This window comes from Mirounga angustirostris, unplaced genomic scaffold (genome assembly GCF_029215605.1).
Source record: "Mirounga angustirostris isolate CCGP_5_RB_7025 unplaced genomic scaffold, mMirAng1.0.hap1 SCAF_2, whole genome shotgun sequence".
NCBI classification, from domain to species: Eukaryota; Metazoa; Chordata; class Mammalia; order Carnivora; family Phocidae; genus Mirounga; species Mirounga angustirostris.
The window spans coordinates 20,483,954-20,554,470 of NW_026991710.1; the positions used below are offsets into that span (position 1 = coordinate 20,483,954).

At 45.3% G+C, this 70,517-nt stretch overlaps 2 protein-coding genes across 2 annotated transcripts; one reads left to right on the top strand and one right to left on the bottom strand.

Moving 5' to 3' along the window:
* Positions 1-261: 261 nt before the first annotated feature.
* ANAPC4 (anaphase promoting complex subunit 4) lies at positions 262-37,142 on the top strand. The gene is made up of 29 exons (XM_045881374.3): positions 262-419; positions 522-660; positions 3,486-3,591; positions 5,518-5,650; positions 8,498-8,572; positions 8,707-8,733; positions 8,826-8,870; positions 9,530-9,614; positions 10,289-10,393; positions 12,262-12,345; positions 13,463-13,549; positions 13,962-14,026; positions 14,926-14,968; positions 15,083-15,159; positions 16,822-16,922; positions 17,003-17,054; positions 23,266-23,321; positions 25,836-25,882; positions 26,741-26,797; positions 27,137-27,193; positions 29,010-29,103; positions 32,517-32,614; positions 33,200-33,261; positions 33,340-33,378; positions 33,478-33,579; positions 34,410-34,484; positions 35,351-35,524; positions 36,166-36,289; positions 36,791-37,142. The coding sequence occupies exons 2-29, from the start codon at positions 532-534 to the stop codon at positions 37,016-37,018; spliced, it is 2,427 nt and encodes an 808-aa protein (XP_045737330.1). The 5' UTR covers positions 262-419; positions 522-531; the 3' UTR covers positions 37,019-37,142.
* Positions 37,143-54,959: 17,817 nt separating this feature from the next.
* Positions 54,960-55,931, bottom strand: LOC123848986 (large ribosomal subunit protein eL43-like). Its single transcript, XM_045881819.1, has 4 exons — positions 55,876-55,931; positions 55,581-55,653; positions 55,272-55,414; positions 54,960-55,134 (listed from the first exon to the last, which is right to left on the bottom strand). The coding sequence occupies exons 1-4, from the start codon at positions 55,929-55,931 to the stop codon at positions 54,960-54,962; spliced, it is 447 nt and encodes a 148-aa protein (XP_045737775.1).
* Positions 55,932-70,517: the final 14,586 nt, after the last annotated feature.

Below are 70,517 nucleotides of genomic sequence, written 5' to 3' on the forward strand. Positions count from 1 at the left end.
TCCAGGTGCTTCTACTGAGCAACTGGGACTGTTAACTACCCGTTTAGAGGCTGTCAAGGGAGGCTCCAGCCGATCAGAACCTAGTGTTTGCGTCCCTTTTCCTCGAAGTCTCTGAGGCCTCGCCCCCAAACCTATGCCCGCCCAGTGACCCCCTAGCAGCGAACTTCCCGGAAAACGTACGAGGCCGGCGGGCGCGCGTCCTTACCTGCGGGCGGGAGTGCGGCCTCGGGAACGCCCGGCGCGCCCCCGCCCGGCGCGCCCCCGCCCGGCGCGCCCCCTGGTCCTCTCGCGAGGAAGTCCGGGCGCCGGAAGTGCCTGCAGCGCGCGGCGGCGGGCCGGCGGGGCGGCGCGGGCGCGCGACCCGTGGAGGGAGGGAGAGGCGGCCGGGACCGCGTAGGCCGCGGAGCGGGGTCTCCCAGGTACCGCCGGGGTCGGAGCGCTCGGGGGAGGGCCGGGGGAGGGCCGGGGGCGGGGCGGCCGCGGGAGGCCCCTGCCGGCCTCTGACCGGGGTGTCATTGCAGGGCCGCCCCCATGTTGCGTTTTCCGACCTGTTTTCCGTCCTTCCGGGTGGTGGGAGAGAAGCAGCTGCCGCAGGAGGTCATTTTCCTGGTCTGGTCACCCAAGCGGGATCTCATCGCTTTGGCCAACACGGCAGGCGAGGTGAGTGAGCGCGACCCGACAGCGAGCGCGTTGCAGCCTGGCCCAGCCTCAGTTTCCCCTTTTGTGGACTCGCTGGGCCGCATGTGGACCCCGCCCCCTTCCTTTCCAAGCAGCTGTAAACCTTAGGTGGAAGTAGAAGGGAGCATATCGGGGGAGGATCATTTATGTGCCCATTTCCCGTATTTCATGGCGAAAACAACAGTTTTCACACAGCATAGTCGCACAGCCCTGCTTTCCCCGGGTCTCTTTTAGTCATTTGTTAAACGGGCTTTTTAAGAGCGCATAATGTGTCAGTCATCAACTAGAAATAGTAGATGCACAGACCCAGCCCTGAATTTGCTTACGGTTTCGTCACAGGAGCTGCGAATGTGCATGCATGTAGCTGCTGCAGAGGATACGTTAAAAAATGCAGAATCCCTCGTCCAGGTTTCCTACCGTGGACCGGATCGCCACGTCCTGTTAAAAATACCTTTACATTTAGGAAGGGAGTGATGCGTCCCTGGGGTCCTGACGGGGTGTACATGAGTGTTGTCACTTAGCGTTTCTAGTGCGTATCGCACTAGGCTTCGTCAGGTATACCCGCAGCTTCTACCTTTCTCCTGAGAGGCCTGGTTACCTGGCAGCCATTGTGTGAGGAAACCTTCAGCTCTCCACCTGTCCTCCTTTGGCCTTTGGGCAGGTTTCCTGAGAGTTACCTGGCCGGGTGAGAGTTGTGTTGTGTGCAGACCGGTGTGGCCACCAGGTGGTAAGGAATACTTAGCAGCCTGCAAAGCTGCCTCACTCTGTTGACTACCAATAGCTTCTCATCAGGCCTTGATGGCTCCTTTCTCAAGGCCCTCTGTGGTGTCCTCTGGTCCCTCTCCTTTGCCACTGCGCCTTGGAACTCTTCATGCCCTAGAGAGGAGAGCCAGGGCAGCAGGCCAGAAGGGAGAGGATGGGGCATCGGTGCGACTAGATGTGTAGATGTGATAGTGGGCACTTGTTTCCATTTCCTCAGTGAAGAAGAGAGAGTGCTGTCCAGGAGTGGGGATGGAGGAGAAAATACTGGAAGTTTGCGGGGAAAGGCGGGGTATGAAAAGCTGACAAGGCAGGCAGACTAGGGAAACTTAGTAAGATTGCTGGTCAGTGTTAAGAGCCACGGAGGTTAGTGGTCTTGCAGTTTGAGGGAATCTAGTGAGCACGGTTGTGTCTCTGCTGTTCTGTTCGACTGGGTGGGTGTAGGCACGGTTGGGTTTCACAGGGTTGTTGTTTTGCAAATGTGACATAGCAAGAAAGATGCAAGGGAGTTAAAGTTACATGTCAGAGGGGCGGTGGTAATGATGATCCTTGGATTAAGTATGGAAGTGGGGGCATGTGTGAGTGAGGGACAATGAGTAGGTGGGATCAGTGGGTTGTAGGACTTGGTGAGGTTGGAGAATTGAAGTTGGGTATTAGTAGGGATGAACTAGAAGGATAGAGACAGTGATGGAAGGTGGGAAGTTTGAGACATTATGGCAGCACTTGTAACTGTAGGGACAAGGTCAAGGGCATGACCCCAGGAGTGACTGAGGTGACCTGTGTGGAAGACGTGACCATTGGAAGAAAGGTACTTGAGCACTGAAAAGCCAGGACATCGTAGCTCTTGAAATCACCAAAAATGGGGATGAATAGTGTTGGAAAGCATGAGTGAGTCAGACAGGAGTCCAGATCTTCCAGGAATGAGGGGGATGGCCTAGGGGTCTTTAGGGAACTGCAGTTAAGAGGGGTAGTGGGTAGTATGGTGTGATTGCATATGATTCAGAGTTAGAGGATTTTAGAGAAGAAAAGTCATCCAGAAATGGCATCTGGAATCAAGGAGGAAACCACCTTCATCTCCTGGCCCAGTAGAGTGGGGAACATGGGATGCAGCACGGCTATTACCTGAGAATCCTGCTGGAAAGCGATGTCCTTGGGTGACAAACACATTTCAGGGAAGAGAAGGAAGATACGGGCTTCTTTTTTTTTCCCCCCAGTAATTTTTTATTGTTATGTTAATCACCATACATTACATCATTAGTTTTAGATGGATATGGGCATCTTGATGATACCTGGTTGTGAATTTCAGAGGGCACAGAGGAAAGGTTTTGGAAATAAGGGATGGCAGAGACAGGCTTGGAGAAGAGCACTGTGTTTAGGGAATGAAGGATTCCCTGTGGGGCCAATGTACCAGGAGTGAAGAGTGCTGTGAGCTAAAGTGGGAGAGGTGAAGCTGTGAGTGTGGGGACCTGAGAAGGTGTGGGAGGGTCTGCAGGGATGCATGCAGTTCCTTATTTTCAGTGGTTGTGTAGAGGATGGAGTAGGGACAGCCTTATTTCTGAGTCAGAAGGAGCTCTGGGGCACATCTTGACCCTAGGAATTTTCCTGTGTGGAAGTGGAAATTTAGAATGGCTAAGTGACTTGCCCAAGACCTATGGCCAGTAAGCAACACAGCTGAAATTCCATCCCAAGGTGTCTGATTCCAAGTTTGGTGTTATTTGACTATTAAAGCTACTTTTCTGCTTTTTATGTTCCTTATTTCTTTTTCTGTCATGATCTTCTTGGACAACCTTATTTCTTTCTAAAAGATAAGTCTCTTATTGACATAGAAGATAGGAAAATGTATAGAGTACAGGGTTAAATTAGGTTTTGTTTCACCCATCACTTTGAATATACCTTCAGTTCATTCAGACCTTGTTGTCTTCTAATTTCTTCTGATAGCTAAATATTATGCTTGAGATTATATTTAAAGAGTTATAGTGAGGATCTAGGTTTATTTCAGTTTCGGAAATGGATTTTTAATTTTTTGCCATGTATCTGTTTTGTCTTAGGTTTTACTTCACCGACTTGCAAGTTTTCATCGAGTTTGGAGTTTTCCACCAAATGAAAATACAGGAAAGGAAGTGACCTGTCTGGCTTGGAGACCAGATGGCAAACGTAATGATAGGATTCTTTGAAAATACATTATTATTATTATTATTATTAACAAAAAAAGTATCTTGTAAAGAAAGCTTATTTCCTGAAAGAATTTATTGTTCTTATTATATTCTTATTGTATACTAAATATCAGCTTCGGAGCTTTGCTTTTTGGAAGCTTTGAAGTGTTTTCGTAGAGTTGAGATTAATTTTACTGTGTTGTTTCTTGGCTGAGATCTCTCTAAAATGAAATTTGACTTCTTGGCAAAGGTAACGCTAGAATAAAATAAAAAGCAAAGAAAAATCTTAGCCCTTCAGGCATATAAACTAGAATAAAATCTGTGGAATGTACAAAATACTTAGGCTTTGCTCTTGGCGCTGTCTTGTCCTGCACTGATGGCCCACGTTCCATCTACCATTCACTAGTCTGTCAAGTACCACTGTGGTCTTTTCTCCCCAAAATGTATGTTAACATTAAATGTGTAGCTCATAAATATTCTCTTGGCACGAATGCTTGTCTCACCTGAAGGACTGTCAGCTCTGACCCCATTCCTTCCTCTTTCTCCGCGTGCCCTTTATTTTGTAGCTTCTTACGCTTCCACCTGTTGTTTTTGCAATGACAGTCGTGATTTGAGCTGCTGTACACAGAGTCAATACAGTAAAATGCTATAAATGATACAGCTTAAAGTTCATCTGTTATCATTGGTGCTTTAAGGAAAAAAAACTGAATCATTTTTGTAAAATGATATGTATTCCTTATTGCTTAATTTTTTCCTGGTAAATATAAATGAGTCTGTAAAAACACCCGGAAAGCCTGTTCAGCTCTCGTTTTATCTTTTAATAAAAAAACAAAAAAAGGGTATGTGTAAAATTAGAGGACTTTTATAAGTAACATCATGAGATCTTGCACTATTCATCCAAAAACACCAGAATCTCAAAAATAAATCATGAAAGTCTGTGTGTGTTGAAATGTATATAAGTAGATGAATTTTTTATCATTAAAAAAATATGCCCTGTGTTTTTGGACAGTGAAATAAGGTTTTTTAGGTAAGGATTATTTCAAGATTGCTTTAAATTGTTTGAAGAAGAGGAGATGTGGGTTGCCTCACATCTTGCAAAATTGTGTGTCTTGGTATACCGTGAAATGCATAGCCCTCTACTTAGAAATTCTTTTTTTTTTTTTTTTAAGATTTTATTTATATGAGAGAGAGAGAGAATGAGAGAGAGCACATGAGAGGGGGGAGGGTCAGAGGGAGAAGCAGACTCCCCACCGAGCAGGGAGTCCGATGCGGGACTCGATCCAGGGACTCCAGGATCATGACCTGAGCCGAAGGCAGTTGCTCAACCAACTGAGCCACCCAGGCACCCAGAAATTCTTTATTTGATGTGTTAGGAAGATGTTAGTGACCTGTGTGGAGAGACTATACTAGATAATTCAGCCACAGTGAAAGAAACAAGACTCATCAGCATTTGATGGTCTCGTTTCCCATTAAGGGTTAGGAACAAAAGGGAATACTGAACTTTCTAAGAACTAAGCAGATGGAATCACTTCTCACCGTTTAGGCACGTTCACAAGACCAGCATATCTTGGTGATAGGATATTATTGTTTGTCTGTTGAGACCTGTTCTGTATCTTCTGCTTGGAAGCAGGGCTCCAGTCCAGAGGCTTTGATGTGTAAGATGTGTAAGACATTAAGTGCAGTACACGAGAAAGTAGTCGGTCACTCATGAGAGTTTGAGCCTTTGAAAATAAGCTTAGATGACAGCATAACTACATGTAAAGATAGCTTTCCATTTTAAAAAATATTATTTAAAGGAAGGATTTTTGGGTTAAATAATTTCTATGATGATGATACATTTAAAATAGTAAAACTGGGCAAGAAGTGAAATAGCCATTTCGTTTTCTTGACTGTTACAGTAAGTCGTCCTCATCGTCTCTTGTTTCAGTTTTGGCCTTTGCTCTTGCGGACACCAAGAAAATCGTTTTGTGCGATGTAGAGAAACCTGAAAGCTTGCACTCCTTCTCTGTGGAGGCCCCAGTGTCTTGTATGCATTGGATGGAAGTGACTGCAGAAAGCAGGTAGAGGAAGGATTGGAAGGACGACTCCAGCAGCCGCCGTGGGACAGCTGTGCGCCTGCCGGGATTAAAACAGACACTTGGGAGGATCTGAGTGTTGAGCATGGGCACGCTGCATTTAACTTTGGGTTTTCAGTTTATATGCCTGAAGGGCTAAGATTTTTCTTTGCTTTTTATTTTTAGTAGTTAATATCAGTGCTTTATACTTTCTTTTTTTTTTTTTTTTTAAAGATTTTATTTATTTATTTGAGAGAGAGAGAGAGAGAACATGAGAGGGGGGAGGGTCAGAGGGAGAAGCAGACCCCCCGCTGAGCAGGGAGCCCGATGTGGGACTCGATCCCGGGACTCCAGGATCATGACCTGAGCCGAAGGCAGTCGCTTAACCAACTGAGCCACCCAGGCGCCCCAGTGCTTTATACTTTCTTATTTCTTTCTTTCTTTTTTTAACTTAAATTTTAGGTAGTTAACAGTGCAATATTGGTTTCTGGAGTAGAATTCAGTGATTCATCACTTACATACAACACCCAGTGCTCATCACAAGTGGCCTCCTTCATGTCTATCACCCATTAACCCATCCCCCACCCACCTCCCTCCATCAGCCCTCAGTTTGTTCTCTGTCATTGAGTCTTTCATGGCTTGTTTCCCTCTCTCCTTTTTTTCTTCCCCCCCTTCCCGTGTGTTCATGTTTTCTTCCTTAATTCCACGTATGAGTGAAATTCTGTGGGTAGTGATTTGTACTTTCAAGTAATAGAAATTAAAATTACCGATTAGCAAATTGAGGTTCTTTGTTCCTTTTTGCCACCCATTTCTTTCGGAGCTTGGGCGTTTTTTTTTTTTTTGCATCTTTGTAAATATCCTCAGAGTACAAAAAGTGCTAAGTTGAGCATTCTGGGGTGTTTTGTTTTGTTTTGTTTGTTCAAAGATTTTATTTGAGAAAGAGAGGGAGCATGAGCAGAGGGAGGGGCTGAGGGAGATGGAGAAGCAGACTCCCCGCTGAGCAGGGAGCCCAATGTGGGGCTCCATCCCAGGACCCTGGGATCATGACCTGAGCTGAAGGCAGATGCTTAACTGACTGAGCCACCCAGGTGCTCCTCAGTGCTTTGTTTTGATATTGAATGAGTTCTTTCTGTGTCTGTGGTCTTGATAGTTTCCTGGTCTCATGAAAATAACTTTGCCTTAGTCTACATTCAAGTCATTTACCAGGTTTGCAGTCAAGATGGCCTAAAGAATAAATGGGTGGGACGCCTAGGTGGCTCAGTTGGTTAAGCGACTGCCTTCGGCTCAGGTCATGATCCTGGAGTCCCGGGATCGAGTCCCGCATCGGGCTCCCTGCTCAGCAGGGAGTCTGCTTCTCCCTCTGACCCTCTGTCATGCTGTCTCTCATTCTCTCTCTCGCAAATAAATAAAATCTTAAAAAAAAAAAAAAAAAAGAATAAATGGGTTTACCTAATACTGAAAATAAAAGTTTTTTTTTTTTTTAGGAAATGTGATAATTTTCTTACCCACAGTCTTTCCTTTCTTTTTTTCCTTTTTTTAAAAAATATTTTATTTATTTATTTGACAGAGAGAGACACACAGCGAGACAGGGAACACAAGCAAGGGGAGTGGGAGAGGGAGAAGCAGGCTTCCCACTGAGTGGGGAGCCCGATCGATGCAGGGCTTGATCCCAGGATCCTGGGATCATGACCTGAGCTGAAGGCAGACGCTTAACGACTGAGCCACCCGGGCGCCCCAGTTTTTCCTTTCTAATAAACTTTTAACTTAATTTCAAATTAACTAAAGGGGAGTCTATAAAAAATTGAATAATAAGGATCTCACCTGGTGTTTGAAATTCACTATAGATAAAACATTTATCTATAATTAATGCATCATCAAATAATCCAGGGTTGCGAATGGTCATGTGAATTTTTCAATGCTTAGAGGAGCAGAGTATACCATGTCATTTCTATCCCATTCAAGGTCCCTGCTAAGTGTATCCTAACATACTTTCTACTAATAGTTTAGAAATATAATGTGGAGATTCCAGGATCTCTCAGGACACCAAGTTTGTGTTAAAGTGGGAAAAAAACGTGTGCCAAGTCACCTTTTCACTCATTTATTACCACCCTTATTTGGAGGTAAAATTGAGAAAAGGGAATAAGCAAGACTATTTCAAAATGCGTAGTGTCGTCTTAGATACTTGCTGGATTGTCAAATCCCCAAATGTATATAAGCCGTAGAACCCACAGTTAAATGAGATAATTACTGCAGTGTTCTTTAAAACCCACATTCACCCTTGATACTCATATGTGTTTAGATGGTTCTTAGATGAGAGTTAAAAAAATCATAAATTCTTGGGATGCCTGTGTGGCTCAGTCAGTTAAGCATCTGCCTTCAGCTCAGGTCATGATGCTGGGGTCCAGGGATCAAGCCCCATGTCGGGCTTCTTGCTCAGCGAGGAGTCTGTTTTTCCCTTTTCCTCTGCCCCTCCTCCTGCTCATGCTCGCTCTCTTTCTTTTGCTTGCTCTCTCTTAAATAAAATCTTTAAAAAAAAAAAAAACCTAAATTCTTAGTATGTAATACTGAATACATAGAGAAAATTATTTATTCCTCTAAGTGTAAAGTGGCTGGGTTTCCCCCCCCCCCAGAAACAAGGCCCCTTGTAAATGAAGAATTTCCTATTTTTTTGTTTGTTGTCTGTGATTATTACAATGACTGTTTTATAATAGTAAAGTATGTGTGGCATCTGTTTACTTGGTAATGTATATAATATGTAAAACTGGGCAGTTTTTAAAAAAAGTACTTTTTAATGGAAAAACAAGTAAAATCTTTGGTGTTTTAGTAATGCTTCTTCTTGGCTTTTCTTTTCAGTGTTCTAACATCCTTTTATAATGCTGAGGATGAATCAAATCTTCTCTTACCTAAACTACCTACCCTGCCAAAAAAGTAAGTATCAGAGTTTAATTTCACTGGAATCCATCTTGCAGATTTCTCTTTCCTTTGACACTGTGATCATTTTCTCATGCGTTTTTGAAAACATATTTCTATTGCTTTTTACACTAGTCTCTGTTTTTCTCTAGTTACAGCAACACCTCAAAAATCTTTAGGTAAGATATGCCTTTTTTGTTTTCAGGTAAAATAATCTTTTATTAGTTGAAAGATGTAGTTGAAAGGTAACCCAATTATTTTTATATTTTAGTGAAGAAAATTCTGATGAAATTATTAAGCTTTTGGGAGACGTCAGGTAAAGTTTGCAAATATCTTAAATAACAAGTCTAATTTCTTAAAGTTGGTGTTTGATATTTGAGACAAGAGTTCAGAGTTTCAAGGGCAGTTCCTTTATGTGTCATGTTATTTCCCTGCTGACAAACACCACTGAACAATATACAGACATTAGTGTCTATTATTTACTTGTTTTTATTGTATGGTCTTTGATTGTGTCAAGTTCAATAATACTATAATGTATCTTTGTTTATTTTAAAAGTAAAGGAGGATAGATGTTACTAGCGTTTCTGAAATTAAAATTAAATATTTCAAGTTTTTAAAGCCCTTTTAATACATTTAGCATCAGAGCCATGAAACAACTAATGGCACTTTCTATTAGGTGGAAAAAGGATTGTGTTGTTATTGAGAGTATATAAATACAGTAGTTGTTAAAATACTATAGCCTTATTTTACTATAAACCGATGTTTTTTAGGCTAGAGCAAATTTATGTTCCTTTGAGAAAAGGAAGAAGCCCAGTGTGATTGAATATTGAGTATTGGTGAATTTGTTTGGGGTTTCAGTTTCCCCACAGGGAAGCCTTAGCATGCAGATTATCTGAGAGCAAGAACAACTTATATCTTGGTTTAAGAACTCGGTCTTCTCTGATGTCCTCAGCTTGTTACATTCCTTTTAATTAGGCTTAATATTCTTGTCCTCGGAGGAAGCTCTGGATTTATCGAGCTTTATGCGTATGGAATGTTCAAAATTGCTCGAGTCACGGGGGTAAGTTTCCTTTAAAATTTTCCACGTCATTTCTCTTAGAATATACCACCTAGAATATACCAGCTAACTGATTTATGGAAAAAAAATTAAAACACCAGGGTATTTTTCTCAGTTTCAGTTATTGGAGTTACTCATTTTTAAATGTTAAGAGGATAATTTTATTACTAAGATAAAATAGTGGTGATAGGGTATCTATGAAGATCAGGTACTATTAGTGGAATTAATCAAGTTTTTCTTAAGAAAAAGATTGACATGCTACACTTGATTACGATTCAATGGTTTTCTAGTCTGTAGTCAGGGCTAGAGCTACAGTTTGTGACTGGAACATGACGAACATCATGAGGAGTGATCTTCTACTTAGGACCAGATCTGTGCTGGTTGCTAAGTCTCGGTCTTCTCCACAGCTTTTCTGTCCTATTCTTGCCATTTCTGAGGTGAAGAGGATATATTGCAGGCTCTCCAGCACTTGATTTGGGACCCCTGGTGGAGGGGTGTGTGTCCATGAGGGGTGTGGACTGGGGGGACACACACCTTCCCTCCTGCACATGCATGGAAGGCGTCAGGCGTGTGTGTTTCTGCTTTAGAGAGTTCCATGAGTTTCTGTTGCCTGTGTTATAAGCAGGTGCAGACTAGCAATAATACTAAATGGACCAGGGGATTTGACTCTTTTACAGATCGTTGGTACTTGTCTTGCGTTGTGTTTATCCAGTGATTTGAAATCATTGTCAGTGGTCACAGAGGTTTCTGCTGGCGGTGCTTCGGAGGTCTCATACTTCCAGGTAAGCGTGGAAAGCTGGTAGCAGCAGACAGTAAATTCATTTTTTAAAGGTGTTATTAAAACAAAGCAAGGGAAAAAAAACCTCAACTCGGAGCTTCTAAATCTCATATATAGAATCTTACTCTAGTGAACACTTGATTATTCCCAGGGCCCAGTATAGTTTTCATAAAAACAGTGTTTTGATAGTTTATTAATGACCATGTTAATTGGTTGCTATACCAGTTTATCTTTGTAGCAAGTATTCTTTTTTTTAAGATTTACTTATGTATTTGAGAGAGACATGTGAGCAAGGGGAGGGGGAGAGGGAGATGGAGTGAGAATCCCAAGCAGATTCTGTGCTGAGTGCAGAGCCTGTCATGGGGCTCCATCTCACCACCCATGAAATCATGAGGGGTTGGACACTTAACTAAGCCACCCAGGCACCCCTCTATCAGGTGTGTTCTTAGGACTCTGATCCTAAAAATAATAAAAGCTAATACTTATTAGCTAATAAGCTATACTTATTAGTGCCAAGTACTGAGTGATTCAGTATAATTCATTTGAATCTTCATGGCAATCTAATAGATAGGTCCTATTATTATCCCTATTTTATAGATAAGTAGAAACTGCAGAACTTGCTCGGTATCACTCATATGGAAGTGATGCTGGGCAGGGTGGCTCCAGAGTCAGTGCTCTTCACCAACACATTGCCTCTTGTGTAAGGTGATCAATTAATGTTGGGAAAAACTGGGGCGCCTGGGTGGCTCAGTCGTTAAGCGTCTGCCTTCAGCTCAGGTCATGATCCCAGGGTCCTGGGATCGAGCCCCGCATCGGGCTCCCTGCTCAGTGGGAGGCTTGCTTCTCCCTCTCCCTCTGCCTGCCTGCCTGTCTGCCTACTTGTGATTTCTCTCTCTCTGTCAAATAAGTAAATAAAATCTTTAAAAAAAAAAAAAAAGTTGGAAAACACCTTTTGTACTGTATGCTGTTTATATGGTAAGTTGTGGAAACTGTGGGCTCCTATAGAGTATTTAGATTGTAGCCTTGCCTTTAGGAAAGTCTTCCCTAGATTTTTTTTTTTTTAAGATTTTATTTTTAAGTAATCTCTACACCCAACATAGGGCTCAAACTCACAACCCCAAGATCAAGAGTTGCACTCCACCAGCTGAGCCAGCTAAGCGCCCCTTCCCTAGATTTTCATGCCAAATAACCCAGCCACTTAGCTTAAGGATGCGCGAATTCTCAAACAAAAGTAGAACAAAAAGATGCAGGATGCACTGTGTCTGATGCTTTCCAGTATTCATTGTTGTATTCAGAGCATCAGGGGACTCTTGATGTCCTGATTCCCCAGAATAGTTGGTCATATTTACTCTTCATCCTAAGATTCCGTGAAAATATGATTTCTAGGATTGCATTTGATGCTGTAATAAAATGATTCACTATTTCTTTGAAGTTTGTAATGGATATTTTTTTAAATAACAGCTTTATTAAGATAATTCTTACACCATTGTAATGGATATTTAGCTTGTCTTTATCAGTAGCTTATAGTTCTTTAAAAACTTTTCATGTATATTTGTAATCATTTCTTAAATTTCTCATAATAGTGTGACAAAATAGATTATTATATTTATCTAGCTATGGAGATGGCATTGCTAACCTAGAGAGGGGTGACCTGTGCACACTTAAACATGGCAGATTAGAAAATCCTAAAGTTCTGTTCTTTTAGTCTCCAAAGTATTAGGCTCAAAGGTAGCAGAATTCAGACATAGTGTTTCTGATACATACTTAGACCTTTACTCTTCTAAATTGTAGGATTTTTTTTTTTTAGCTGGGACTGATTTATCTTTGAAAGAAGTGTGTGTGATTGTAACTCACTTTATTTTGATTTTATAGCTTGAAACCAATCTATTGTACTCTTTCTTACCTGAAGTAACTCGGATGGCTAGAAAGTTTACTCACATTTCAGCCCTTTTACAGGTATTTATTTGTAACTTGTTTTATGTGAATATTTACTCTTAAGTTTCTAACAGTCTATAAATAAAACACTTGCAAATTTTATTCTGTAAAGCTAACTGTGGTATAAAGTGTCTATTCTGATAATCTTATAATGTCCGTTAACAAGAAAAAGAAATTTAATTGAAAATCTATTCCCACCAGAAAAGAAAAAAGTAGTTTAAATCTTTTAAAAATAATCCCCTAAGTGAAATAACATTTTGGAATTTGAAAAGGCTTACTGCAAATCAAGCCTTATGGGAAACAGCCATCATATCAGTTCACTCTTGTACATAAACACCCACCCCAAATTAGCCATGGTTCTGTAGGTCAGTGTCTTAGTCAGTCCACAGTTTGGGCTGGGCCAGCTAGAAGGTTCTGCTGATCCGGGCCAGCTTCAGCTCATCGCAGCCTGGCCCGGTCGTGCGTCAGTGGCCAGCTGGCTGGTCTGAGTGTCTCTTAGCCGTGGTGGCTCCCCATGTGCCATCTCCCAGCAGGCTAGCGCGGGCTCGTTCCTGAAGTGGCGGCCACAGCAGTGGTGTCAGGAGTGCGAGGGGGAACGTGCAGAGCCTTTGGAGGCCTTGGACTCGGTGTCCCTTCTGCTGTGTGTCGGTCACGGCAAGACTCAAGGCCAGCCCAGATTCAGGGACTAGGGAGATGGAGTCTGCTTCTGGATAGAGGAGCTACAAAGAACTGTGGCTGTTCTTTTTCAGTCTGCCACAGTCCCTGACTTACTTGATGTCAAAGATTTCTGCACATCGGTGTCTTTTTAAGGATTCTGTTTGAAAATTGAATAGCTGACTCAACCAGCATTTTGACAGTTCGTGTACATGAAACGTACATATAAAAAGCTGGAGGATGTCTGTTTTACCAGATAAAAACTTAATTTCCGAATGTTTGATGGTTAAGTGGTTATCAAGCATTAGCTGTGGTCTTCTCTTTCACAGGGTGAGTTAAAAATGATTGAAAGTAAATTCTGGATTTCTTTGAGATAGTTGGCAGGAAGAAGCATATATTACTTAGCAAATTGATTTATGTAGTTTCTTTTCTTTTTTTTTTTTTACTATTCTGATAGCTATTTTTTTTCCCTTCTTGTTAATAGTATATAAATTTGTCACTAACATGTATGTGTGAAGCCTGGGAAGAAATACTGATGCAGATGGATTCTCGTCTCACCAAGTTCGTACAGGTAATGTTTGTGAGGTTTCCCCTGGAAGGAGTGGAAGCGGGCACGCTCTCCTCATTGACTTTCCGAGCTACCTGATGGATACTGGTTGGGTTTGTAAAAGATGAAGGTCAAGCTTTCAGATGGCTTGGTCTGATCTCACACTGTTTCCCCAGAGAGGAAGGGCTCTCCTCGCATCAGGACAACCTAGGTGGGTCTGTGAAGTGGAGCAGGTGGGGCGTGGAGAGTCAGGACGGGTGTTGGAAGAGCTGACTGTCTACTCTCCATGAACCGATAGTCAGATAATCAATTTAAATAAGGATTTGAAGGAAGCTTAAGGAAAAGGAAGGGAGTCATGCTCCTATAGTTTTAATTTTGAATTATACATCGTTATCATTTTAAAAATATATATCATGATGTTATCCATTTTGTCTAGGAGAAGAGCACAACCACTTCTGTGCAAGATGAATTCATGCACTTGCTGTTATGGGGGAAAGCAAGGTAGTAAACTCGTATTAGGTGCTCTTGCTTTTTCTTCTTTTTTACAGTAGTTTTTTATTTTGAAAGGAATTCATATTCATTGTAAAAAAAATAGAAAATTCTGGTACATAATAAAAAATAGTATTTAATTTTCTAAATTTTCTATGCGTTTTTTGTAAATGTAATCATTTTCTATGTCTATAATACATATATGTATTTCTAAATGTGTAAAAAAATTTCTAGTTTTTTATGGTCCCGTCAGTCTTTTCCTTTATGGTATCTGCCTTAGTGTTATTCTTAAAAAGACCTTTCCCATCTTAAGAGTACTCAAAAATTGTGTTTTCTTCTAGAGTTTTTTATTTTATTTTATTTTTTTTTATTTATTCATGAGAGACAGAGAGACAGGGGCAGAGGGAGAAGCAGGCTCCCCGCGGAGCAGGGAGCCCGATGCGGGGCTCGATCCCAGGACCCTGGGATCATGACCTGAGCTGAAGGCAGACGCTGAACTGACTGAGCCACCCAGGTGTCCCTCTTCTAGAGTTTTTTTATAGTTTATGTTTTATTCCATCTACACGTTCCAGATGTGATTTATTTGGTTATATGCTATGGAAGACTAACTTCTTTTTTTCTGAAGGTTTAGATAATTGCCCAGCATAATTTATTGGGTATCACTCTTTCTCCTTACAGATTTGAAATGCCATTTTAGCATTCAGTACATCTTAAATATACTTCAGTCTGTTTCTGGACTTCATTTTTCCTGTTTTCTGTCCCTTTTTGAGTACAACAAAGTCTTAATTTTTGTTGGGCTATTTCTTTTTGTTTATTTTGCTTAAAAATGTTGTTTTTACTTTTAAAAGTTTTAAGTGCTGCATTCACATTTTGAATAGAGAAGACTAAAAATACTTTCTTTTTCATTGTAGTGCTGAACTTCAGACCCTCTTAATGAACCAGTTAACAGTAAAGGTGCTGCTAAAATATCTTTGTCTTTAAATGGCTTTTGTGCACATTCTTGATTTTTTTTAGAGCAGCATGCAATATCTTACTTATATGCTAAATATATTTTTTTCTCTTACTTAGGGCTTAAAGAAGCTTGGCCAGTCTATAGAGTCATCATATTCTAGTATACAAAAATTGGTTATAAGTCACTTACAGAGGTATGAAGGTGATGTTGAATCTTTGGTATTGTGTCTACATGTACTACATGTGTCGGTGTTCTTCATCAGCTGGCATTCTTTTTTTTAGCCTTTTCTAGCTAAAATTGTTGCATTGGCACTTGAGGGGAATCTTGGAGTGCCCAAGATACAAAGAGTCAATAGTGGTAAATCTTGAAATAATTTTCAAACATCTGTTCACCGGGTTAGGTTCTCTGTCTGGGCTTTTTTTCCCAGCCAGACAACCATGAGGTATATTTTGAAAAGGCATATACCTTTTTTTGTTTTTTTTTTTAAGATTTTATTTATTTGTCAGAGAGAGAGAGAGCGCACAAGCAGGGGAGCGGCAGGGAGAGGGAGAAGCAGGCTCCCTGCTAAGCAAGGAGCCCAGTGCGGGACTCGATCTCAGGACCCTGAGATCATGACCTGAGCCCAAAGCAGGTGCTTAACCGACTGAGCCACCCGGGCATCCCCATATACCCTTTCTTGAGCAGAGAAATTATATTTATCATTTTACAGTTTACAGAGCATGTTACGTGTTTTTGCATTTAACACTTTGGCAAGGTGTTGATTATGATTTTCCTCCCTTTACACAAGAAGAAACTGAAACCCATACTGGCCTGAAGTTACTAAGTGTCACTGCCAGACTCCGTCTCCGATCTTCAGGTCTCATGCTATTTCTATCCACAGCTCCCTCAGTGAAGCAGTTTGCATGTGGCTGCTCGGAGTTTGACTTAAATTTTGGTAAATCCCTTTATGCTGAGTTCCCTAGCCCTTACTGCATCATCTCAGCCTTGGGTCACTGCAGTGCCCTTTGGCCTGGTTTCCAGTCCACAAATATATATGTGCGCCTCAAATGTATTCCCCATAGCAGATCTGATCATGTTACTCTTACTTAAAAACTTCCAGGGCCTTCCTGTTGCTCTCAGGACCAAGACCTTTGCATAGCCTTTAACACATCTGCCTCTGCTTCATGCGCACTGGTGGGCTTACCAGACTTGACATTTTTTTCTTCCTACTCAGGGCTTTTGTGCATCCGTCTTGCCTTCTGGAACACTCCCACCTTGCTCTTTACTTGAACCCCTTAGCTAAAATCTCACTTGTTCCGAGAGGCCTTCCCCAATTCCCCGGATTAGGTCAGGTTATTGAATCAGACCTGCACTCGTGTGCATTTCCTTCTAGGCATTTATGATAGTTGGAATGATACACTGTCTGATGTGCTTATGAGTGTCCCCCCCACGATGAGACTGTCAGTGCCGTAGGATCCTTTCGCTTTGTTCACTGTTGTGTCCGCAGTATGTAGCACGGTGCTGACTTAAAGCTAGAGCTTTATACATGTTTGTTGAATGCTACATACATAGCTTTTGGGTAAATAAGATGACCATATGACTGTCTTCAAAGTGCCAGGGCCAACTGTAGAACATAGTGTGATTTGTAAGGTTAAATCTTACGGTCATGTATTCATCTCAGTTGTCCGGATGGCCAAATGGTTCTGTTATGGCTTTTAGAGAAAATCTTGAGAAATGATCATTTCTCATAGAAAGAAAATTGAAGTTACTTTCATTTTTTATTTCTGAAAATTTGGAAATATTTAGGTGAGGAAGTAGCTGTCTGCCACCTTGATGATGGTGATGATATTAACTTACTTCTGCTCTGTTTTGATAGTGGCTCCGAGTCTTTATTGTACCATTTGAGTGAACTGAAAGGAATGGCTTCGTGGAAGCAAAAATATGAACCTCTTGGACTAGATGCTGCAGGAATTGAAGGTAGTAATTTAATTTTTCAATAGAATACATTAAACACACTTTCCTTACTAGAAAAATGATGTTTATTTATTTCTCTTCAGATGCTATTACCGCTGTGGGTTCTTTCATACTCAAGGCAAATGAACTTCTTCAGTAAGTATTGGGGATACCTGGAATCATTGACCTGAGAATATTTTATTCTAATAAGCAAGAACCCAGCAAATTGTCATGATTTTCTTAAAATGGGTTTTATATGCTTTTATCAAAGTTATTACCTTTACATGATTAAAACAAGCCAATAACACAGCCGTCTCATCAGTTAAAGTGGTATTATACTCTCCCCCACCGCCCCCATCCTCACTCCAGTCCCCTCTCCAGGGGGAATCCTTTTAACTCCTGTAACTGTTTCTGTTTGTAGTTCTTCTGCAGCTTACCTCCATATTTCTAAGTTGTGTAACTGTACTGCATTTCTTTTATTTATCCAGTTTTAGAAATTCTTCTTCTCTGTGTTTGTTTTTCCTAGACTTTGTTTTCTTCTTTCTGCCTTTATCACATCCTTAGATTCTCCCCCTGTCTGCAGGGCAGGATCACACCCTGGGGCCCCCTCAGTCCCTGATGGCTCCTCCTCTGCCCGCCCCCCCCCCCCCCCCCCCGGCAGCCCTCAGGCAGGCACTTGGGTGCTTTCTCTTAGGTCCGGACATCATGATCTCCTTTGCTTCATGCTTCCTTTAATGACTTTGTTGGGAAACATCCTCCAGTGACTTACTCAGGAAGTAACTACGAGACGATAAACTGTGTGTCTTTTCTCCTACTTTCACACTTTATTGATGGTGTCCAATGGGTATAGGATGATGAAGGGGAAATCATTTTCTCAGAGAAGTTTGAAAGTATTGCTTCATCGTATGCTGGCCTTTTTGTGGCTGATGGAAGGTCTGGTGCTTCTGATTCTCATCCCTCTGTGGGGGTTTTTTTCTTTCTCATCTCTCAAAGCTTCATTCTTTATCCTTGATATGTTGAAATTTCACAGTAGTGTTTTTAGATATGGGTCTTTTCATTACGCTGATAATAAGAAAATACCATTTGAACCTGAATTCTGTTATTATTTTGGTAATCTCCTTTTCTTTTTTTTTTTTTAATTAGATTTTTGTTCTAGAAACTTGGTTGGTCAGGTATTCGGCGGTGAACTGATCTGTGTCTACTGTTTTTCCTCACATATTTCTCATATCTGTGTCTTTGCTGTTTCCTGAGAAATTTTCTTGACTTATTTACCCAACATTGTCATTCATCGTAGACATTTATTGAGTACTTAACTATATTTTAAACATTATTCTAGATGCTGAGGATATAGCAGTGAACGAAACTGGTAAAATCTTTATGGATCTTATATTTTAATGTGGTGAGATAGACAATAAAGAAATGAATGATTAAAATATATAGCAAGGCAGATAGTGTGAGTAGTGGTGAGAAAAACCAAGCAGGGAAGGGATGCGATTTCACATAGGGCAGGCCTCGCTGAGATGATGATGTAAGAAGTGAGTCATTGATATTTGGTAAAAGAGACAGCAAGTGTGGAGGCGCTGACTTTGGAGCATGCCTCGAGAGCCACTGCTGAAGTGAGTTGAGCAACAGAGGGTGAGAGATAGAGGATGAGTTGAGAGAGGAGGATGGGCCACGTTGTGTAGAGTCTGTAGGCAGTTGGAAGGACTTTGGCTTTTACTCTGGATATAAGAAGAAGCAGTTAAGGTCATGGAGTGAAAGGATATGACTTAGGTTTTTAAAAGATCCTTTTGTTGGGATGCCTGGGTGGCTCAGTTGGTTAAGCGACTGCCTTCGGCTCAGGTCATGATCCTGGAGTCCCGGGGTCGAGTCCCACATTGAGCTCCCTGCTCAGCAGGGAGTCTGCTTCTCCCTCTGACCCTCCCCTCTCTCATGTGCGCTCTCTCTCTCTCTCATTCTCTCTCTCTCAAATAAATAAAATCTTAAAAAAAAATAAAAAATTAAAAAAAAATAAAATAAAAGATCCTTTTGTTATTTGCTTAGTTTTGAGAATAAATTAAAAGAGGGCAACGACAGAAGCCAAGAGAGAAATGGTGGTTAGAATCCAAAGAGGTCAGAATCTGGGTATGTTTTCAAAGTAGAAATAACAGGATTTGCTGAATGATTGTGTGGTAAAATATAGGAGTCATGGGTAATTATGAGTTTAGGTCCTGAGCACCTGGAAGAGTAGGATTGACATTTACGGAAATAGAGAAGACTTGGGAGAGAATATATAAACTGTATATGTGTATTTTATGTTCCTCAATATGGGTTTATCTGGTATTTTTATGATTAGATTCAGGTTATACATCCCTGGCCAGAATACTACATAACTGGAGGAGTGTCCTTCTCAAGGTGTCACATCCGGAGGCAAGCAAATGATGTCTGTGTCTGCCCTTCCTTAGTGATGTGAATTTTGATGACCTGGTCAGTGTGTCAGCCATATTAAATCTGAAATGTCTGTTAGATAGCCTCATGGAACTGTCCAAGACATTGTTGATCATATGAGGCTAGTATTCAAGGGAGGGGTCCAGGCTGGACATGTCAGTTTGGGAGCCATCAACACATTGGTGTTATTTTGGGCCATAAGACTGGATGAGGTGGTAGTGAGTGTGCTTAGAGAAGAGGACAGATCTAAAGACTCCAGAGATGGACATTCCAACATTTAGAAATGGGGCTGATGGGGAGCTAGCAGAGGAAGCTAGAGAGGCAGAAAGACTAGGAGAGCGGGTGTCCTGTAGGTCGAGGGACGGAAGCGTGGTAAGAAGGAATGAGGGATCAGTTGTCAGATGCTGCTAAGTCAAGTAAGATGAAGACCAAGAATAGAACAGATACTCAGAGGGCGCCTGGGTGGCTCAGTTGGTTAAGCGACTGCCTTCGGCTCAGGTCATGATCCTGGAGTCCCGGGATCGAGTCCCGCATCGGGCTCCCTGCTCGGCGGGGAGTCTGCTTCTCCCTCTCCCGCTCCCCCCTCTTGTGCTCACTCTCTCTCTCAAATAAATAAATAAATAAAATCTTTAAAAAAAAAAAAAAGAACAGATACTCAGAGTATTATTAGAATCGATTATTGGTGACCTTGATCGGAGCCACGTCATGGAGTCGTGGAGCTGTTGGGATACAGAATGAGAGCAGATGCAAAGAAACAGCAGGTGTTGTCTCTTGAGGAGTTTTATTGTAGTTGCAAATAGTTGTTGGGGTTTTTTTATCTTCTTACGATAGGAGCAGTTAGAGCATATTTATATATGATGGGGTGTTTCGGAAGGGGAACGATTGATGGTGGAGGGAGGAGAGGATTGCTGGAGTAAAAGTACGGGAGGGGATAGCTATGTGGGGCATTGGGGAATGGGCTGGAAAGATCGTGTATCCACAATTGCGGGAGAGAAGGCTGCGGAAAGGGTCACAGACGCTAGTATCCGGGCCCATGGGGGCTTGCGGACGTTCACTTCCAACTGTTCTTACCATCTTAATGAGATGAGGCAATGTTATGTCAGCTGGAGGTTAAGGGTGGGAGGTGGTTTAAGAATAAAGGAAAAGCTGTGAGCCGGTTGTCTCAGGCAGTGGGAGAAAGAACGGGCGAAATAGGCAGATGCTGCTGATGCTGAGGGCCAGTTGGGGAGCCCTTGTGAGAGTAGAAGTGACCCCGGTCAGCGAGGCTGCTGGCTTTTCTCCAGCCGGGGCCAGCCAGCTGTGCCGGGGCACAGAGCAGATGAGCACTTAGATTTGCTAGGCTTCATGACCAAAGTGAAGCCAGAGTGGGGTGAGGGAATTAAAGTGAGGGTATGATTCAGATGAACCTGGAATTTGAGCTGGTTTGGGGGGGAAGTGGGGACATGGTGTGAGTGGGAGACAGGGAGGAAAGGTGGGGAACCAGTGGGCAGTAGTCTTGGGGAGACGAAAGCTGAGGTGCTGGAGAGAGGTCCCTGGGAAGAGAGGTGGTTGTTGGTGAGTGGCATGCTTGACACTGAGAGTCAGAGAGGGGGCGCCTTGGTGGCTCAGGTGGTTAAGCATCTGCCTTCCGCTCAGGTGGTGATCCCGGCCCGGGGTCCTGGGATCGAGCCCCACATCGGGCTCCCTGCTCGGCGAGAAGCCTGCTTCTCCCTCTCCCACTCCCCCTGCTTGTGTTCCCTCTCTCGCTGTGTCTCTCTCTGTCAAATAAATAAAATCTTTAAAAAAAAAAACAAAAGTCAGAGGGTTCACGTTGGCAGTGCTGGGGTCTAGGCTGTCAGCTTTGGAATCGGTAGTCAGGTGAGGTGGACGATGTGACCGTTACTGGAACCTTTGCATTGAATTCTTTATCGCGGCAGCCCTAGTCTTTCAGTTTCCAAATGTGTTTTCTTACTTCTTTAATCATTTTTCAAAGCTGTGCTCTTGCTTTGTAGAAGACATCTTCTCAAATCTCTGAGGACATTAATTAGATATTTTTAAGAGCCTGCCGTTCCCTCAATGATCTCCCGTTCCTGGGTCACCTTTCTGTCTGTCTTGGCGTCTTGTTGCAAGCTCTCTTCCGGTACCTGCTGCTCTGGTGTTTACTCATGTTTATTCATGAGGCGATTTGAAGTTGCTTGGAATCTGTGCGGACAGGGGCAGCAGAAAGCCGGCTTCGGTGCCCTGCCCGGGACGTGCAGAGCTGTGCCATGGGCCACCAGCGCCCGCACGGAGCTACCTCGGTTCTTCCCAGTTTACGTGCTTTCTTGGGAGAACTCCGTTCGTTCGTTTTCATTTGGGAGATAAACCCGTAGGCGTTCACGTTTTGGGGGAAAGGACATACTGACTGCTCTGTATTTCAGTTTGTCCTCCTGTGTCCAGCCCCGCGTGTCATCCCGAGGGCTGCTGTCGAGCCTGACGTTCCCAAGGTTGAGTGTCCCTGGGATGTCGCAGGCCGGAAGTCTCCTTGCTGGATGTCCTCTCCGTGTCCTGCGTGCGGCCACCTCTGTTGAGCTTTGTCAGCCTCGTGTCCTTTCTGACATTTCTGAAATTAATTTCTTTTCTACCGTCCTTTTTGTTTTTGTGAGTTTATAACACACCCCTCCCCACCGCTCCATTATCATTTTAATGGAGTTTTAGAAGGTAGAGGTTGGAGACACACTTGTGTTCAGAAGACAAAATGAGAGGAGAGATGACATTGCTTTTCCCCTATGTTGAATTATTTTTTGGTTCACCGTATTTGCAGAGAGTAAATATAAAATATTAAGCTTTTTGTGATCACTTTTCAATATGAATGCAAGGTAGTTTATTTAACTTCTGGCTCGCTGGAAGTAAGTTGAATATAGCATTATTATTTTAGATTATAGACGAAGAAATTGAGGCAGTGAGAATTTTGATGTTCACCTGTAGCAGAGCAGGGACTGCCTGCTGGGTGTGGGGAGGGGGTCAGAGTATTGATTGGGAAAGACAGAAAGGAACTTTTCTTCCCTTTTTCCATTTTTGCCATAAGAGAGTTTTGATTATGTTGCTTGGTAACATCAGAAATGTCGCAGTCTTTTTATGTCAAGTGTTTTACTCTAGAGAGCTAGCTTAATGATACTGACCCACCTCTCCAGTAGTATGAAGCTTCTTGCTTGGAAAGGGCTTTGAGATTTAGGAAAGAAAAGTGCAGGTATTACTTGCTTAGAGTAATTATCTTGTAGATGTGAGCTTAAAGAGATTTTTTAAGCAGTGATACCCCTGTCCATATTTAGAGACAATTTCATCAAAATGAACATGACTTCCACTTATAATACTTAAATTTGGGGGTTCCATTTCTGTAAAGCTCAAGGAAGTTCAGTTTTTGAGATCAGTTACTGTAAGCATCAAAAACCAACTTCCAAAAATAATGTCCACTGATACCAGAGGCAGTGACATAGTACAAATTTATAATCATGACTTTCTGTTGGCGTTGATGTTTTTTCTTACCAGTGAGTATTTTTTTAACTGAGAATAATGCTGAAAACGTTTTTTTCCCTAACTTCTTTTATTTGCAAAGTTGGAAAAGGATTTCATACTTTACTGAATGCTGGGAAAGGCTATTACACAGTTTGTGGCAAGGCTGTTATAACCAGTTAGAATCTGAGTCATTTGCTTTATTTTTGAAAAGAACCAGGATTTGCTCTTCTGAAGCTTTATTTTTAGGTATGTGTTTGATTTGTAAAATCAAAGGTTTAAATGTCCTCCAGATAGGATAAAAGAGAATGGTAAGGAGTATTATATCCCACAACAATTGAACGATGATACATGAACCACACATCATCATTTTATTTCTGATTTCTTTTAGTTTTATATTTTCAGAGTTACAGATAGTAGTATGAAAAACCTCAAGGCGTTTTTTTGCTGATTTCTTTTATCTTTTCAGAGTTATAGATAGTAGTATGAAAAACTTCAAAGCGTTTTTTCGCTGGCTTTATGTGGGTAAGTTAATTGAATAAAGCATTCTTGTTACCTTAACACTTCTTTAAAAACTGTGGGAGTATCAATTTAGAATATTTCAGTTATTCTGGTAAAATTTCAAGTAGCCGTACGAGTAGAGCGAATGGTGTAAATGACCCCTCTTGTACCCCTCACGGGTGTCAGCGGTTTCTACGCGTGGCCCGCCTTCCTCCTGCACCACCAGGCCCAGGCCCCCCCCAGACGTCACTTGTAGCACCGATTGTCCCTGTCACTCACTGCTGATGGTTAACATTTTTTTTTTTTTTAACCTTGTAACTTCTCCTTAGGTTAAAATAACACTTTTGAATCTCTGCTATGTATTAAGCACTGGTAGGTGTTAGGTTTTTTAAAATGAGAGGGGGGGAAGACAAAGATCTGGCCTCTGCTCTTGAGTAGCTTATTTTCTGTTCTGTTTCTTGATCTTCTGTTTCTAGATGTATGCCATCCGTTAGGGTAGCCAGTAGCCACCTGTGGCTCTTCAAATTATTTGAAATTATAGGGCACCTGGTTGGCTCAGTTGGTTAAGTAGCTGCCTTCAGCTCAGGTCATGATCCCAGGGTCCTAGGATGGAGCCCTGTGTCAGGCTCTGTGCTCAGTGGAGAGCCTGCTTCTCCCTCTCCACCGCTTGTGCACTCTCTCTCTCTCTCTCTCTCTCAAATAATAAATAAATAAAATCTTTAAATAAATTAGTTGAAATTATGTAAGTTACATGTTTAGTTCTTTAGTCACACTATGCACATTTGAAGTACTCTGTGGCCACACACTGTCAGTGCCACGTTGAACAGCACTGAACAAGAAGTTTCTAGCATCCTTTCCATCAGACACTAGTGCCCTAGCTAACTAGAATGCAGACCACTCGTTGCCTTTCTTTGTGTCTCCACAGTGTCTTTTCATTTGTAGGTAGTTAACCAGGATTTATTGACTTGATAGTGTCTTAATGCTTACTCTACAGCATGTGCATATTTTACGGAGGTCCATTTGTACTATTTTTGTGACTCTCCCCCCTTAATATCTTTGAAATAATCCAGCATACATTCCCTTCCAACACAGGCAAAATTTAGTTTTAAATGGGATTTATCCCACGTTTGTTAAAATTCTAAAGAGTAAATAAAATAGAAGTTAAATTATCTGTAATGTGCTCATATCTTTTAAACAAATGCCCAAATCTTCAATTCTGATATCTTATAAACAGACTTTGTATTTGTCAGCCTAATGTAATTGCTTGTGATAAAAAAAAGAATGGGATCCGCAGATGTTGGCATTTAAAATTCTTCATTTTTTTCTCAAAACCGTACCAACGCTAGCCAGAATGGGGAGCCAGAGTGTTTATCAGGCCAGCCTGTTTAATATCAGAGATACTGATTAGAATAAATTACAATATTAAAACTGAATGAGGTCTTCGAAATAATTTTCTTTTACAGAAGAGGATTGGTTTTACTTGTAATTACTGGAGTAGTTGAGGCAGTTTATATTCTTATTGCATGTCCTAACTCTAATGAGAAGTCTGATTAGAAGAGAAATGAATTACTGCTCAGTCCTTATCATTAGAGCAGGGCATTGCAGAAAGCACGCTGGATCGGAGAACCAGAGACCTCATTATAATCCCGGCTCTGCCACTCGTTAGCTGTGCAGCCTTGGTTTGCTCCTTTGGAATGTGGAGCCTCTATGAAGGCAGGAACTTCTTTTATACCATTGTATCCCCAGCACCTATAGTATGCTCAGTGAGTAATTTTTGGACAGATGACTGAATGAGTGGACTAGATCATGGCTTGCTTTTCAGATAATTTAGAAGTTTGAACTAATTAAGAACAGTTTCTAAAATAATCTGTGTTTGCAGAATCACATCCAGCATGCTTATTCCTGACTGAATGCAATTAAGAAGGATATTCAAACACTGTGCAGAAACACGTGCAGCGTTCCTCTTGACTTTTAGGTGAACATAATATAAAAACACAACCCTCAGAAAGTACAAAATGAATATTAAAGAGTCTGTAAATATATGTATATATAAGTGTATGTATATACACAGAAGTCTTAGTGCAAATATCTTTGTGTAGCAAAAGACCCAGGGGAGAGAAACAAGTTTGTTTGGTATTCTAAGGCTTTTGGAGGAATGAATTGCTTGCAGATTTTAGGAGAAGAAATGCCATGTGTTAAGAGAGGAAAGAATCCAATCTGCACACATCGCCTTCATACAAAGCAGCCGTCACATCGGTCTGTCCAGAGTGGCAACGGGTTGAGTTGAAGGAGAAAATAAAAAATAATAGTTTAGTAGGATCGTTAGGCCGGCCATTTTAAACCTGAAAATACAAATAAAATTTAAAGTCTTCATGTTTTAGCATTTAGAAGGAAAATGTTTTCCTTGGTGAAAAGATTTCTTTGGTTGAATATTGAAGATTTAGTCCAGTGAAACATATTTAGTCTTTGAAATGTATCTGTATTAAAATTACGTTTGTAGCTTTCCTTTAAAGACAGTTTTTTGATTTCTGTTGCCAGCAATGTTGAGAATGACGGAGGACCATGTGCTTCCGGAGCTGAATAAGGTAGTATGTGGTAGTACGTTTTCCAGCACGTTACTGCTGCTCTCGCTGAGCTCAGCGTGGCTGCTCGTCTCGGTGTTCTTACACCATTGCTAGTTTACAAGATGTCGGGCTGTGGATGCTAAGTACAGCTTAGTAAGCCTTTTTTTTTTTCCTTTAAGAAATTTGTTTTTCATCACAAAATACCTTTACCATGGCTATCTAATTTTATAATTTTCATGTTTATGTAAGATTTTGTAACCTGCATTATGTAAGGTGCTTGTATTCTTTACCTTCCTTAAGTTTTGAATGCCTTTTTATTTCTTTGGAAATCTGGTACTTTAGATATTAGTCCCGGTGCTGATGTCTGGTAAACAGTTTTTCTGACTACAAGGATTGTGGCAAGTGGCCGTGGACTTTCCTTTAAGTGAGAACGTTCAGACTAGGGCAACATTCCCGCCTGATTTCTGTGTGAGCATCACTGTTGAGTTGTAGGTCTTCACTCAAGTCAAGGTAACTTCTCTGGACGTACAGTCTCCTCTTCCAGAGCAGGGACCCTGCACACACAGTCTTAACATAAGGCCTAAAATAATAAACAACTTTAGGCCATAAGGAATTCTGTAGCTATTAGATTAGCTGATTGGAAAATGGGTTTAAAATGTTTAATTACATGCTTGTCAGAGCCTCAAGATTTCATATTTTCACAGTTGCGTAATCTTTTGGATTTCTGTTGATGTTTCTTTGAAGCAATGTTGCCTCTTGTATCATGGCTTTTAGTAGATAGTAAAAAAAAGTCACATTTATTATTATAAAAATATAAGATCTTTTGGGAAGCTTTCTTTTGTCTTGATTTGTTTTTCTTTTCCTTTTTGGTTTTGATAGATGACTCAAAAAGATATCACATTTGTTGCCGAATTTCTTACTGAACATTTCAATGAGGTAGGAAATTGGTATTTATATAATGTTGTTGTTTGTTTGTTTTTTTTAAGAATTGCAATAAACCTGGGTAATGGTAAGAAGTAATCACATTTAATCTAATTTAATTGACATTTTTAGCAGTTGTACTTTTTAAACTATTGAACTAATTAATGGCAATACTTATTTTAGAGCCTTTATAAATTCAACTTTTGTTTGGATATGTGTCATACAATCAAAAAGAAAAAGATAACTGCCACTAACAGCTCTCTTCAAAAATAAAGCCTTTCGTTAAGCTTAAAAATTTTTTTCTTTCTCTTTTGTGAGTTGACTTAAGAGTTAAACTATGTTTATTCTTTCTAGGCTCCAGACCTTTATAACCGAAAAGGAAAATACTTTAATGTTGAAAAAGTTGGTCAGGTATGGGCTTTTGATTGAACTTGGTTATTACTCTTTTTTAGAAATTATTAAAAACTGGGGCGCCTGGGTGGCTCAGTCATTAAGCGTCTGCCTTCGGCTCAGGTCATGATCCCAGGGTCCTGGGATCGAGCCCCGCATCGGGCTCCCTGCTCAGCAAGGAAGCCTGCTTCTCCCTCTCCCACTCACCCTGCTTGTGTTCCGTCTCTCACTGTCTCTCTCTCTCTCTCAAATAAATGAAATCTTAAAAAAAAAGAAAGAAATTATTAAAAACTAATGTTAAAACTTTAGCAGTGTTAGTCTTTATTATTCAAAGTTTCTGGAAAATAATGCAGTGACAGCTTACACAGCAGCCCTGTTCTTTTAGTAAAGTAACCAAAAAGCAGTTTTTAGACTTTTGGTTTCAGAACTCTTATATTCTTAATAATTATTGAAGACCCCAAAGAGTTTTTGCTAATGTGGGTTATATTTATCAGTGGTAGATGTTAGTAGGCATTAGAAATGAAACAGAATACAAAATTATTTAAAAGTAACAATAATTCCACTTAACCATTACATGTTAACATAAATATTTTTAATGAAAAATGACTGTTTTATAAAACAGCTTAGTGAAGAGTGGCATCGTTTTGTAGTTTTGCAAATCTCTTTGCTGTCTGGCTTAATAGAAAACAGCTTCTCATTGCTTCTTTAGTCGGTTGTGTTGGGTTTCTATGGTCAATGTATGTAAAGAAAATCTGGCCTCACGTAGGTTTTAGAAAGGGAGAAGTATTGTAATGGCTTTTTCAGATAATGTGGATGTTTTTTGATATTATACCAAGTCTTGATAAGAGAGAGTGTCTTAAAGGTTGGCTTTAATGTGGAATCTAAAATTGCATCAGTGAGCTTTTCGTACTCTGATATATTAAAATCCATTCATCTGTCTTGTGCTTTGAATGGATCTTTTACCCGTGCATGATTTTGTAATACTATGTATTGGTTGTTTGGAAAATACTGGTTCACTGAGTTATGCAGATCTTCCAAATGCTGACACGTTTCTCCATGCAGTATCCAAAAGTCACATTTATGAATATCCGTACCAATATCATCAGAAAATCTTTAAGTACTGTGGCTGTCAAGCACACAGTGGCAGATTTAGATTTTCCAAAATTTTAATTTTTGCTTAAATGTTTAAATTTTATCATTGGCAACAAATACTGCCAGTTGTTTTTCTTAAAGTGACAGGCTTGCTTTATTTTCAAGAAACTGTCTACCAAATACCCACGTACAAATGATCATAGCTTATCTGCCAGTCATTCTTTCAAATAAAAATGGAATTCCGTTGACAGCAACAAAGTGCCTGGCTTAACCCACAACTCAAACAATTTCTTAAATGTTTTTCCTCAGGGTCGCCATTGTACTTTAGTATCTGCAAAAGTGCTTTATGTATACTTCCCAGTCCTCTCACAGAGAACAGTAAAAAGATTTGTACTCCAGGGTTGAGATTAAATAAAATTAATTATTTTATTTATTTATTTTTATTTATTTTTATTTTTTTTTAAAGATTTTATTTATTTATTTGAGAGAGAGAATGAGATAGAGCATGAGACGGGGGAGGGTCAGAGGGAGAAGCAGACTCCCTGCCGAGCAGGGAGCCCGATGCGGGACTCGATCCAGGGACTCCAGGATCATGACCTGAGCCGAAGGCAGTCGTTTAACCAACTGAGCCACCCAGGCGCCCAAACAGAATCACTTTTTAAATAGAATAATGTTAACTATAAAGTCTGCGAAGCCTTCTTCTTTGTTTACAACACTTAAAATTTTGATTTGGTGTTAATTCTAGTACTTGAAAGATGAAGATGATGATCTCGTGTCACCGCCTAACACAGAAGGAAACCAGTGGTATGATTTTCTTCAAAATAGCAACCACCTTAAAGGTATTTAATGAACTTAGTGGATTTTGGCCATGTTTATACTTGCTTTGAGACCACTATATTAACTATGATGTTGCTGGACAATTACTGAATATTTATTTCAGGTCTTTAGATCATTTGTGCCTATTGTTTTTGATTAGAGAAATAGCAAAATAACAAATAGTATATGACATTACCATGATAGAAAACATTCTGAAATTAACTGCGATGGGGTAAGATTGCTTATTCTCAGGTATTCTTATATGGTCTGTTTTGTACCCTATAAAAAAAAAAAGGATATTGGGAAGAAAATTATAGAACCTGCTAGTGAGAGAAGTCTGGCTGATTCCAGTCTGTTAACTCCTAAAAGCATAGTGATGCTTAACTGTTCTCCTGAGATTGTAGGTTTGTGTGTATTTGTGCCTTTCATTCTCTAGGATCTTGAAATGTTGGTATAGGAAAATGATCCAGCATTACTCGGGATGCAACACAAAATAGCAACCACTAAATATATCAGAACTTCACTATTTTAGATGCAGATATTTTTGAAGCTGTATTTCTTTGCTTTCTCACAGTAATCTGATCACAGCCTGTCAGTTTCTTATGTCCCTAGGGTAATAGCCCTGTGCATGTAGTTCCTCCCGTAATGCCCCAGGAGCCTAGGGGGAAGCACCTGTTATCCCCATTTCCTAACAAGGAGGCTGAAGGTCAGAGAAGGCCCAAGATCACACAAGCTGGTACCTGGTGGAACTAGGGTGCTGCTGACCTCAAAGCCTGAGTTTTTAACTCGACTCAGTGGTAACCTCTGCCACTCTGTCTGGTTGCTGTTTATCTGAATAAATGAATGAATGAATGAATGAGGATGGTTGGGGGAAGGAGAGAATTCTCTGAAGCTCAGAACTTGGCTTGCTGCTCTTTTGTTTTAATGTGAGAAGTCCAAATTCTTTTTCAAAGCAGGACATTTTATATTGCTTGAGATCTATTAATGTCAGTTATTGAATGGAGGGAGAATAAAGCCATTGCTGTTTAATCAGGATGCATCCCCAGCCTGAGGAAGGCTCATGGCAGTGTGCCAGGAGTGGTGGCACCTGAACCCTGTCTGGGAGTGGGCTAATACTGGTCCTGGGAACGTGGATGGGCTAAAAATAGGCCCTACCCCTTTTCTCCTCACATCTTCTATGACTGAACAGGAAGGCCTAATCTTAGCTAGGGGCATCATATTTAACCAAGATAACACTTCGTATTATTAACTCCCTCTCTTAAATGCTCAAGGTTTTGTTAGTATGTGAATTGGAACAAACTCATTAATTCTCCAGTTTCTTAGTCTAGTGTGAAGAAATACAGACTCTCATTATGGAACTGTTTCTGTTTTTTTTTTTTTTTAAGATTTATTTGTTTATTAGAGAGAGTGTGGTGGGGAGGGACAGAGGGAGAGGGAGGGAGAATCCCGAGCAGATTCTGGGCTGAGCATGGAGCCCAGCGCAGAGTTCAGTCCCACAACCCTGAGATCACGACCTGAGCCGAAACCAGGGCTCAGACGCCCCACCGACTGTGCCACCCAGACGCCCCATCATTATGGAACCGTTAAGAAAACTTTCATGAAACTTCTTTCTAGCACTTTGCAAAAATCACGTGCTAACTATCTGCTACATGTACTTTCTCAGGGTACATGAGGGAGCGTCGGTGTTGTACGATGGGTGAGAGTTGGTGCTCTGGGCCGTGGGGGTTGGAACCTGCTCTACGACTTCCTCGTAGTGTGGCTGAGAGCAGACCGTCTAACCTCTCTGTGCCCCAGTTTTCTCCTCAGTAACACGAGGACAATAGTAGTGCCTCCCTCAAAACGCTGTTGTGAAGATTCAGTAAATGTAGATAGAGCACTTGGTGCCTGGCTCATGGCTCCTGAGCAATCAGGATGTTAGTATGTGAGCTGTTGTTACTCAGAACACTTCTGACACTAAAATGGGAGGTTTTTCCTCCTCAGACCAATTCTGACACCAATTGGGTGTCCTGCAATCGCGTTCTGATGCTAACTACCCAGACTCCACAGCTTCCATGGCTCAGTCCCACAAGACTGCCTCTGCTTCTGACTTCAGTCCTAAGGATCAGGTCCCTGGGTGGCCCACATTTCTGTCCTCACAACCCCTCCCCGCCTTTCAGGTTGGTAATTTGCTAAAATGGTTTACTGCTTTATTATAAAGATACAAGTCGGAACAGCCAAGTGGAAGAGATGCATAGGGCAGGGTATGGGGACAGGGGCTCAGAGCTTCCGCGTCTGCTCTGGGCATGCCACCCTCCCAGCAGCCGGAAGCTCTCTGTTCAGGGGTTCTTTATGGGGTGCGATGGATTAAATCATCGATTACTGGTGATTGGACTCAACTCCAGCTCCTCTCCCCACCCTGAAAGTTGGGGGATGAGGGCTGAAAAGTCCAGGCTTCTGTTGGGGCTTATTCTTTCTGGCAGTCAGTCTTCATCCTGAAACTACCTAGGGATCCACCCAGAGTCGCCTCCTTACACCAAAAGATGTTCCTGTCACCCTTATCACTAAGGAAATTCTGAGGGTTTTAGAAGCTCTGTGCCAGGAACCAGGGACAAAGACCAGATATCTTTCTCTGCTCCCACAGCATCTGTCACCTGTGGGGAGCTTAAAATATTAACTGATTAAAACCCATTTTGCCAACATAGCTGGGATATGAGATGCCTCGAGTGAGGGAAGCCTACAGAGCTCAGGAGAAGAGGGTGGTGGGCCTAGGAGCCCGAGGGTTGGAGTCACAGGTGTGGATTCTTCATCATTTTCACACCAGGCAAATTGCCCAAACCTCGTGAGCCTCATTTTTTTTAATCTGTAAGTTGGGAGAGCGCGGTGCTTACTTTTACAGCTGTTGTGAGCAATAGAAGTAACAGAAAGGAATCTAGCGGAGTCGCTACCAGTGAACGCTGAATTATGTATTACTTTCTACTGGTAAAGTAGCCTTTTGAAAAGTAAAGTGCTTATTTACACAGCACTAGGGTCTTGTCTCTTGTTTCTGTTTTTAGTATTACACTCTTCCAACTGCTGTTGTCACACCACTGTGGCAGAGTAGAGAACGAACTCTATTATGTGTCTTGTGGTTCCCAAATCACCCCTTCCTTCTTATACCCAGTGGAAGCATACTGTCGGATTTGGGTGGGGAAAATAGAAAAGATAGTATCAAGCTGCTAGGACTCGGCCTGCAGCGAGTGTGGTGGGTTTTAGTGGGCCGGCAGCAGGGGATGAGGAAAGAAAGGCGGGAGGCCACAGTCATGCGTGGTGAGGTTGTGTGAAGGGATAATGAAGCGACCAGGGAGATCACTGCCGCCAGAGATGCGGTGCGGGCTGCCTCGGACAAGAGATTATTTTCTGCTAATCATTTGGTTTACTATAGCTTTGTGTTTTTGTTTCTTTTCTTGTTTGAAACCAGAAAGTCCTTTGCTGTTTCCATATTATCCTCGAAAATCATTGCATTTTGTGAAAAGGCGGATGGAGAACATTATTGATCTGTGCTTGCAAAAACCAGCAGTAAGTTTGAAAAAGAAATACTTGCCTTTGTGGAGGAGTGAGAATCTCTACAATATGGGGCTTACTTATGTAAACGATAACAGTTATTAAGGTGAGCCGTATGAAAATGCTGCTATTCACCTTTTGGCTAACAAAAATGGCAGGCTCGTTGGGCTCACCCTAACATTTCCTCTTATTGTTAGTTTCTTACATAAACTAAAAGGTAAACAAATAACAAGGTTATTGAGAGTGTTGGCATCCTTATTATCTTATTTGTTCCCAGAACAAACTTCTTGTAAACGGTCTTGGCTAGAGGGCTGTCTTGCGTCTAGCTCACTGCCGCAGGAGGGCAGGTCCGTGCCTTGAGACAAGGAGATGGGCTGGGAGTTCTTAGTCTGCGCTTCTTTCCCGTGTCCTTTTCAGAGTTTCTTCTGTCTCTTTCCCTTGCTGTTAGGACTGTCATTGAAGTTTCTCATGTGAAAGCTTGGTGATCTATCTGGATGGTTTTTTACTAGACTTGAGCAGTGAAGGTCAGGGACTTTCTATAGAGTACCTGTGTGTATGTAAATGCTTTAATGGGGTATTGTTTTAATCTATTTTATTTAGGATGTCATTGGAAAATCGATGAATCAAGCAATCTGTATTCCATTATATAGGGATGCTAGAAGGTAATTCTGTTTACTTTTTGGGTGGTAAAATTCAGCGGCCAATTTAATTTTTTCTTACCTTTTTTTCTTTTGTTTTAGTCAGGACTGTACACGCAGATTATTCAAATTTCCCTTCCTGTAAGTGTGTGTTTCTCCCCATCTCATGCGAGAAAAACAGTTTTGTTCTCTGCTGTGACAGCTGAATATCATGTTTTGACATTAATTTTTTTTCCTTAGGTGGAATAATAAAACCTCAAATCTACATTATCTTCTTTTTACTATTTTAGAAGATTCACTTCATAAAATGTGCATCTTAAGGAGACATACTGATATTTCCCAGTAAGTATTAATCTAAAGTTTGATTTTGAGAATGAGATTGTATTATTTTTAATAATAAACATACAGTTTCCCTCCCCTACATTTTGGGGTTCAGTTAAGCTACCTTATGACTTTAGGTTTGTTGCTGAACTGTTCTTAGTCTTAGTTTTCACATCATTAAGAGGATAATGCCAAATCAGGAAGCTATATGATCCCTTCCGATTCTAGATTATTAATTTTGTACAGGTGTAGCTGTGACTTGCAGGATTTCTTTAGCGTTAGGAAAAATACAACAGTGGAACACTCAGGATTATATCTCATGAACTTGTAGCAGTTCAAAACTGTGGTTTGGGTTCCTTATAGGAAGAATTTTTGCCTCCAGCTAGGTATGCCTTTCATTAAACAAGAGGCCTGCCTATAGAGACTTCTTTTGAGAATCTGAAGTAAAAGTTCTAAAAAATAAATCACATACAGAATACGTGTTTCTCAATGTATTCGTTTTTAGTCTCTCAAATGGTTTTTAATGTGAATTTGAAGGAAATGTTTTGAGACCCAAGATGGGGCCAAAGAGAGGTAATTTAGTTGTCCCAATTGTCCTTAATTTTATAAGGTATCTAGCTACTTGAGTAACTGAGATTTTAAAGCAAGTTGTAATTTTGATGGAGGTTTGTCTATCCAGGTGTTTAAATTAGCTGTCAGTGTTGCAGAATGAGCATAATGGTATTTTGGGTCTGGGACTTGGCTGTTTAGGTAAATATACTAACACTGACAATCATGTTCTTTCAAGCATTTCGATCATTGGCTATCCAGGTTGTTCCACAGTCTCTTTTTTCTCCCCTTCTTTCTTCAAGATCTGTAAGTAACGGTCTAATTGCTGTTAAGTTTGGGAGCTTCACATATGCTACAACCGAAAAAGTGAGAAGAAGGTAAGTCTTGAATCTTGTTTGGATGAGATTGTTCACATGTACAAATGATCTGTACAGAAATGTGGTTAGACTCAGGTACAGTGATGATGTTATGCCCACGAGGCCTTTGTAACTTGCAGCAGAGGACACAGGATTGCTCACATAGTTTATACTTTGATTGACTTCACAATTGAATAGAACCTTACTGCCCTTCAGGGGTTTATAGGGCCCTGGTTTCCCGTGATTGATACTTCTGAGCTCCTCTGTTATGAAAGCAAGGGGGCTCCAGGGGGCATGTGGCTGAAGTTCTTGTTAGGACCAACACTAACATGAGGTGGCCTCATTCTCCCTGCTCTGGGATGTTCTTACGATATAAAAGGGTAAAAGTACCAGAGCTGTCCCTGAAGCTGTGGGGTGGACACTCATCACAGGCCAATTTTTTCCTCACTCTCTTTTCCTTACGTAAAAGGAGATTTTTATGAGAATGTCTTTGAAGTTGTTGTGACTTTTCCTCTGTCAGTCTTATTTTTACTTCTCAGTCTAGTCAGCTCTGTTTGTTTAGGCAGTAGATATCTACAAGGTGCCATTCGTGGAATTTCCACAGCCTTAAGGCCTGACTACTGGTATCAGGAGTTTTCTGGAACTGGACCAACCTCACCCTCCCAGATTTTTCTTTTTTCATGATGACCTCTTTTTAGGGCCTAGTTCTGTCTGTGAATAATCACTGCAATCGGTAACTGATTTTAGCACAAACTAATGATGTATTTTTAGTGTACTAGTATAGAATGTCACCTGGTTTTTGTTGTATTGATTTTTTGCGTGGTACCACAGTACTTGCTCCGTAGTCCTGATCATCTGTGATGTAACAGAACGTCCTTCACTTCTAGTGCCTACAGCTGCTTAGACGCACAGTTCTATGATGATGAGACCGTAACAGTAGTTCTGAAAGACACTGTGGGGCGCGAAGGGAGAGATAGACTCCTGGTCCAGTTGCCGTTGTCTTCAGTGTATAACGGCGAGGATGCTGCAGAGTATCAGTTCACTGGGGCCTACTCCACAAGGTAACTAACTCATCAGTAAGAAAGTCTTGCTGACCTAACAGTTAAATGCTTTTGAATGTGTATCGTACATTCTAGCTCCTCAGGTATGCTAGACAGTGCTTACTAGGGATAGGAAAGTCAGCTGAGCAGACGTACTTTTCTTTAAAAAAAATGCTGGCTTCAGCAGCTCTTCTGCCCTTTTGCTTTACAAATAAATCGAGAGTATTTGCTCAAATAAGGTGGGGAATTATTTGGAGTGGTGAATGGGGCTTCTGTGCTATTTTTAAGGGTAGCATTAGCCCCAGTTAATGATAGAATTAGTTATTTTAGATTTGCTCCTAGTGGTTTCCTTCCAGAATTAGGACCTCCGTAGCCACATGGAGGTACACAGCTAACTCTAACCCTTCTCTAATTTAAAAAATGTGTCTGTTTGCTTTCCTTGAGCTGGAATCAGAAACCTTAGTAAGATGCCATTCTGGCTATTTGGAATTGCAGTATTTTCCTAGGATATAGGAAAATACTTTTTAAACAGTGGCTGATAGAATTATTTTGGAAATGGGAATATTGGTAGAAATCGAACCCATGGTGGATCCTAATATTACCCCTTGTAACCAGGGAGAAGATCGCCTTTTCATTCTGGGGTTGGTTTTTCCCCTCTCCAGGCTAGATGAACAGTGCAGTGCTATTCCCACACGTACCATGCATTTTGAGAAGCATTGGCGATTACTGGAAAGTATGAAGGCTCAGTATGTTGCTGGGAATGGTTTTCGCAAAGTGTCCTGTGTGGTAAGTATTTACAGACTGTTTACTGACTGAGAGTAACAGGAGGAAGTGACTTTGGATCTATAAGGTCCTTTCAGAAAGTGTAAACATTTCGTGGTGTATTGCCTTTATTGATTACGAACATGTTGTGGTCTTAGCTATGTAGCTTTCTCGTTCTGAGAAAGCTGACTGAGGAATACAATTCTAGATGTTACTTATTTATTTATTTTTTAAGTAGTCTCGACACCCAGCATGGGGCTCGAACTCCTGACCCTGAGATCAAGTATCTCATGGTCTTGCGACTGAGCCACTAGGCGCCCCTAGATTTTAATTATCATGAAATTGTCACTGTTGTATATAGAGATCCTTTTACAGCAAGTGAGGCTAAGCTTAGTGATTTTGTTGTAAATTGATGGGAAAATAACTTTCATACAAAACCATTCTTCAAGCTTCTCATTTCTTATATATTATGCATTAGTTCAGCCATTAATTTAGAGAGTCTTTATTTGACCTTTTCTTCTCCAGTTAAGCTCAAACCTCCGTCATGTAAGAGTATTTGAAATGGACATAGATGATGAATGGGAGCTTGATGAGTCTTCGGATGAAGAGGAGGAAGCCAGTAATAAGCCCGTGAAGATAAAGGAAGAGGTGCTGTCGGAGGCGGAGGCGGAGAACCCGCAGGCCAGAGCTGTTGCCGCAGCTCCGGACGTAGTCATCAAGGTGGAAAAACTTGACCCTGAGCTGGACTCCTGATCTAGCTTGCCCTTATGTTCTCGGTGTGCCAGGGAGGACATGGGATATGGACGAAGATGTTTTGGACCACTTTTAATTTTCTTTGTGTAACAAAGAAATAAACCATACATTTTATTTTTCCTTATTCTGCTTCAGCTTCTTAGTAGTAGAGTCACTATAATAGACTTTTTTTTGGCCAAGATTTCTTTTTAATACTGTGTGCAGAACTCATGTTTAAAGAAAACATAAATTGAATGTGAGGAAAATTTCAGTCTTTTCTGTTAAAAGATAGGTATCAGGAATCATTCCTATATCAAGAAGAAATTACATTTAAATAGTCATTCATCACTGGAAGTTTTGATGCTTTAATACTTTAAAAACATAGATAACATTTATTCCTCCTTTTCCATCTTCCCTTTTCTAGTTGATTCTCAGTCTCCAGAATGCTTTCCAAAATTATGTTTTCAAAATTATACTGCTTTACTGTGATGCTAAATAAGCCAGAAGATGGATACTGTCTTTATGATCTAAACAGCAAAAACACTGCTTGACACCTACATAATTATCTCATTTTGTTACTGGATTTGAGCTCTGAATCCTTTGAATTGGCAGCATTTAGATGTGTCTTTTTCCTCTGTTTATAATCGGTCAAAGACACATGGTGGCTTTCTGTGCAATGCCTTATGAACACAAGAAACGTGGGATCAACTAAGCCTAATTTAACATTAGTGCACATGAGCTTCTGTTGATTTCCTGGTGCTCATTCCTAAAGTTGAGTAGTATTCTCATGAGACTTTCAAAGAGTTTCCGTTTTATATATGAATTCTAGTATCAGTTCACCGATAAATGAAAGCATCACTTTTTGAAGCTTTAAATATCTTTAGGCAGGAAAATATACTTTAACCACATGAGTGGGTAACTGCCGGATTCTGTGTCATTTGTCTGTTTCTTTAATAGTACCTGTTGCACTTGGATTTTAGGTACATCATGCTTTAGATACTCCAGGTACCTCAGTTGGTCTGATCTGTGTCAGTTTTGAAGGGAATACTGACAAGAAGCCACTGTTGTGTGTATGAGCTTGGCGATTAGAACCATGATCTTCAGGAGCCCGGCTGTGCCTGCATGCGGCCTTGCACATAGCAGGCCTCGAACACGCTTAATATGTAATTTACATAAATGCTTCTTGGTGGTTGGTCAGTTTCATGGCCTTGTGCAGATGTCTTGAATTAGCTTTTGTGAGCAAGAAAGGTAATCTCTCAGGCGACATTATAGCTTGTTAGAATAAATTGCAATTTCACAATGAGCCACCAGTTCTTTATTAGACGGTAATCTGTCCTATGTGACTTCAGCATGAAATTTATAAAGATTTTTTGATATGTGCACGCTTGCTTTCTGCAGTTCCAGCCTACGGATGAATTGAAACCGAGACTCCCAGACTCTGCCATCATCTCGAACCAGGCATCAGTGCTAGTTCCACTGATGTACTAGCTATCCCTTATCATCGAGTTAAATAATTGTGAATCATTCCTAATTTTAGGATAGTTTCTTCATTAATGTTTTTAATGTATATGATAAATAATTTAGGAACTGGATTTGTATTATATCGAAGTAGAAAAGTTTGAACTGATATCTGAATTCCTTTTTAAGTTTTAATAAGTGTAGTGCAGATAATCTGTTTTATCATTATATTTTTAATCGTAGGCTATGATTTCCACACTGTCAGAAACTCTGCTTTTAATATTTAGAAATAATTTGAGCATTATAGACTATCATTTCTGGTTTATTTAGCAGCAGATGCTGAATTTGAGTTTTGAATTGAGTGAATGACAAGGAAAGTGGGACATGTGGGATCCTGGGTGCTGGGCATTGGCACACACAGGCTGTTCGTGGAGTTCTGGGCCCTGACCTTCATAGAGTAGAGATAATCAACTACCTGTCTCAGGGTTTGAGGACTAAATGGGTGTCATAGAGCTTTGTGGTTGGCACATAGGAGACACCTGATAAAGATCAGCACTTATTAAAATTCTGTGCTGCTCTTTTCCAGGATAAAATGTGTTGATATTTTAGGAATTTAAATAGCCCTTTTTTTTTTTTTGGTGCCCGACTTAATGGGATTGTGATAATAGTCTTGCTAATTCTCTGGCTTTGTAGGTTGTTTTTTTTTTTCCTTTTGTTCTTGAATTTTCCAAAATAAAAAATTTTACACTTAGCAAAATGCTGAAACATTTTATCTTCTTTATTTAGAGCATTTGAATATAAATGTGAGGAAAACTATTATAGTATAACCTTGGGTTGATGACCCCATAACTAGGGAAGGCCTCTAAGATATAGATATAGATATAGATGTCTGAGTTAATCTAAATACTTGCAATTCTCGAGGAAATCCAGCAAGCAAATGTGCTAAATACTTCTAGAGAATGCTATGATTGAAATCGTGGGTTGCATGAGTCCTCCAGGGCAGATCAGTTTCTTTGGTACCTCTTGCATTTGTGACAATTATTACAGACTGATTGCATTTATTAGAATATACATTTGTCCAACATACCATTTTTAGTTCTCACTGAGCAGAGGGAGATGGTACTTAGGATTATACTAAGTCAAGGTCACAGAAACCTTAGAGTATGAGAGTAAGGATTATTTTAGAGCAGGAAATAGTACATGAAGTCTTAGGAATATTCAGTTTAGAAATTCTCAATTATTAAAGGGTTGGCTCTAAGAAAATGAATTATTAATATATAGATAATGTTTTTCACTTTCTGGGCTCACTGGAACAGGATCTTCCATGAAACACACACCATCACATCAAAATTTCCTGGGCTGGTGATTAATAATGCAAATTTATGGGTGCCACCCAAGACCACTCAGAATGTGGAGACAGGGCCCAGGCCTGCATTTTTAACCAGCTCACCTGATTTTATGCCCACTGAAGTTGAGAACCTTTATAGTCTATGGAAGCTATTTTTTAGTAATTAGATGTTTATCATTTTTTAATTAAAAGCTGCTCCCTTAGATGCATTGAAAATGGATATATTTTTTTCCTTACAAATGACCCTGATGTAATTAATTTTACACGCAACATGCTCACAGTTCTGTAAATCTGTTTAAACAACGGCGGGCCTAATTATCCTGAGTCTGGGCACTGCAGTGTGTAGAACCCAATCCCAGAAGGCCACATTTCAGCCTTAAGCCTACGTTCCACCGGGTGCTAGACGCCGAGTAGGTCTGTGTGGGCCAAGCAGGCTGGCTAACCGGCGATTACGACTCATCAATGACACCCTCGCTCTGGGGTGTGCAGACTAAACAGCACCCCCAGACGCTGTGGTGGCTGCGGTAGAGATGGTCAGTCCGCCCCATGGCATGGCCGCGGGACGCTGTGCGGACCGGCTCCATAGATGTTTTCAATGTTAAAGCAAGGAGACAAGTTTGTAATTCGTGCCTCCTGCCCTTCCAACTGCCACTGTTCCCATATCCTCCCAACCAGGCTGGAAACCTTAGGAATTGATTTTATTTAGTTCTGTATTCCTGATTCCTGTTGCAGAGTGACCATGATTATTTTAATTTGTATTTTTTCCACTTTTCAGATAGCAGAACTGGGTATTTATTTTCCTTTTTTTTTTTTTTTTTTTTTAAGATTTCATTTATTTGCGAGAGAGGGAGCACAGAGAGAGGGGCAGAGGGAGAAGCAGACTCCCCGCTGAGCAGAGAGCCTGATGCAGGACTCAACCCCAGGACCCTGAGATCATGACCTGAGCTTAACCGACTAAGCCACCCAGGCGTCCCAGTAGAACTGGATATTTAGAAGCCCAAGTAGCTACTATAAACTGGCACCCACGACTGTCAGCATGTCAAATGATGCTGCGAAAATGTTCTCACGTTGATAACATGTTGCTGCCCCTTTTTCCTTCCACCACTTAGTTTGCACCACTGTGTCCTGCCCGCCTTTTGCAGGAAGAGGTGTGAAGGATAAAATTTAATATATATATGGTACGGTTTGCTGTCCTAGGCTGTAAAGTCAAGATCTCTGAGTCACAGAGTGCACATGGAAGGGGCGAAGACCATGGCCATGGGGTCCTATGGGATGTAGAGCTCATTGTCTCCCAGCTGGGGGAGGAGCCATTGGAGGAGATGTGGAAAGAGTGGTCCCCAGAAGGAGGAGGAGACCCAGGTGACGTCATTAATGGAAACCCGGTCAGGGGAGCCTTCAGTCATGTCCAATGCTGCCAAGAAGTGGAGGAAGAGAGTGATGAGGATTGGCTAGTATGTCTGAACACTTGAGTCACTGGTGGTTGCATCTGGAGCAGCTTTCAGTCCCGTGAGCATGTTGCCCCCGCAGTCTTCCCTGGCAGCCATCTCAGGACTTTCCTCTGGCTCATACTGGCTTTCTTTCCTCTTCTTGGAGGAACCAGATTCTTTCTGCCCCAGAGCTTTGGGATATGCCGTTTGCCAGGAATGCCTTTCCCTAACACTTCACAGGCTTACTCCTCACATTCAATTCCTCAGCCAATGTCTTCCTCGGAAAAGCCCACTGAGATTTCAGGAGTCTCTCCTCCCCTTCCCCGTCATGCCAGATGTCCCGATTTGCAGTTATGTCCTAATCTGGTGCTTATTTTATTGCCTAAATTAGATTATAAACCCTGTGACAGAGATCATGCCCATTTGTTTACGTCTCCATACCCAGTGCCTACCATAGTGCCTAGCACGTGGTAGTTGCTCAAGAAATACTGGATGATCGGCTTACCAAACATCCTAGCATACAGCAAAGCGGACACTGGTTTGAGATCCGAAAGAAATTATCCTGAAATTTTAACAACATTACAGTGCTTTAAATTTGTTCACAAATGGGTGGTACCCCCAAAATTGCAAACTGACAGATTACATTCGTCTCCATAAAAACTATCATGGTTGGTCCAGGCTGCGCCCACTGAAAGTGACAATTACCGATCTTCCGGGAGCCTCCCCTCCACCCAAATACTGGTGACCTTACACCTAGGTTTCCAAATCAGAATCCCTTGTCTTCAGCTTCCACATAATTTTTAAGGCCTCTGTTTTTGTCAGCTTAAGAAATGATGTATTTAAAAGATGACTTTTAGTTAAAAAAAAAAATCAGTCATGACACCGACAGGCATGGTTTCCCAGGGTGGCGGTGGCAGGAGCCCGGTGGGAGTGGGTGTGGGTGTGGGGCAGGGGTGAGGTGAGAAGCAGAGCTGCCCACGGGGGCAACGCACGAAGAATTTTGCTGCAAGAGTAGGAGGGGGCATGAATGGCATCAGGGAGCTTTAAAAAAGACCGATGACACAAGGCATATTTATACATCCACAGCAGTGACGTGCTGAAGGGGGAGAAACTGACCATGTCTTGAGAAAAGGGGAAGCGTGAGAGTGAAATCCTTAAGAAGGCAAAAAGTCTGAGACCCAGCGACCAGGGGAGGGCTCAGCATTGGGCTGGAGCGCGATGTCCCTTGCATCCTAATGGCCGTGTGGGGACACAGGCGGGCGGTATGTACAATTTCCCCCCGGGAACTAGGTGTCACGGTCTCAGCAGAGAGCCACGACCAGTGACTTCCCCCCCTGCTTGCTGGGGAACTGGGAATGTCGAGGGCGCCCTGGAGACGTGATGTCCACTTCACGGGATCATTTTCTCCCGCTGGGGCGTTGGGTTTAATCCGGGTTGGGGTTTTGTCAGCCCATTACGACCAGGCAGAGGGGGCGAGGGGGTTGGGAAGGTGGTACCACAGTGACAGGGCGGTGGCTCGGAGGGTGGAGAATTGTGGAATTTTGGAATCAGTGGTGGGAGCACAGGGAGAGAGGGTGGCTGGAGAGGGCCATTTGCAGTGACCCTTCCAGAGGTGGTGGAATGCCGCGTTTGCCGCAGTGTGACTCTGGTGCTGGGGGCTGTCCCCCCCACCCCCGGGAAGGAGGAGGGACTCACTGGAGCCAGGTAGGTCAGGAACGGAGTGGCCAGGGTTTCGGGAAGGCCGTGACAGTCACTGAACAGTGACAGCAGTGATGGTGGGGAAGGTAGGAGGGCGTGGACCCGAGGTCACCCGTGAGTGGCGAGGATAGGAGTGAGCGCGACAGAGGAGAACCGGAAGCTGTCTGTGCTTCCAAAGGCCTGGAGGGAGTCAGCGACTCACGGTCACTTGGGGGCTGGTGAGGCTGGGCTTCGAACCTAGGCAGGCTGAGGCCCAGCCCGGCCCCCGAGCCCCAGGCCAACTGCCCCAGAGGAGCTGGAAACACATCCCCACGCTTAGAGGGACACGGTGCAGCATAAGATACGAAGCCACACGCGAGCGTGGAGGGTGTTTGTGATTCTCGGATCAGCCACAGGTTAGTACTTCTTCCATCTGGGCCGTCCATTAAAGGCTGTAGCCGAGGTGAGGTCAGAGGCCGCAGCTGCCCCCGCTGGCTCCGGGAGGCCATGGCTCGGGTGGCCGTCCCGCCTAATCCTGTCCTCGGTGCACTGCTGTTGGCGGAAACAGTTGGGTGGCAGAGCATGGTGACTGCTTAGGACCGTGGGCTCGAGTGAGCCCTGGCTCAAGGGCCAGACGGGGCCCTGGAGGAGCTCACATGAACCATCCGCCTTCCCCCTGCCGTGTGAAGGTGCACGTCAGGTCTGCTGGCTCTGGGTCTGCAGACCTGGCCCTGGGAACCCGTGGGTCTGCCGGGTTGTACGTGAAAATCCCCAGTGCTTGGGGCTGCAGGCACTCTGGGGCCAGCTCTGAGGCTGGTCGTGATCAGAGGGTCTCTTCCTGCACCCGCGGACGCCCATCCCTTCCTCCTTGTCTACATGCGGCTTGTCGAGGTTCTCCTACGCAGACGTCTGTCCCAGAGGAGGAACAGCATGCGAAGGACCGCGGGATCCCGTAGAGTCCTCCGATTAGCTCTGCGACCAAGGCATTGCTATCCTTACTTTACAGAAAAGAAAATAAGTTCAGAGGGTTTCGCTGTGTCTCAATCGCACTCATAGGTGGTAGAGCCAGGATGCAAAACCGACGATCGGAGCCCAGATAACGACTGCTAACCAGGTTTGAGGGCTTAGTAGGAGCCGGGCGCCGTGCCCAGCACCGCTCGTGAGTAAGGCACTGATGCCCCGCCACAGTCCCTCCCGCAAGGCAAGTGCTCTTACTGACACCATCCCTGTTCCACAGATGGGGAAACTGAGGCGGAGGGCAGTTTTCCAACCTGTCCGTGGTGATGACACAGGCAGCAGGGGGTGGGGGAGGGGTGCGAGGCCAGGCGGTGTGGTGCAGGACCCTCGCATCTGGGGTCTGTGTTGTTCCGAGACACCCCCCCCCCACCAGCTGCCTTGCCCACAGCCATCTCCTGAGCACCGTCTTCCCACAGTGGCCTGGTCACCATCATATCTGTGCCTCGTGGACCGGTGACGACCAGGCTTCTGCTCGGGCTGAGCTCCTTCATTCAGGATTGCTGTCAGCTCTGTGAGGAAACAGGCCGCGGGGGGGAGCAATGCTTTTTCTCCTGCAGACATGGGGTGGCATGTGGTCGAGCCAGGACACGAACCCCAAGTCCTGACCCCCAAGAGGAGGGTGGTTTCTGCCCAGGCAGTACTGCCCACAACTAGCCAACCGTGTCCTCTTCCTTTGCCTCCTGAGGAGGTTCTGGAATGTGTGTGGCCAGGTGTCAGAGAGAGAGCCGTGCTTTCTCCCCAGCAGGGCCCAATTCATCAAGATTGTGTTGCATTTTGTTGGTCTGCAGACTTGCAGTGGGTAAGGGTGCCCACAGAAAACGGAGAGCAGGCGAGCTTGGGGGCCGGGGGGGCAGGGAATTGATCTTCAGAATGAAAACATAGGCCGAGCAGAGGGCGGATTTGCAGTTTGCCGTGGGAAAGCCATTCAAAGCAGAACGGTCAGCTGTGAACCCCGAGGAAGACAGTGAGCCTCCAGGAAACACAAACTAGAAAAACTCACTTGGGCCATTAACTGTAGGCTAGAAGCTGCGATAATGCGGTGTCAGGCAAACACCGGGGACGTCTTGTGTTTTTAGACAAAGTAGCTCAGAACATCACACGCCCATGATCCTTAATTTACTCACCCGACGTGCAAAGCGGGGTTTGATGGGGTGAGACAGGCTGGGGGGTGGGCAGAGCGGGGCATGTAACAATGCAGCTTCCATTTGAGAAGTGGAAGTTAAAGGAACAAATTTGCAGGTTGGCTCAGCAATGCCACTCACTCAAGATCCGTGCCCCCTGGGAAGCCCTGGCCCTGAAACTGGTGGGGATCTGGCCCCCCATTCCTGTTTGGGAAGCCACAGCGCCCCCTGGTGCCTGAGAAGTCTAACTTGAGCCCCCAGTGGGACAGCGCCTGAGGCTCCCAGCCCGCAGGGCCAGGTCCACAGAGCTGAGCCATCCAAGGTAGGAGGGACTGCTCCCCATGGCCACGGCCACCACCACGGCCATGGCCACGACCACATGCATTTCTGAGGGTGCTCTGTGGGAATGCCTCCACCCAGGAAGCCCAGGCACAGCATGGGCTTTCTGGCTTACGCCAGGTCACCAGGCAGTGCTCTGCCAGGGATGGACATCCCAGAGGGGGAGACTGTGTGGGAGGGTCCCCGTCCGGAGGTGGGGTCCCTGAGGTCTTCTTGGCTCGCCGGTGGGAGGATGGTCGGAAGTCCAGCAGAGGGCAGTAGTTGGCTTGTTTGCGCAGTTCCGGTGAGGCCCGGCTGGGCGACAGGTGAGTGTGACCTGGGGCCTCATGCGCTGAAGGGCCAGGCTTAGTTGGGGCTAAATGAAGACCAGCCGAGTGAGCCCAAGCAAAGGCTGTTTATTCTGAGCAGGGGGTCAGCCGCTGTCACCTGCGTGTTGGCAGAAAGACTGGAAGGCGGCGGAGGGATGGGGAAGCCTTGTAGGGGAGCCGAGGGTAGGGTCCAGGCCGGGAAGCTGGAGGCGGGCAGCCTGGAAACTGGGCAGCCTCTGGGACCTGTGCGGGGCGCAGGTTGGGCACTCTCTGGTTGGGGCCAAGTCGGAAATGGGAGCAAACACTAAGGAAGCTGCTGGTTAGTGATCAAGTCCCGGCCACTTGGGGCGGGTTGGTACAGGCGTTATCGTTTGGCCCCCCGGATTGTCACTAGAGAGAGCAGCGTGACTTCCTGCAGGAGTGACGGCTACCAGGCTGGCTTCCTGGGCAGAGCGTGGTGGCTGAGGTGCCGGTGTCCTGGGCAGGCTGCTGCAGGCTGTGGGTCAGAGCCCCCCTTTTATATACGGTCCGGCCGCTGACCATCCATCTGTATGTTCAGGCTGTCACCCTGCTGTCGCCGCCTGGGGATTCTGGACAGGGGTTTCCATGTTTCCACGTCACCCCGGGCCCCGCAGATGCCATCCTTCCTGTCTTCATCTTTGGACTCATGACCAGGCAAGCTTTCATGTGGTTTTGGGGGCAGGCTGATAGAGCTGCAGTTTTCAACTTTTACTTAGAATGGGAGATGGGACTGTCCCCAAGTACTGAGGGCCTCCCGGGGGGGCCCAGGCCCGGGCACCCAGGAGAACGCCCTTGGGGCCTGGCTGACGTGCCCTTTTCCTTCTCAAGCTGTCAACCCCTCCGGTTTGCTCTTTCCACCCTGGCCTGGCCAGGCTGTGTGAGTCTGGGCCGTGTGAGTCCACAGTGAGTGCTGGCCACAACGATCATCTACTTCGGCTCCAATCTTACTAATTCGGATCCTGTACATTTTAAGTAGAGAAGTTTTGGTCTATTTAAAAAAAAAAAAAAAAAAAAAATTTGCTAAGCCAATGCACTGTACAAAAAGTTTGCAGGGAGAAGGGTAATATTTAATTGGTTGCCAGCAAAGTTTTCAAGGACCTCAGCAGCACCGTGTTATATACAAAACCAGTGTAAAATCTTTTTTTTTTTTTTTACAAGTGTAAAATCTAATTTCAAGGCATTCTTTGGCTATTCCTGTGTTGGAAGAGGTCATTAAGAGGATGTGACCTCCGGTTGACCCATGAGCTGGCCCCGGGCAGTCCCAGGCTTTTTAAACCCTTGCATAGAAGTGTTGAGGCTTCTCTGTATTGGTCACTGCTCCCCGTCACAGTTCTCCCAGGGTCACCCAGCTCCCCTCCATCCCCCGCCCACGCCAGGCCCTCTGTCTCACCACCCTGCAAGAAACCTGCCTCCTCGAGGAGCAGTCCCCCAGCCCCTTCCCCAGTCCTGACAGAGCTCTGGGGGGCAGATGGAGCCAGCTCGCAGGCCACACTCTGCCACTTAGTAGCCACGAGGCCTTAACCAGTCTGCTTAATGTCTCTGAGCCTCATCTTCCTCGTCTGTGAAATGGGAGTGTGGTCCTGCACCACAGGGGCCCAGGCCCAGACCCACACTCCGCAAACCCACTCGTTTGTGGGGCTAGCTCTAGATCATCACCGTCACCTCGCTGCTTTGGTTCAAGTTTGCTTTCTGGTCAAAGAAAATATTCCCATTTCCTATCACTTTGGACATCAGTTCTGGCTGTGCATGCCCTCCAAACTCTCAAAGGGTGACAGTCTTTCTCCACCGAGGGGATTCAAGAGAATATGCCACAGGGGCTGTGGGGCTGCCAAGGAGGTCCTCCCTAAACTTGTGGAAAGGCAGTGGTTCGGGTTGGAGTAGAAATGTGGCCTCCCCCGTGGCCTCCCCGTGGCCATTTGCAAGGAGCAAGAGCTCATTTGCATGCACAGGCCTGAGGGAAGGAAGAAGCCGCCCTACTCACAGTCACACCTCCGAAGCGGAGTATCGGGGGGAAGGGGTGTGGACACGGTAAAGGCCATGGATTAATAACCAGCAGCCGGGGGCACTGCCGCCTTCCTCCACAGCCGATGTCCTCCCCCCGTCCCCCCCGTGACACTATCAGTTTCAAGACTGTTGCATCTGGCTGGTCCTGGCGTGGGTGACTTGTGGGACAATGCGGTCGTGATGCTTTGCAAACACCTGGTGCTTACCTTGGTGCTGAGTGGCCAGAGAAACGCAGTCAGTGCTCACTAAATGCCTTGCCTGGCCATGTGTCCCCTGCCCCAGTTTCTTGGTGACCCCAACCCCCCCCCCCCCGCCTCGGTACTTTGCAGCCTTCACAAAAGTCTCTGGGAAGCCTGAGGAACACCTGAGTGACAGACTAGAAAACAAGACTCAGATGCACTTTCTTTTGATTGAACCAAACCCAAGGGTTTTTCGAACACAAGTACCAGGCGTCTTAAAATTGGCATGGGAGACGACTGTCAAAAAATGTACGCAAACCAAGCCGAGCCTTCTGTCCTGCTCTGGTCTGCCCGAAGCTGTCGCGGCTGGAGCCTGCACCCCCTCCATCAGCACCCCAGGATCCCCTTCACCTCTGCTTCCTGGATCCCTTCCCTCCTCTTTCTGAGTCAACACCCCCCGCCCCCTGTTTGGAGGGAGCACATTTTCCAGAAGCTTCCTGAGGAAGGGTACATGAGAGTAGACTTTCTGAGACATCTTGTCTCTGAAAATGTCTTTGCTGTGACATCCATTGCCACTTGGGTTGGGTGCACGTTTCCAGGTTAGAAACTGTTTCCCCTCGGGGTTTAGAAGGCGCTGCTCCCTTACCCCTCCCAGCAGTCTGTGTTGCCGGTGATCGGTGCTTCCTGCGTGATGACCTGGGTTGTGGTTTTGTGTCTGTTTTCTCCTCTGGATGCATTTAGCATCATCCCTTCCCCCTCCCCAGTATTCTGAGATCTCACTGATGTGTTTCCATGTGGGACTCCTTGCATTCATTTATTGGGATCTGAATGGGGCTTTTGTCTGGAAAGCCAGGCCCACCATTTACAAAGAATAATAAAATATGCAGTAGGCTTTGCTGTAAATTCTATATGGCCAGTCGATTCTCAAAGACTGCTTTCCTTGTTGTTGCTGACCTCTTACGCTGTAAGCGGCCGTTAGCTGCAATCCAGGTGCGACTGGACAAAATCAGATTACGAGCAAATCCCCGTTTATTAGCCAGTTCAGCAAAGGGGGTGTTCGTGTCATCGACGAACACGTGTACTTCCGGAACGGTTGTTGGTTGATGTTTCCGTTTATGTTCAAGAGTAAGACAAAGTCAGACAACGAAGATGTTGTCCCTCGCAGACGCAACAGGTGTAAACAACCTCAAAAGCACAGAGAATAATAGTAACTCGTAAAATGTTGCAAACTGATGAGAAGTAAGGCATTTTGAGTGTTCCTTACATTTGTTTCTAATACAATTTATTTAATTGTAAGTTTACATAATGTCATTTTTTCTTAGTAGCTGTGTTTAGAAACCACCTTGGAAAATCTGAAAATTTAAAAAGTGGCTGTCACAAGTCAGAATAAGATGGCCCCCATTCACCACTGCAACCCGTGTCCTTCAGCTCTGAGACTTAAAAAAAAAAAAAAAAAATTATGATTTCCTGATTTGTTTTTTCTTCTCTTCATGTTTCTCTATTCTCTTCTTCTGGAATTCGTGTGAACTGATTTTCTTATTTTTAAAATCTTTTTTCTCTTTCTTTTAAAAATATCTCCTTGCTTTTTGGCTTTATTTTCTGAAAGATTTCCTCAACTTTGTCTTCTAATCTTTTAATTTTAATTTTTTCTAGCATATTTTAATTTCCAAGAACTCTTTCTTGTTCCTTGATTATTATAATTTTCGTCCTCCACCCCCACCTTCTTCTGCCAGATCCTGTTCTTGTCTCCTTGTCTCATGGGTATCTCTGTCTTGTCTGATGTCCCTGAAAATGTATGTGATTGAGGTGTGTGTAGTTTTTATTTCCAAGCATAATCTTTAGCTTGACTTTGGACACATGGTATTGGAGGTGCCTTTGATACATCCAAGTTTGGTTGTTGGCTATCGGGGGTGTTCAGAAGAGTGGTTTAAAACTGGAATATAGGGGCACCTGGCTGGCTCAGGTGGTAGGGCATGCGACTCTTGATGTCGGGGTCGTGAGTTCAAGCCCTACGTTGGGTCCAGAGCTTACTTAAAAAAAATTAAAAATGAAGAATGAAAAATAAAAGTGGAATGTAACTTCAGAAATTGACCTGGGAGTGATGATCTAAGGAGAGAACAGAGAGTAAGACAAGCACAGGGTCTTGGTAGAACCTGGCCATAGACCTCCCAGGTGTGGGAACTCTGAGAAAGGGATGGACCTGTAAAGGAACCCAAGAAGGAGCACCTGGGGGGTAGGAGGGAGCCTGGGCACACAGGTGTCAAAGAAGCCAGGTAGAGCCTTCAGGAAGGAGAGGTGGCCAACCGTGGAAGATCCTGAGAGGCCCAGTAAGATGGGGAGTGAAGACTGCTCAGGTGAGAAATCCCATGGAGTAGTTCGTGGCTCATCATTTATTTGTTTATTTTTTAAAGATTGATTTATTTATTTGAGAGAGAGAGAGAGAGAAAGAGAGTGGATTGTGGGTAGAGGGAGGGAAAAGAGAGAGAGAGAGAATCTCAAGCAGACTCCCCACTGAGCATGGAGCCCAATGCAGGGCTTGATTTCATGACCCGAGACCATGACCCAAGCCAAAATCAAGAGTCAGATGCTCAACTGACTGAGCCACCCAGGCACCCCTGTGGCTTGTCATTTAGACCCAAGTGTCTGCCCCTATTCTTCATTTCTGTTTTATTCCATGACTTTTGAGCTCATACTTCTGCGAGATGCAGTATGTCCACATCAACACCCTCCTTCCTTTCTTGCCCCTCCTGCTCGTCCTCTTCACAAGCATCCTCGTCCTTAACACCTACCACATGTGGCACTGGGGACTGCATCCCTTTAACACCATGTTGCCCTTAACAGGATGCGCAGACAGCCTCCTGGGTGACAGTCATGGTGGTCCAAGGACACTGTCTTTAAGCCTCGAGGCAACGCTGTGGTCAGCACTTCCCAGCAGAGTCACAGGCTCCAGAGGTAAACTGACTTGCCCAGAGTCACCCCCTGGGGAGGGGCCCACGGCACCCCCAGCCTCATCTGAACAACTTCGAGTGCTCCCAGCTCTTTCCTTCTTAACAGCACATTGCTGTGAACGGTGGACACCGAGGCCCAGCACCACTGTGTCGAACCCCCACGCTTAGGATGTTCTGTCCTGCTTTCTGAGGAAATGTCAACCCCTTGGCAAGACCCACTTTAACTCCTCAGGGGGTCTGTGACAGGGGTGAAAAGTCACAGGTCTTTGGTCTCAGGCTAATTTCAGACTGAGCTAAAGAGAGATCTCAGACCCCTCCCTCCCTTGCATCCCTTTCCCCACTTACAGACACAAGCCTCATCGTCCCTCCTCCCATAAAATGGTGGGTAAAAATAGTGAGCCCGGGGCTTGCTTTTGAGATCCCACCACCTGGACAAGTATTTATCCAAAAGCATGCAGACGTTGGGTGGACCCGTGGTGTGAGGGTGGGCTCCAGGCCTGGACCAGCTGGCTGTGAGGCCTGGTGCCTCCCCGGCCTCCTGGGAGGCCTTGGCTAACTCATGAAGCCTTAGCTCCTTCAGCTGGAAACTGGGGGCAGAGAAGCCTCACCCTTCAGCTGGGCCTGCGGAGGGTGTCAGAGAAGTAGGTGAGCCAACGGGTGGAAAGCGTGAAGCTCCCCTTGCTCTTGGATAAAGTGCTCAGAAACGTCAGCAGCCCCTGTTCCTATCAGTGGTCAAGGGAAGGGGTGAGAACTCTGGGGGTTCTACTCCCCCCCACCGGTTCCACCCCTCCTCTCCCATACAATGCCTGGGGAGTGACCTTGAGTAAGTCACCTAATTTCTCTGTGCCTCAGTTTCCTTATCTGTAAATTGAGGATTACCATGCTACCCACTGCAGAAGGTTGTGAATATTTTTTTTAGATTTTTTAAAAATTTATTTGAGAGGCAGCGGGTGGGGGGAGAGCAGAGGGAGAGGGGCAAGCAGACTCCCCACTGGGCAGGGAGCCCGACGTTGGGCTTGATCCCAGGACCCTGGGATCGTGACCTGAGCTGAATCAGACACTTAACCGACTGAACAACCCAGGCGCCCCTGTTGTGAATATTGAATGAGTTAAAACATGTGAAGTGCCTGTTACGGGGCTGGCTTGGCCGGATGCCCCCACATCGGCTGGCGATTCTGTAACGGTGATGCTGGTTATTTTGCACGTGGGTGTCCTCTGTGAGCAGCGCTCCGCTGGGCACTGTGTAGAATTCATAGTCCTACACTCCCTCTCCCAGAAACCGAGGGACTAGCATACGATAGAGGACAGAAAAGCTGTGAGAGGTGTTACATAAAGATACAGGCTCAAGTCTTTTTATCCTTTCTGTGAGAGCGTATGTGTGTTCAGCTGGGAGCTATATGATTGTTCTATGCCTTCTGGCTAGGAGTGATTTTTTAAAATAATAAACATCTATGTATTTTTCTCCTAAATTTCCAAAGTAATATACCTTTGTGGTAGAAAATGTAGAAAACACAGAAAAGATCAGAAAAGCAAATAATAAAAACACACCCACAACCCATCATCTAGAGAGAATGCACCTGGATATTTATCCATCCAAGTTTGTTTCAAGTCCGTGCATATATTTTAGTAACACTGAGGTCATAAATATGTATTATTTTGCAACTTGCTCTTTTATTCAACAGGATATGTGAGCTGGATTTCAAGGGACTCGGTCTTACGTGTCTTTGAGGCTCTTGTTGATGTTTAGAACAAAGTTTTGGGCCTCTTGCTCAGGATTTCTGAAACTTGAGTTAGTTATGGCCTCCTTTATCAGAAAAATTTCGTGGACCTCCAAGAATCTTCCATCAGTGAACCTTTGGGGTATCCTTGGGACCCAGTCTGAGAAGCAGTATATTAGATGGGTTTGATAAATGAATAGAAGATGAATAAATTAGATGGGATTGATAAAGGAATAGAAGATGAATAAATGGCACTTTACATGTTTTAACTCATTCAATATTCACAACAGGGGTGCCTGGGTTGTTCAGTCGGGTAAGTGTCTGCCTTCAGCTCAGGTCATGATCCCAGGGTCCTGGGATCGAGCCCCACATCAGGCTCCCAGCCTAGCGGGGAGTCTGCTTGTCCCTTGGCAGATGGCCACATAGGGTCTATTAAAAAGGCTTCCTTTGTGTGGGACGAGGGTGCTGTGGCAGGGATCCGTATCTGTAAGTGCAGGTGTGGTCCAGACCAACAGCCAACCACGTGCCGGTCCTGCTACTTGCCATCCATTCTAGCTTTTGACTCCTGTTCAGACTCCTATTTGTTCCTATTTGTAGCACCCAGGCTACTCCATCTGCAGCTGTTTTCAACTATCCGTGACTCTAATCATCAACCTGCTCCACCAACGTGAAAATATGAGTTTGTCTATACCGTTCTAACCCAGCACCATTGAAGCCTATATTTATCCTGTATCCCTATTAAACTAATGGTGTCTTAAAATCCTTCAGTGAAGTATTACATACATTAAGAAAAGTAAGCACAGGGGCACCTGGGTGGCTCAGTCATTTAGCGTCTGCCTTCGGCTCAGGTCATGATCCCAGGGTCCTGGGATCGAGCCCCGCATCAGGCTCCCTGCTCTGCGGGAAGCCTGCTTCTCCCTCTCCCACTCCCCCTGCTTGTGCTCCCTCTCTCACTGTGTCTCTCTCTGTCAAATAAATAAATAAAATTAAAAAAAAAAAAAGCAAGGGGCCTTTCCATTAAAAAAAAAAAAAAAAGAAAAGTAAGCACATTATCACCGTATAGTCTGAATAATTATCATGACCTGAAAACTTCCAGATAACCAGCCCCCAGATTAAGAAACAGGATATTGTCAGTATCCCAGAAGCCTCCTCAATGCCCCCTCCCCAAAAGGTAACTCCGTGCTGACCATCCATTACTTTTGCCTGCCTTTGAACTTCATACAAGCAGACCTATATGCACTCTACATGTATTTTTTTTGTGATGTGTTTAATTTCTTTCTCTCAGCCTCATCTTTGTGAGATTCATTTGTGTTGTGTGTAGGGACAATCTGATATTCTCATTGGCTGACCCTATTCCATTGTCTGAGTATACCAGAATTGATTTATCTATTCTATTGCTGATAGACATTGAGTTGTTTCCAGTGTCAGGCTATTCGAAATGAAACGACTGTGACGTTCTTGTACATGTATTTTGGGTAACACATGTAAGCATTTCTGTTGGCATATACCTAGGAGTGAGTCATGAGATGTATGCCAACAGTTTTTCCAATGGTCGTACCGCAGTGTAGGAATGTTCCAACTGCACCATCTCTTTGCCAAGACTTGGCATTGCCCCCCTCTTTCACCTCGGCCTTTCTGTTTGGTATGTGGTGCTATCCCATTGTGGTTTCACATGCATTTCCACAGGACTTGTGAAGTTGAACACCTTCTCATATATTTATTGGCCATTTGTAAGTCCTCTTTTGTGAAGAGCCAGTTCAAGGGTCCTGCCTGGGAAAGTGGGACGGGGAAGAATCCAGAGATGGACCAGGGTAAAGCAGCGAGAACTTTGGGGCCTCCATTTTATTGAAAACTTGTGGTATCTATAAGGACTGACTCCAGGGTCACGGGGAAACAATACCCCGTTATTCTGAGATGTCCCTAGCTACAAAATTCCTTTGTGTGACATGATGCCTTCCAGGGGACTCGATGTCTCATGTGAATTGGGATCCGTTAGGCAGGTGATAGCTCGTGAGGAGTATGTCCTAGCCTGACGCGTGGAAAGGCTGCTGTTTGTCCTGGGCCATTGGAATGTCAAGCTCCCACCACCAGTTGGAGCCGAGCGTGACTCTACAATATTCCAGAAGCCGTGTAGACTGTAGCGCTACTGAATCTAAGTGAATCAGCCCTGCCGGGCCCGAGTCATATATTTGGTGAGATATAACGTAATCCTCCCCATTCTGCTGAGTCTCATTTCAGTGCCTGGCCCACCCTGTGATGCTTATTAAAATGACGAACTCTAACACCTCTCTTATTCTTCTCTATAGTTCTATTTTTTAGAAATGTTTTAGAAATGTGAACATAAAATTGTTACATAGATCAACCCATTTATGATAAGCTAGCAATGTGGTGGAGCTTCTAGGGGATTTTCAGGTCCTCCAGCCTCCGCTGGGTAGACTTCACTGTGACGGCAGAAGCCGTGTCCCAGGGCCAGGCACCGCCGGCCACTGTTTTCATGCAAGAACCACAGTGCCGGATCCCTGAGGCTCGTCTTTCCATTTTGGTTTTGCCACAGAAGGCGCAATGGAAACCAGTTCCGTTTTATGGTTTTGGGGAATCTCTGGAATTTTAAATGCTGACTGGTTACATTTTTTTTTTTTCTGATTAATGTTGTATTGGGTTAACTCACATTAAAATATTCCAAACATTCTCCCATTTTAAAGTGCTGTCCTGTGCTGGCTTAGTTCAATCTTCTTCACCATTTTCCTGCACAAGGCACTATCCTGGCTCCCGTATTTACTGAGGATTCCGACCTTCTTGGTGCCTTTAGCCAAGTCTCTGCAAACCAGGTCTGAGCCCAGGGAGCTTCTTCTCTGTATTTCAGATTAAGCAGATAATCTCCCCTGGTGTGCCCCTGTGTAGATGGAGAAGCGCCCGGCTCAGGGTCGGACTGTGCACGTCTGTGTCTCAGTGCGCTACATAACCAGCTGTGCGATTTGAGTGAATCGCTTTCCCTTTTTTGCTGCTCAGTCTGCTCACCTGTAACATGGGTCTCTGCACCCCACGAGGAGAGGGTTCAATCAGATAATTGATGCAAAAGCAAACCGTGAACCTGAGGGTACCGGGCAAATGTGAATTATGATTTACATTGAGGCGTGGACCTGATATACTTGGTCAAGCAAACCAATGACAGGAGACCTTGGCAAAGTGTCAGCCTTGGGGGCCAGAGGCAGGGACAGTGGAGAAGGTGGTAAGAGGGACTTGGAGTAGACTCTGGAGAGCCAATGCCTAGAGCTCTTTTAGGAGTGAAAAAAACCTAAAAATCACAACTTACAATGAGAAGTACGATTTTCGAGCCATCCAGAGACTCATGTCTGCCAACCGGGGCATCGTTTCTCTGTAGTAAAACCGTGTGGGATGCCAACTTTTGAGCTGTAAGCTGGCTGGCTTGCCCGAGTCTACCAGAAGGACAGGCTGCCTTGGAGTGCCGTGTGGGCCTGGCCACTGAGGGCTTTTGGTGGTTGCGTTTGGTTTCTGCAGAAGGGGAACACCAAGGCCATGGTGAAGGTCCAGCTTGAGAAAGAATCTGTTTATTTCCAAAAACAGGAGAAGAAGAAGAAATAGAAGGGCTGAACGATCAACGAATCCATTTTCCTGATGCTAATGTTACCAACTTCTCCAGGAAGTTCTAATGTGGGCAGCCCTAAAGTGATAAGAAAGCATCATAGGCACATTTTTTTTTCCTGGGCTGGGGGGAGGGGAAGCAGAAGGTGTCACAAGTTTCTAGTAGAGGAGTCAGCTAGTCAGCTGTGTCAGCCTTAACCTCCTCACCAGGGGGTTTCACTCCCACTTCCGCTTGGTACATGCATGGGGGACCCGGCTAGGCCATGGTCAGGGTCCTGGGCCGTCTCCTTTCCCTGCACCGTCTGGCTCTCTGCCTGGGCTCTCCCAAACTAGAGAGGAAGTGCTTGGGGGTCAGGAGCAGCTCAAGAGAGTTCTAAAAAATTCAGAATTTTACTTTTCCCTGTATATGCACACTTGGGTATTTGCGCAAAAACTAATTAGCATGGATTACTTTTGCAATTTTAAGAGTAATATTAAGAAAAATAAAACTCAGGAGATTTGGCTGATTCTTTCTCTTACTCAACCAACATTCCCTGGGCACATGCTGGGTACCAGGCTCTGTGCTGGCTCCAGCAGATGCAAGATGAAGGAGACCCTGGCCTTGCCCTTGAGTGGCTAGAGGAGGACGCAGATGGACAAGTACCTAAGTGAGATAAGAGGTGTAGAGGCTTGAGTACGGGAGGTATCAGACAAAGGAATGAGAGGGGTAGCTTGGTCTGTGGGAGCCTGGGAAGGCTTTGTCAGGATGTAGTGCTCAAGCTGAATCTAGAAATAAGAGCAAGTTGTCCACAGACAGACAAAGTAGGGAAGGGCATTCCAGACAAATAGCACATTCTGTGCGAAGACTTGGGACCTGTCAATGACTGGGTTACCTCCCCAGCCCATAAGTGTTCAGTATGGTTGGAGTATTCTTGGAGAGAGGGACAGGACATCTGGCTGGAGAAGTGGGCAGAGGCCAGATCGGGGAGAGACTGTGTGTCATGCTAAGAAGTTAGGATGTCATTTATTCATTCAACAAACATTTATTGAGCACTTCCTATGTGCTCTCACCACTGTGGGGACTGGTGATACATATCCATTGACACTCCATCCCTGCCCTTATGGTCTTACATGCTAATGGTGGGAGGGATAGACCATGAAGTAAATAAATGAGCAAGATTATTTCAGATAATGGCGCTTCTTATAAAGAAATGTGAAGCAGATTAAGGAGCTCAAGAGGAAGGAAGGAAGAGGGAAGAAGTTGCTATTTTAGGTTAGGCAAGGCCTTCCAGAAAAGATCTGAATGAGGTGGGAGGGGAGTCCAGGTGAATATCTGGGATGGATTCATTCCTGATGGAGGAAGCAGCATCTGCAAAGGCCCTGTGGTGTGTGCAGGGGAGCAGGGAGGGGGCAAGTGGGGGACCTGGGTTCCAGCTGGCTTCTCCACCACTGTCTTCACAGGGCTGTCACTTCAGAAGTTATAACACTGCACCCCCCATGCTTTGAGTGGACACCCTAAGGGCTCTGAAATCCAAAAGTCCCTAGAGAGGCCTCCTGATCCTACGGGTGAGGCCCTGGGCTCCATCCTGGGCCTCCTGTCTCAGTCCTGCCTTCTCCCACGCTCCCACTTTGCTTTTCTACTGAGCATGTGTCCCCACCTGCAATTACATTAGCTGATCATTTGTTTTCTTATAAATCGCCTGTCTCCCTGCTAGAAGGTGAGCTCCGAGGAGGCAGGGAGTCACTGTCAGATTCACCGCCACCTGGCCAGCACGTGCTCGGTGTGGGAGCACAGTGGGGGTTGGGGAGCAGCCCCCTTTGTAAAGGGGGCCTCACGGAGCCCAGGGATGAAGGCCGGCAAGGCCAGGATGGAAGGACGGACTCGCCCCCCCCTTCCCACCCTCCCAGGGTTCTGTCTTGTCCTCCTGGAATGTCACCTGGAGTGAGCGAGTTCTCATCTTCCCTCTAGCAGGGGTTGGGGGAGGCAGAGAACTACAAGTGTGGGAGTGGGGGTTTCTGAGGTCGGAAACAAAGGACCACTTTGGTTTTTCTTGTCAGGACCCAAGGCCAAGCTGATTAGATATGTCCTTAAAGGCCTGTTTAGTGTGGATTTGGAGAAATAACCTGGAGGGGCATTGCTTTCTGCCCCAAAGTGAAATTCTTGAAACCGTGGGGGTTGGTCTTTGCTTTTGGCAAAGGCAGGCAACAACCCCGCACCCCCCACAAAACCGCCTGAGGGTGGAGATCAGCTAAGGGCTCGGAGGGGACCCAGGCCCTCCGGGGGTGACAATGACAGGAAAAGCCTTCGCTTCTGTACGGGTAGTCCTCAGGCTTCCCAGGACCTGGGCCTTCCAGAGGTAGCTGGTGAGGAAGATGAGGCTTTCCGGACTCCTTTTGTCATGCTCGAAGCCTCTCTAGGGCTTATGCAGAACTAAGTCACGTGTTTCTGGAGGCAGGTTGCGTATGAGACCATACTTCAAACAAACTGAAGCGAACACGGTATTTGACAATGGTGCATTCTCCAGGACCCCAGGCCGGGCTGGGGGAGCCCGGGGTGGCTTTTAGAGAGCCTGTGGGCAGAGGTTAGAGGAGGTTGCGAGTGTTTAGGGACAAGTGAGTCAAGTTAGTTAACTAAGGGGTGATTAAAATATTCAGCCCCAGGGTCCCAGAATGAGATTCATGAAATATTAGAGACCTTGAAAATGTATGCAAGATTCCAGTGAGCAGAAGAGCAAGTAATCTAAGGAGCACCGTGTACCTGCCACCAGGTTTATAGAATTTTAACATTTTGCCCGATTTTCTTCAGTTTTAAAAAAAGCGATACAGGGGCGCCTGGGTGGCTCAGTTGGTTAAGCGACTGCCTTCGGCTCGGGTCATGATCCTGGAGTCCCGGGATCGAGTCCCGCATCGGGCTCCCTGCTCGGCGGGGAGTCTGCTTCTCCCTCTGACCCTCCTCCCTCTCATGCTCTCTGTCTCTCATTCTCTCTCTCGCAAAAAAAAAAAAAAAAAAAAAAAAGCAATACAGACACAATCAGAGTCCCCTTCTGTACCCTTCCCTGATTCTTCCCTCTCTCCCCTCCCTCTGAGTTTAGTTATTATTCCCAGGCATGTTTTTATATTATCAATACAAATATTGTCTCCATAAATAATTATGCTATTGCATATGGTGTTAAAGTTTACATATCTTAAAGTTTTTTATTCTATAATAATTATAATACATATATATGTGTGTGTATATATATATATATATATATATATACACACACATTAGAGATTGTTATACCACTATATACAGCCTGGTGCAACTCACCTTCTTTTTTTGCTCAACATTATCCTTTGGCCATTTGCCCGATGTTGATACATAGAGCTAGAGTTCAGTCACTTTGCGTCTGTAGAACATTCCATCGTGTTAATACACGGCAAGCTGTTGACGCCGTCTTCTGTCAATGGGCATTTAGACTGTTGCAAGTTTCTGCTATTACAAACAATACGTTACTGACCATTTTTGTCCCAGTGTCCTCGCACTCTTGCTGAAGTTTCTCTAGAGTATGTATCTCAGAGTGGAATTCTAGCTCAAGCCCTCTGCAGACATCCTGCCGTCCTTAGTCTTGCCAGATGGGCCTCCAGTTGGTCAGGACCCATTGACATCCTCAGCAGAGCGTCAGAGTTCCTCTCTCTACCTCCTCACCACCTCTGTAGTGTTGCCAAAATGTTTCACCCCCTTGAGGGGAGGGTTCCGGGCCCTGGTGCCCCCCACAAGGGCTGACAGCTGAGGACTCCTGGAGGCTGAGGAGGGCCCTTCAGTCGTCAAAGGGGAGCAGAAGCCCGTGATACCCTCCCCTCGCTCCCCTACCAGTCTCTGTCACTGAGTCCCCGAATCTGTGCCGTGCAGGTTGGATTGTATCACACGGGCTCCCTGGTTGTAAATAGTAACTGTAATCCCTTTGATAAGCTCAACTCAACCCTCGGGGCGTGCACCCCTCTCCTTCCCTGAATGATACACTTCTCGAGGTTCTAAAAATAATTGTACTATTTAGGAATACTACTATCCTCCATCGAGCTCTCGCCACAAAAGGGGAAACAACGGGGCACAACGAGGTGACACTGAGCTCTGAACCCGGCCCGCCAGTGGGTTCGCTCGGCAGCCACGAGAGCGGCCCACGGGGATACGGCTGCCGGGCGGGGCAGATGCCCCAGTTCCACGCCGCAGACCTACGCTGGGGGTTCCTGCAGGTGACCGAAACTGTGGATTCCAGGGGGCCACTGTACCTCCCTGAAAGCGTTCTCCGGGAGCGGGAAGTGATAGTATAGGGGGGCAGAGAGGCCAGCAGCCCATCCAGTCCCTCCCTTTGGGGGCTCCTGGCGCTGCGGTGGGGCGGAGGCAGACCCTTCCCAGGGGGGCGCCCTGTGCAGCCCGTCCACAGCCTCACAACAGCATGCCATGGCCCCCCTCGTCTTTGCCCAGTGTCCTGGGTGTCCTGACCCAACAGTGCGGAAGCTCCAGGCGCCCTGGATTCGGCAGACCTAGGCTCAAGCTCTGTCTATCCTTGGTCTACCCCAGAAGGCTCTGTGGCCAAAATGGCGAATCATCTAAACTCTTCATGGGTTCAAGGAGGGTAGACGTGGTGCCTTGGCACCACACTTTTGCTTCCTAATGTCTGGTTCCTTCCTTGAAATTGCTCTCCATGATGCCTCTCCTCTCTCTGAGTCCCTCCCTCTTCCCTCCCTCTGTCCTCCTTCACCCCTCCTCACCTCCCCTCCTTCCCCTCCATTCCTCCATCTCTTCTTCTCAACAGCCATGGAGCCACGCAGCCGTGGAGGGCTGGGCGTCTGGGATAAAGATGACTGGGCCCAGGGCTCAGCAGGGTTAGCTGCAGGTCCCCAGCAGGGGCAGTCGCCTGCCGGGCTCGACAGAGGGGCCACTCCAGGAGGCCAGGAATGGCTGGCCTGGACTGTGGTCTTCCCTGGGGTGGTGACAGCAGGAGGGCTTCAGAGGGGGAATTCGTCTCTGAGCAGCGAGCCAAGGCCCTCCAACTGGAGAGTCTGTTCCCCTGACCGTGTGCTGGGGGGCCTCTTGGCCTCTTGGCTCTCCCGGAAGGAAGTAACCACTGAGCCCTTTAATGGCGCCTCTGGCCTCCTCCCCAGCCCCTAGTTTGGAGGAGGAGGAAGAGACTGAGGAGGGTCAGGAGAGTGCGCCCCCCTCCCTGCTACCCAGAATCAATCTTCTGCTCCCGGGGTGGGAGTCAGGCCGAGCTCCCCAGACAGGGCAGTGGACAGAAAGGCCAGGACTCTGGGAGGACATGAGGACCCACTGGGCCCAGTGGGTCAGCACTCTCTTGGTTGGGGAGCTGGCCTGGCTTGGCATGGCCTCTGGGCAAAGTGCGAACCCAGACTTTGTAAAGTTTGGTTTGAACTTGTGTGATCATATAGATGTCTCGGTTTCTTGGTGAACAGTGTTTTTTTTTTGTTTTTTTTTTTACAATTTTTTTTTTTTTTAAGATTTTATTTATTTGCAAGAGAGACAATGAGAGACAGAGAGCATGAGAGGGAGGAGGGTCAGAGGGAGAAGCAGACTCCCTGCTGAGCAGGGAGCCCGATGTGGGACTCGATCCCGGGACTCCAGGATCATGACCTGAGCCGAAGGCAGTCGCTTAACCAACTGAGCCACCCAGGTGCCCGTGAACAGTGTTTTAGAAAGATCGAAGCCATGTGGGTTTGCTAAGAAGAAAGAGGAGTGTTATCCAAAGCAGGCTTGTCAGAGAGAGAGAGAGAGACAGACAGTGACAGAGAAACCGAGATCCAGAGAGAGAGAAAGAGAAGGCGAGAGAGGGAGAGACAGAGACACAGAGAGGAAGACAGAGAGAGACAGAGACAGGGAGACAGACACAGAGCGAGAGAGGGAGACAGAGACAGAGACAGGAGCAGTTATGACAAGGGGATGAGGAGGTGGAGCAATGACCCCGAGGAGCAACAACCCTGGCGTGTTTCTGCTCCTGGGAGCCCGGACGCACAGCCCTCCGTGGCTTCTGTGACAACTGACCGCTCCGCCCTAGCCCCTCTGCCCCACAGGATCATAGCACACACTCTTTGGATTGGACCGTGAGTCCTTTATCAGCAGGAATCCATTTAATGATAACAGCCCTGTGAAGTGGGAACTCCTGTGAGCCGTGATTTACCGAAGAAACAGAGGCACAGAGAGGTTAAGTAACTTGCCCGGGAACACACAGCCAGGAAGGAGAGAGGCCAAGGGCCGCGGGCGGCGGAGTCTGGGCCCTGACGGCTGGCTGGGTGGCCTGAGGAGGGGGGCGGGTTTCTCCAGGCCTCCTGCTGTGTGTGGCCGCGGACAGGACCGCTGGCGCCGTGTCCCTCGTCACCCCGGGAGTTAGGGCTGCCCGAGGCCTTTACTATTTCGGATTCTTCTTCTCAGCCGGTGCCCTGCAGGGTTAGAGGCCCAGGCGCTGCTGTGGCCTCCTCTGCACAGATGATGACGCGGGGGCTCAGGGAGGGACGGGGAGGGGCTGCGGGCGAGGTCCTCTGGTTCCTCTGGGCCACTCTCCCGGGCCCCCCCCAGCGGTGACCCCGAGCCATTGCTGCTCCCCACAAGGCCCTCTCTCCGAACCAGCTTCCTCTGCCCCGAGGCCCCTCGCCCACCCTCCGAAGTCGCTCCGCTTCACCCCGGGCCCTGGCCTCGGAACTTTCAAATCTTGGTGGAAGTGTGACAGCTTCTTTCGTCTCTGGGCCTTCCGTGGCCTGGGACATGCCGAGATAAGGGAGGGGAGCATGAGGAGTTGGTGTTTCATGGGGACAGAATTCCAGTTTGCAGCATAAAAAGTTCTGGGGGCGCCTGGGGGGCTCAGTCGGTTAAGCGTCTGCCTTCGGCTCAGGGCAGAGGTCCTGATCTCACGGTCGTGGGATCGAGCCCCATGTCAGGCTCTCTGCTGGGCGGGGACAGTCTGCTTCTCCCTCTCCTTCTGCCCCTCCCCCTGCTTGTGTGCGCTCGTTCTCAAATAAATAAATAAATAAATAAATGAAATCTTTAAAAAAATGTCTGGAGATGAACCGTGGTACGGTTGCACAACAATATGAATGTATTTTGTACCATTCAACTGGTAAAATTTTTTAAAAGTGGGGTAAAATTTTCCATTATGAGTATTTTAGCACAATTTAAAAGATAAACGGAAGAACAACTAACTGAACGGGGTTAAGTTCACGCTAGATGCGATAGAAGGAAAGATCGGGATGAAGAGAGAATGAGACCTCAAGGTGGGAATGAAGCAGCCAGCTGGCAGCTGGGGTGTCTAAGAGGGCTCTGACCAGGCAGAGATGGGGGACGGGCCATCCAAGTGAAGGACAGTTTGGGCAAGAAGCAGAGGGGAGAAGACTCAGCCTCAGCTCAAGGAACAGCGCGTCACTCGGTGTGACCTCACTCCAACTGCTGGAGGAAGAAAGTCACAGAAGATGGTCAAGACCCGGGGAATTGCGGCTCACAGTTATGGAGCACTTCCTAGAGACGAGGTATGAAGTCACCAAACCTATCAGCACATACCCATCGGCATGGCTACTATGAATAGAAAGAAAGAAAAAAAGAAAAAAAAAGTAAAAGAAGGAAGGAAGGAAATAAGTATCAGCAAGAATGTGGAGAACCTGGAATCCTTATACATTGTTGATGGGGAATATAAAATGATGCAGTCACTATTGAAAATAGTATGGCAGTTCCTCAAAAAATTAAAAGTAGAATTACTATATGATCCAGTAATTCCACTTCTTGGTATACATCCAAAAGAACTGGAAGCAGGGTTTTGAAGCGATATTTGTACACTCGTGTTCATCGCAACAGTATGCACATGGCCAAAAGGTGGAAACATCCCAAGTGTCCACTGATGGATGAATGGAAAAACAAAATGGTTATAGCAGCCTGGGGAGGAATTATTGGTTCTCCTGGGATATGTGTGTGTGTGTAGATATCTACACACACACACATATACATACAATGGACTATTTATTATTCAGCCTTAAAAAGGAAGGAAATTCCGTCATATGCTACAACATGAATGAACCTTGAGAACATGATGTTTAAGTGAAATAAACCAACCACAAAGGGACAAACAATGTAAGATTCCACGTCTGTGAATGAAGCACCCGGATTGGTGAAATCCATAGAAACAGAAAGTCGGATAGTGGTTGCCAGGGGCCGGGGGAGAGGGGTGTCATTGTTCAATGGGCACAGAACTCCAGTTTTGGAACATGAAAGGGGTTCTGGAGATGGATGGTGGTGATGTTTGCACAACAGTGCGAATGTACTTCATGCCCCTGAATAGTGCACTTGAAAATGGTTAAGATGGCAAATTTAACTTATGTCTATTTTACAATAAAAAAATCAAACCTCTCAACAACTCTATGATTATTCCCATTTTATAGATGAGGAAACTGAGGCATAAAGAAGTTAGGAGACTTTCTTAAAATCACACAGATGATCAGCTTGCTGCAAATATCCATATGGCCTATCCTGGCTCACTTCAGGGCTCTGCTCAAATGCCCACCCCGCTTCCACACCCTCCCTCAGCACCCTGCATAAAATAGCAGCTGCCCCTGCCCAGCACACGCCCCCATCCTTACTACCCTGCTTTAGTTTTTCTTCTTGGCACTTCGTGTGACTTGGCTTATACTTATTTGATTACTTTCTTTTTTCTTTTAGAGAGAGAGAGAGGGTGGGGCAGAGGGAGAGGGAGAGAGAGAATCCTAGGCAGGCCCCACATCCAGCGAGGAGCTTGACGCAGGGCTTGATCTCACCACCCTGAGATCATGACCTGAGCCAAAATCAAGAGTCGGATGCTCAACTGACTGAGCCATCCAGGCGCCCCTACTGGTTTATTTTTTAATGTCTGTCTCCTGGCTTCTTGATGGCAGGGAATTCGACTTTTTGTTAACTGCAGTACCCGTGTGTCAGGCACATAGCAGGTGCTCAGTAAATACTTGTTGAGTGAATGAATCAAACATGTATTGCGTGCCTTTGATGTGCCAGATGCCAGAAACATTACTATGTCCGTGAATTCTAGTCCCTGGCTCCAGGGCTCCTGGTCCGGTGGGGAGATGGACAAGCAAGCAGATACTTACAGTCCTGTGTGCCCAGCATGGCCTGGGTGGGAGCCTGGAAGGCTTCCTGGAGGGGAGACAGCCCCCTGAGCTTAGTTCTGAAGAATGAGTCGGGGATATCCAGGTGAAGAAGAGGAGGAAGGGTTTTCTAGGCAGAGGAAACAGCATGTACAAAGACCTGGAGGCAGAAAGAGCACTGACCTTTGGGAGAGCCCAGCCAGTTAGTGCATGGGAGTGGGATGACGTTGGAGTCATGAGAGAGGCCCAGGCAGGTCCTCAAGGGCCGTTTTGGCCCGCTAGTGGACCCCCGACGGGTCTGGAGAGCTGTTCTTTGCACGGTCTCATTCCTTCCTTCCTATGTTCCAAGGGGATGCCTTGGTTTATATTAGACCCATTTCCAGCTCGGTGGGGCCTGGGATTCCATCAGCGATGTTAAGAGTCCTATAAATACAAACCTCACCGGGGAAGGGATGGGACGTTTATCAAGCTTTGCTCCCTAGTGTCTGAGTCTTGCTTTGCCTTAGCAATGGAATCTGCACAACCACCCTGAGCGGGGAAGAGGAGAGAATGGTTGACGGGTCCATCTGGGAGGCCAGCACACTGGTGCCCAGCTGGGGTTAGGGCATTGCTCAAAATCATACTGGTGCAGTCAGGATTCAAACTCCAATCCACTAATGGCAGAACCCGGGTGTTCCTGCAGCACGGAGGACAGACTTCAGCATTCGGACCCCTCCTGACTCTCCGAGCCCCCTGCCGGATTCGGTGACTTGCAGCGTCTCACCCTGCAGCCATTTTGGAACCTGATCCCAATGTCGGGAGCAGACTATCAGCTGATGGCACTTCTTCTTTCCAAAACCTCTCAAAAGATTGTGAACCATGGCTAACGCTCTTCTTGGCTTTCATCAGCTAACAGGGCAGTGAAGAGGACCCCTGGGTTTTTCTGATAAAACCAGGGATCTGGCACCCATCCTGCAGCCTGGGGAGGAATGTTTGTTTCTCCTGGGATGATATGTGTGTCTTTTTTGCCTGGGGTTGGCCAGGGCTTGGCCAGGGAAAGGCTGCGTCATGCATGTGGCATCCACAGCGGAGCCATGAGGGTGTGGGTGGAGCAAGGGTGGTGGATGCAAAGGAGACTTTTTAAAAGATTTATTTATTTTAGAGAGAGCGAGAGGGCGGGGGAAGAGGGGCAGAGGGAGAGGGAGAAAGAATCCCAAGCCGATTCCATGCAAAGCCACAGAGCCCAATGCAGGGTTTGATCCCATGACCCTGAGATCATGACCTGAGCTGAAACCAAGAATCAGAGGCTCAACCGACTGAGCCACCCAGTTGCCCCACAAATGAGATTTAGACACTGAAAAGGCCTCTTCTGAAGTGGAGACAGAGGGCAGGGGTTGGGCATATAAAATCAGAAGTGGATGGGATGCCTGAGGGGATGATGTAAGATCACCTTCCCTGTGACTCATGGACACAAGTGCATTTCTGTGGCTGAAAACTCCCCACCTGCCCTCCAGGGAGGGATGAGGTCAGTGCGCTGGGCTCCTGGGTCTGGATGAATTATTTCTCTGCAGGGACTGTTGGTGCCGTGGGGGGGTCAGGTGGGGGGGTGGGGCAGGGCGGACCAACAGGTGCACCAGTGGCAGACCGTCTGTCTTCCAGGAACAGTGAAGAAAAGAGCTGTCAGAGCTCTGTGGTTTCTCTGGGGGACGAACTCTTAGTCACAGTCAGCTGGAGGAGGGAAAAGGACATTGAATGACCCAGGGTGATCCAGGACCCACCCTTATGGTAACTGTATCATATGTTCACTTATATCACTAATTAAATAAGAGTATATTGGCTTTGTTTGCAAAGCTGCGAAGGAAAGTGTCCGCTTTTATCAACTGGAAAGTAACTTTTCAATGGCTATTTTATAACTTCTGACTTCACTCCTAATGTTTTCCATGGTGCCCCCTGGCGCCCCCAATTATTGACATGCTCCGTCCCTTCACCCAAGTAGAAACCAGGCTCTAGCTTGAGGACCCCATTTCCCCTGTGACTCTCTGCACCCCACACCCAGAGTGGTTGATACTCTCTATGCTTCCATGGGGGCTTTTAGTCCTGTTGGGGCTCTTCGCCACTCCCAGGGCTCACACTTGCCCTCTCCTTGTCTTGGTCATTTGGTCACCTCTGCATGATCTCCTGGGGGCTGCAGGCACCTGGATCACCATTTTCTTTCCCAAAGCTCAGTGTCCTCTCTTGTTCTCCTAGAGAGCAATCACACTCCTTCTCCTCCCCTCTGAGACTCCCCAAACCTCCTTCCCATCCTCATCCTCAGCTCCCCCATGCAGCTTTCTATTTCATTGAGAAAATATACACAAATGGAAAAGATGCTCTTTTTTTTTATTATGTTCAGTTAGCTGCTGTATAGTACATCATTAGTTTTTGATGTAGTGTTCAATGATTCATGAGTTACGTATAACACCCAGTGCTCATCACAACACGTGCCCTCCTTAATGCCCATCACCCTGTTACCTGCTCCCCTCTGAAACCCTCAGTTTGTTTCCTGAGGTCCGTGGTCTCTCAGGGTTCGTCTCCCTCTCTGATTTCCCCCCCTTCAGATTTCCCTCCCTTCCCCTATGGTCCTCTGTGCTATTGCTTATGTTCCATGCATCGACATGGATGGAACTGGGGGGGGCGGTTCTGCTAAGTGAAGTAAGTCAAGCAGGGAAAAGATGCTCTTACCAGCCTCTGTTGGCGCATCTGCCTCCCCTCCCACGGCATGGATGACCCCTCCACGTTCTTTCTGGACCAGTCCTACTAGCCCTCACCCCACATGGGTCTCCTCGTTCCTACGCCCTTAGGTTCCCTTCCTCTTCTGATTTCTTCCCATCAGCATACAAGTGTGCTATACCACCCCCAACTTTAAATACAAGAGCCTTCAGCTGCTGCCCTCTGTCTCCATCTCCACACACCGCCCCCCCCCCCCCCCCCGCCCCATGAAACTGGAAGCAACTGTCTGCACTTCTTGTTCTCTCCTCTTTTGAACTTGCCCCAAACTCTCCTTTGTTTCTTCCGCCACTGCCTAGAAAACTAGTCTTGTCAAGCATCCCAGTGATCTCAGCAGGGCCAGATCCAGGGCTCATTTCTCACTTCTGACTGTACCTTCCCTGCCCCCCTGCAATCAGCTGCTAAATCTTGCCGATTCTGCCCCTTCGATCTCCCGTCTGCCCCCCTCCTTTATCACCACTGCCCCAGCCTTGGCTCAGCCCCTGGCCCCTGTTCACCTGGCCTGTGGTAATAAACTCCCTCTTTACCTTTCTCCCTGCCAGTGCCCATCCCCTCTCCAGATGCTCCGACCTCCCCAGCAGATGCCAGAAGGACCCAAATCACCTCCAAGTTCCCAAATCCGATGCTTAGGAATTCTTAAACTTCTCCTTTTTTTTTTTTTTGGATCACTCTATTGACTACTTTTCCTTGAAATTCTCTCCCACTTTAGATGCATCACTCCCCTACTCAAAATTCTTCAGTGACTCCAGCCCCCATGGGACCCGGCACAATCTCTTTTTCGTGGTATATGGGGTTCATCTCGGTCTGGCTCCTGACTCCTGCTAGGCCTCACCTCTTTATTCGTCTTTCCAGCTCCCATGGTCCCCCCAGTTGTCAGTCTCTCACCTGTCCACATCTCTGGCTCACACGGTCTCCTCTGCCCAGTGCCTTCTCCTTCCCCGGCCTCCATGTCCACACACCCCGCTTTCCATGGGTTTTCCTATTACAGGATTGCTTGCACTTCTCTCTTCCCACCAGACCCTAGCTTCTTTTCTCTGTGTCCCTAGAGCCTGGTATGACTTGGCCAATGGTAGGCGGTCAGTCTGGGTATTGAATGGGTAGATGATGAGATGGCCCATGAAGGAGGTACTCCCCTCCTCCGGAGTATTGTCCCGATGTTTCCACGTGGCACATGGCAGGAATAATGTGATTCTGAGGAACTTTGCTGAGGATTTTGATTAGACTCCCGCATATCAACAAAGGTGCTATTGGAACTTTTTGTTTGTTCTACTAGAATCCCATCAGCCTTCCCTGAGGGACAGAGCCCAGCCTCCTGTAGGGTGAGGGGAGGTGAGCCTGGATATTCCAATCCATCTAATTAGTGTCCTTGACAATGGACGGCCCAATAGCCAAGGGGAGAGTGGATGAGGGGAGTTCTGTACAGAGTAGGGCGGAGCCCCGGGCTCTGGAAGCTGGAGTTAGGTTGAAGCAAGTCAGTGGAACAAACAGATATCCGTGGATCCACGGATTCTCATGACCTTGTAAACGCATGGATTGATTTAGCATCCCAGACACCCAGTGCCCTGCAACTTTAAACATTTCAACAGCTGCCCCTGCTGAGTCTGCTGCAGCCTAATTGTTGTCACTCTGGGTTGTAACTTTGTGGACACTTTGTCCTCCACACAGATGGGAGAAGTAGGGGACCTTCAGAGCAGTGCCCAGGCCCTGGTCCATCTCCTAGGACCTCACTGAGTTGATGGTGCTCTATGGATCCCCCAATAAAAGTTTGTTGAGTGGGGACGCCTGGGTGGCTCAGTCGTTAAGCATCTGCCTTCGGCTCAGGTCATGACCCCAGGGTCCTGTGATGGAGCCCCGCATCGGGCTCCCTGCTCCACGGGAAGCCTGCTTCTCCCTTTCCCACTCCCCCTGCTTGTGTTCCTTCTCTCGCTGTGTCTCTCTCTGTCAAATAAATAAATAAAATCTTTAAAAAAAAAAAGTTTGTTGAGTGAATGATAAAGCACCGGCCACCTATTATAGATAATTTAATAGGCACTGTGAGGGATATAACAATGACTAGGAGATACTTCCTTCCCTCAAAGGCCCTACAACCTATTGGAAAAATAAATGTGTTGATTTGAGCTTAAGAGCCCTGTGGAAGAAAATTCTCTGCAGTGCGATTCTGAACCCAACCCCGAGCAAAGGTGAGGTCCTCTTTCATGTCATTGTTTCTTCCTCCCTGAGGCAACAAAAGACAGGAGAGAAAGGGACTGAAAGCAGTCTCTCTGGTGGCTTTGTTCCTGCTACAGTTTGGGGACCCTCATGGGGTGTCCCGGGGGTGATGGGGTGTGTCGAGGGAAAGCGTGAAGCACGCTGCCTTGATAGTCCTTCTTACGCAAGTGATATCTTTTCTTTGTTGACATTTGAAATCAGAGATAAGTAAAAAGGAAAAATGTGCCCCAAATCTTATCATTCAGAAACAAAACAAAACAAAACAAAACTCTGTTTATAGTTTGGAGTAGTTTTAGTCTTTTCCAGAAA

Bases quoted from the DNA above. Each gene is read 5' to 3' on its own strand.
- ANAPC4 (XM_045881374.3), top strand. From the start codon at position 532: ATGTTGCGTTTTCCGACCTGTTTTCCGTCCTTCCGGGTGGTGGGAGAG. The intron at 8,734-8,825 runs GTAAGATATGCC...TTTATATTTTAG, and splicing joins AACACCTCAAAAATCTTTAG to TGAAGAAAATTCTGATGAAA. The intron at 32,615-33,199 runs GTAAGTTTGAAA...TATTTTATTTAG, and splicing joins TGTGCTTGCAAAAACCAGCA to GATGTCATTGGAAAATCGAT.
- LOC123848986 (XM_045881819.1), bottom strand. From the start codon at position 55,931: ATGCCCCGGTTGGCAGACATGAGTCTCTGGATGGCTCGAAAATCGTAC. The intron at 55,654-55,875 runs GTAAGTTGTGAT...CGGTACCCTCAG, and splicing joins CGAAAATCGTACTTCTCATT to GTTCACGGTTTGCTTTTGCA. The intron at 55,415-55,580 runs GTGAGCAGACTG...TCTGAAATACAG, and splicing joins TGCAGAGACCCATGTTACAG to AGAAGAAGCTCCCTGGGCTC.